The sequence below is a fragment of the Aegilops tauschii genome, chromosome 6 (assembly GCF_002575655.3).
Source record: "Aegilops tauschii subsp. strangulata cultivar AL8/78 chromosome 6, Aet v6.0, whole genome shotgun sequence".
Lineage (NCBI taxonomy): Eukaryota > Viridiplantae > Streptophyta > Magnoliopsida > Poales > Poaceae > Aegilops > Aegilops tauschii.
In genome coordinates this window covers 38,439,357-38,501,577 of record NC_053040.3, presented here as the reverse complement: position 1 = coordinate 38,501,577, position 62,221 = coordinate 38,439,357, and the positions used below count along the sequence as shown (strand labels likewise).

General features: G+C 44.8%; 2 protein-coding genes across 9 annotated transcripts in view; one reads left to right on the top strand and one right to left on the bottom strand.

Moving 5' to 3' along the window:
• Positions 1-4,275: 4,275 nt before the first annotated feature.
• On the bottom strand, positions 4,276-19,794 carry LOC109735017 (uncharacterized). Of its 7 annotated transcripts, XR_006664979.2 has the most exons (10): positions 18,537-19,794; positions 9,507-10,955; positions 9,180-9,410; positions 8,719-8,983; positions 8,089-8,631; positions 7,912-8,005; positions 7,377-7,834; positions 6,969-7,276; positions 6,326-6,876; positions 4,276-4,556 (listed from the first exon to the last, which is right to left on the bottom strand). XR_006664979.2 is itself a non-coding variant. In XM_073500946.1 (7 exons), exons 1-4 carry the CDS (start codon positions 9,584-9,586, stop codon positions 8,581-8,583), a joined length of 627 nt encoding a protein of 208 aa, XP_073357047.1. In that variant the 5' UTR covers positions 9,587-9,799; the 3' UTR covers positions 4,276-4,556; positions 6,326-6,876; positions 6,969-7,276; positions 7,377-8,580. The 7 variants fall into 7 exon arrangements, 3 of the variants coding, with proteins under 3 accessions (XP_073357047.1, XP_073357046.1, XP_073357045.1); XR_012187093.1 differs by having other exon boundaries at positions 7,912-8,631; XR_006664980.2 differs by having other exon boundaries at positions 7,939-8,631.
• Positions 19,795-62,051: 42,257 nt separating this feature from the next.
• The window catches only part of LOC109776826 (putative F-box/kelch-repeat protein At1g15680), a 3,825-nt gene continuing 3,655 nt past the window's right edge, over positions 62,052-62,221 (top strand). For both annotated transcript variants that reach the window (XM_040393339.3, XM_045229640.2), the window contains exon 1: positions 62,052-62,221. This exon is cut by the window's right edge and continues 1,001 nt beyond it. In XM_040393339.3, coding sequence (XP_040249273.1) covers positions 62,088-62,221 — 134 coding nt within the window. In that variant the 5' untranslated portion in view covers positions 62,052-62,087.

Below are 62,221 nucleotides of genomic sequence, written 5' to 3'. Positions count from 1 at the left end.
AAAGTTTGACCCCACATGAAAGACAAATGTGGCTGATAACAAGGGCTCATATCACAAAATATTCAAAATTACTATGTGAATTCATTTTTAGTCCTACAAAAAGTCTATCTCACTCGTTTAACTATGATATTCCCTCCGTCCTGAATTACTTGTCATAGAAATGGATAGCGACAAGTAATTCGGGAACGAAGGAGTATCAACGAAGAAACTAATTTCCATTTTGTAACTTCAAATTGAATTGAATTTAACTGAGTTCAGCTTTGGAATCAAGGCTGTTAGAAAATAAACCGTTCTCAGGAATATTATTATTATTTTTCTTAGAATTTGTAGGGACAAATACCATTTATAAAAATATCTCCTGAATCCGTTTTGGAGGGCGGTTTTGCTCACACGGCGCACATTCAAAGTGGTTTTAGACACATAAATGACACTTAATTGCTCATGTGATAGACCAAACTTTTTAAAAAAAATCACATGAGTGAGAGGCAAATAGCAAGAAAAACAATTAATTGTTTGATATATCTATTAAATAGTTATCACATCCACTCTTTTTTTTTGCGAGTGTTGTCACATCAACTATGTTCCGTAGGTGGGGTAGAATCACCATCAATAGCCATGGTAGCACAAATATAGTTTTGTGGGTCATCTTATATACGGTTTGTAGTTCAAGAGGTTAAATGGCACATAAACTAGGTAGAGCTGTAGATCGAAAGTTTTATGGCAAAAAAAAAGGTTGAGTAGGTCAAATATATTATTCCATTGCACAAAATGTTATGGGGATGTGCAAATAAAACAATTGCCACATTTTTAGTGTTCTCAGGTGGGAGACGGGAAGTGATAATCGGTAGAATTGGTGATGTATATCGTCATCACTCGTAAATACCCGCCTTGATGAGGAACACTGACACCGATATATAAGGCTTCAACTGGCAAGTGCATGACTGGTGTGCGTACGGTGTTGGATATAGTCAACCTCTCATAGACCAGAAAGGTAAAATTTCATTTCCAACCATGTGTTCTCTCTCCAGCCCCGAAATGGTCGGTGGATGTGCGCGTTGGTTTAGATTCGAAGGACAAAGAGTGCACCCCGATGGCAGGCAAATCCTATACGGCGCCCTCAGCGCCCGTTACAGGGTTAGCGGTACAGGGCGCACACCCCCCTGTCCGCGCTGGGCCGGCCCATGTTCCATTTTTTCGGTATTTAAAGACGCAAAAAAGAATGCATGTACGTGCCGTGATTCAAACAGGGAATCGCCTGGTTCACCATTCCCTACCATAACCAAACAGCCACCCACCCTTCACGTGTTTATTAATAGCTTTTACTTCTTTTCCTCTTTCCCTTTTTTTGCTGGAATGGTTTTGTTTTTTTTCTATTTTTATTCATTTCCATTTTACTTTAATTTGCTGAACTTTTTTCAAATCCGATGAACTCTTTTTGCAAATTCTATGAACTTTTTTCAAGTCCAATGAACTTTTTTTTCAAATTCTATGAACTTTTTTCATATGTGATAAACTTTTTTTAAATCCGATGAACTCTTTCAAATTTGGTGAGCTTTTTTTATATCCGATGAATTTTTTTTTCAAATTTGTGAATTTTTTTGAAAGCTTCATGTACATTTTTGAATTCATGAACTTTTAAGCAGTAATTCTCTGAACCTCTTTTTCAAATTTATACTTTCTTTTCAAAATAATGTATACTGGGCATATATAATATATGTTAACTGAAGGAAAGGTAAAATAGAACTAGTTCCTAGTTTTAGCCAAACATATGATTGCAGCCTAGTGATTATGAGTTTCTGTTGTCCACGCCTGTGTCCTGATTTCGAATTCTACTACTCCCAGAGAATTAGTTTCTTTTTTTTATGGCGTGGTTGCTTTTATTGTTGGGCCAGCCCAGCTGTGCGGTGAGTGAGCGCCAGTTGCAACAACGGGCGCTAAAGGCGTTGTATAGGAGGTCCCCCGATGGCAATACGTCGGTGAAGTCAAATGTTGAAATATGGGGTGGGCTTTAGGCCATCTAACAATTTTAGAAAAATCTCTAAAGGCCCATGTACGTATCATGACAAGGGGTGGTGGGAAGTTTAGTCCCACATCGTTAGTGGAGAAGGAGTTGAACCTTTTTATAAGGGATTCTCTTCCACATGCTATTGGAGCTTAAGAAGAGAAGTGGTTCTTGCGCACTCCTCTACGTCCGCGTCGCCATCATCATCATATCCACCGACGCCAAATGTGCCGCCGCCGAGGACGCTGCTGCTGCTGCAACCGCCACCGCCGCGGCTTCCGTATGTGTTTACTTCTGTCGATGCCATGCTAGTAATCTTTTCGTGGACCAATTTAATCAAAAAATTGCCTATTTACTCAACAATCCAAAAACCTAATGTGTGTAGGCATATTTCGGCTAGTGGTTTTGCCGCAGCACTGAAACCGGATAAGTTTACTAATACATATGTTAAGCATTGGCAGACCAAAACCACCTTATGGCTCACGGCTATGAACGTGTTCTGGGTCGCCGGTGTCCCTTCCACACGAACGATTGCTCCTGAGCAGGAGAAGGCGTTCAAGGAAGCCACCGTCATATTTCTGGGAGCAGTTCTTAATGTGATCGGAGATAAGTTGGTGGATGCATATTTACATGTGCATGTTGTCAAGGACTTGTGGGAGGCGCTCGAATCTAAATTCGGGGCCACCAATGCTGGGAGCGAGATGTATGTTATAGAGCAGTTCCACGATTACAAGATGGTTGAAACCGTCCTGTATTGGAACAGGCTCATGAGATAATATGCATCGCTAAGGAGCTTGAGCTTCTCAAGTATGATTTACCGGGCATGTTTGTCGCGGGATGTATAATCGCTAAGCTCCCTAACTTGTGGAGAAACTTTGCTACTACTCTGAAAAACATCAGAGGCATGAATTCTCGATAGAGGATGTCATCGGCCATCTGAGTGTTGAGCATAATTTGAGGGTAAAGGACTCGCACGGGATAGGGGCCGAAGAAACTCCTGTTGCCAACATGGTGCACGAGAGGAACTTCAACTCCCACAAGCCCAAGGGAAAAACCGGTGTCCAACAGAATACTGACTTTAAGAAGAAGGGTAAGAAGACATTCAAGAAGAACAAGAAGAGAGATGGCTGCTTCACTTGTGGTATAGATGAACATTGGGCCAACAAGTGCCCAAACAAGTACAAGAAGTCAGGACAGGACTCCAAATCTGTCAACATGATTGTGGGCAACAATAAGAATGGTGCATCTGGGTACAGTAATTTATTTATTGTTTTTTCAGTGTTTCAGCCCACCGATTGCTGGGTGAACACAGGTGCAGGTGTTTATGTGTGTGCTGACATTCCATTGTTTTCTTCTTACCAGGTCACAGGCCACGGGTCCGTATTGATGGGGAATGGCACGAGTGCTTCTGTTCATGGTGTTGGCACGGTCGATCTGAAGTTTACTTCGGAAAGGATCGTGCAGCTGAAGAACGTGCATCATGTCCCCGCCATCAAGAAGAACCTCGTTAGTGGCTCCCTTCTATGTAGACAAGAGTTTAAATTGGTCTTCGAGTCTAATAAATTAGTTGTTACTAAATATGGACTATTTGTTGAAAAAGGTTATGAGAGTGAAGGGATGTCCCACCTTTTCCTTGCAGATTTTTGTAATAAAGTTGTGAACCATATTCATTCGAGTGTTAATAAATCTAAAGTTTGGCATTCACATCTTTGTCATATTAGTTTCGGTGTTATGACGCGGCTAGCCAAGTTGAATTTAATCCTGAATTTCACTTTAGCCAAAGGTTATAAATGCCTTTCATGTGTGCAAGCTAAGCAACCTCGCAAGCCTGCGAAGGAGAGACACTTGGCTTATTTGCATGATTTATACTATTTTCTATCCAAATTTGAATGAAATCCGTCGTGTTTGCATAAATCTTGTCCGCTTAACTCAAACAATGATTGAAATGCATAAAGACAACGTTGGATGGCCGGCTCTTGCATCAGTGTCGGCGGACCAGTCCACCCCTGTCTGTCCGCGGACGAATGCCAGAGCAAATTTACAGGTCACGTTAGAGATGCCCTAATCAGGCTAATCACAACTTCCAAGACTCTTGAGTACTTGGCTCGGAATCAAATACAAATTCAACAAAATCTGGCCAAAATCTCGACGCCTGATACAACACGCAAGATAAGTCAAACAAGACACATGCGCACACACCAAAATGCAAGCAAGATAAATTTACAGGCGAGCCCGTGACAAGATGCTTGCCTGAAAAGCATAGATAGGGCAAATTAAAGAAACCACAGGTTAAGTACTCGTTAACCAAAGCAAGTAGTCAATGTGCCTTCAGCCATCATGCCAGTTGAAGGATGCATACATAAGGGAACTAGATAACAGACGGAAGTTGTCAAATCAAGCAACTAATTCCTACAGGTGCACTTCACAGCAGACCAGTGCATGCTTGCTACACAGAGAGTCAATCTCAAGGTCCAACATACAAAATACAAGAGCCTGCCTACAGCCAACAACCCATTTCTTCTTCATCTCAGTCACCAGAATGTAGCTCTAGATCCTGTGAAGCAAGCAATATCATCATGAGTCAAGCAATTTTGTACTATTTATTCGGCAAAAGCCGTTGGAGTTATTCTCCTAACTTTTGTATGACCCAAAACAGTAAACATTAGCTTCATCACTATTGTGGGAATGCACCCAAAAGTTTCAAAAGTGAATCATCTCATCATTATTAGACAAATCAACATTAGACAGAGTCAGAGAACAACAATAAGGTAAATTGTAGCGTAGTGGGCAGTACCACACCTTCAATTTCTAACATTACAAGTATTTGGCTATACTGGTCTGAATAGAGCCTAAAGGAACAGTGGGCATATGACGGGCTCATGGAGTAGGAAAGCAAAAAAAAAATAAAAATAGATCTGGCTTCTAGCTCATACGCATACTTTTTAGAAATGCATGAGCTTAACTAGCACTAACAAATAGAATTTCGTCAAACTTATGCACTACAAGCCAGAAGCAAGGGATCATGTATCATCTTATTAATTGCTCCGTCTAAAAATGTAAGACATTTTCGTAGGCTAGTTTAACCTACAAAAACATCTTATATTTTGAGGAACTCTATGCAGACGACACTGCATAAACAATTGTTGCACGATGCCTCACATCCAGCCGTCATATCATAGAATGAAGTGCAGCTCATCCATCGGATTGTGAACCGTGCATGAAGTATCGGCTGTGAAGTAGTTTTGTATTTTGAGACGGAGGGAGTATTTCTTTTGGTCCAACAGTTTCACCACTACTTGTAGTAAAACCATAAAAATGTTATCAATAACTAAAGCAGTTTTTATGATGAATCTAGTCGTGTAATTTTGATCTTGTGTTTGATATTAAGTATTAAACATCCAGGAGGCCAAAAGTGAAGAAATTAGACTGCACACAACACAAAGCATAACTACATATAGTGGCTAATGACCAATACAATATATTCAAATTGGCAGACAACAAGTGTCGTGCTAATAAAATGTTCAACAAAACAACCCAACACCAGAATAATCATCCATGAAACTACAATAACTGCAAGCAAAGTGAAAACAACAGTATTTGATTTAATGAACCACAGCCTTCAAAGTATTGTCACAATAATACAAAATAAGCAGCAACCCAAAACGGCATGCTTGTACATCCATATAAATAAAGGAACTATGAAACCATATGCTCATGTGTTTTTAGTTATCAATTACTTGTATACATGGGACAACATACAAATCACACTAGGACATGATAGACCATAACCACAGGAAAAAGCGTTAAGGCAATGCCATGAGAGTAAAACAAAAAGAGAAATACACCCCGAAAGCATAGTAATGCGCTAGTGGTTCATTTTCTAGTACTTTGTACTTAGCATGACTGTATTCTATTACCTCCGTTCGAAAATAACTGACGTGGTTTTAATTTAAATTTAAACTAAAACCACGTCAGTTATTTCCGAACGGAGGGAGTAGTACTTAGCATGACAGCATTCCCATATCTGAGGGGCACAAGAGTATGTGCGAATAAGGAATGGGAAGGGTCCAAAGTCATCAGTCATTGAAAGGGCTAGAGGAAGAAAAGCCCACAGTACCAGAATAACTTGGGGAGTACTAAGGACAAAGCATAACCAAAAGCAAAGAAGCTGGAAGGAATGGAGGGGCAAACAAAAGAGCACATCCACACGCCAGTCTCAAAATGCATTACTGGCCAGCGGCCTCATGCATGATGTGCGACGATGTCCCACGACACCGCAGTTCTTGCATGTAACAGGTTTGCGAGGTTGCTTTGGCACATCACCTCTTTCTGGGCATGTGGTTCTCTGACGCCCTGGGAGCTTGCATATTCTGCAGAACCTTGTCCGTTTGCTTAACCCTTCATACGGCGCCTCCTCCCTGCTCGAGCATGGCCGCCCAACTCCCCGTTTCTTGCTTGGTGCTGACAGACCAGCGAGTGCATCCCAGTTGCCAGACGCGGTTACGCTATTATCATTGTCAACCATTGCACTGTCATTGACCAACAACGGCATACCTGAGACATTGTTTTTTTTATTAGCTTCGGCAGCTATTTTATCCTCAAACCCTAGTCCATCTCTAATTTCTGCTACTGGAGTTGCCTCTAGTATCAAGTCCTTCATCCTCCCAAGTACAAGCTCGTATGCAGCCACCGATCCTCACCAGTTCCATAGCATGTAGGTACAGAGTTGAGCTCCGGCAGGTAAATGATTGATTAACAGCCTGGTCTTTTTGGAAGTGAGCAATGTGTTGTGGCAAGATGTCCCTAGCATCTTTTGTCCACCTTTTCAGGATGTGTCGCTTTGGGATTTCCTGCACGCCAATGTAGTCCATAACCTGTATACATTAGTAGCCGTTAGTACACAATGTGTAACATGAATGAAAAAGAGGGCAACAATTAGCATACAACTTCATAGCGAGTAATTTACCTTTAAAGCATGGCAGCATAGCATCCCTGTGTGGGCAAATTGCCCACATTCACAATCGAACCAATCAACATCATCTGATATTGTCACCTCATATGCCACCTTGCTCCACCTCTCTCGTTTTTCTGCGTCGTTGTGTCTTGCAATATATTTCTTTTTCTTTTCCACCTCCTCAATTTGGTATGCCCCCTCCCCCCCCCCCCCCCCCCCCCCTCAAACAGGTTCTCACCAAATTGTTCAAACATCTTCCTTGTATATATCTTACTCGCATGCCGCTCAATAGCAATGTTTGTCCTCGTCACAGCACCACTCTGTGAAGCAAAGAAAAATTATTAAAAAAAAAGTAAACTTGGCTTTAGTGTACGAGTAGTATAAAAAAATTCAAAGAGCCTGCACATATTTCTGCCTTACAATTCTAGTCCTCTTTTCTTGGTAGCTCTCATCTGATTCCCTATCAAATTGAAGCCTCATGTATTGGCGCATAAATACATGCATTGGACTTGCTGGTGGCATGTACATTTTCAGCATATTGTTTGCACTCTCGCTACGTTGCGTGCTGATCATTTTGGCACAAAAGACACCTTTGAAGTACGGCTTTGCCCACTTGTGACGTATCTCGTATAGGTTTGTCATGTAATTGTGGCTCTTCAGATTGTATTTCTCAACTAGGATACCCCATGCAGTCTCAAATTCTTCCGCACTTACCATGTGATTTACCACTTTGTGGAATTCAGCCCTGAACTCACTCTTGCTTGTGTATAGTGCACCAAGGTTCTCTTTTGCTTTCTTAAGGACATGCCACTTGCACCATCTGTGCACAGTCCCAGGCAGCTCACTTTTAATTGCTATCTCCATGGATCTTGCTTGGTCTGCAAATTGCTCACCAGAGCAGAAACCATATAGTCAAAATGTTTTCATTTCTCGCACTCATCGTACATACATATACCTGTCAATATTGTCTGTGGATGTTTACCGCCCATCATGTTGACAAACTCAGAAAATACCCACTGGAAGCTCTCGACTTCTTCGGATCGTCAGCACTGCAGCGAGAATTATGCTTTGAAAGTGATTATTAACACCAACAAACAACCCAAAAGGCATGTCATACAAGTTGGTCCTATACGTTGTATCGAATGTGATTACATCACCGAAGAACTTGTACTGCAGCTTGCTGTTACCATTTGTCCACATAAGGTTTTTGATCCTGCTTTCCTCATCTCCTTGTACTTGTTATGTGAATTCCAGGTCGTTCTGCTGTATCTCCTTAAATACAGCTAGAGTCTTGTTTACATCATCATCAGCTCGATCTCGGCTCAGCCATCCACACAGATTCCGCAATGATCTTTTTGTGAAAGGCACACTCTGTGATGATCCGAAGAAGCTTCCTACTATGCTATATACCTTGTTCAGGTTCACATTGTTCGTCCGGAGTTGTTTCACCAAATCCTTTGTGTACACGTCTATGTACTTGCGAGATGGCCAATGAACCTTTTCACCACAAGTAAGAGACAGTGAATGGTTGTGGCTGGATCGATGCTCAGCAATATACCAACCATTGTCGGCAGCTCTCAGCAATCTGATCATTGCAGGGCACTCGCAGCGGCAGGACCGGCTATTATGCTGCTCTGGTTTCCCCCGCAATTGTCCACCTTGATTTGGTCAGGGCCTCAACAAAGTATGAATTCAGTTGCTACAACTAATTGAACCGGAAAAACAAAACAAAATTAATGTTCGCGATGTTATGAGTGCTCACCGAGCATCCGCAGACGATCTCTTGCGTACATTTTGTCCTCTCGACATTCAAACGACTCTTGCCATACCTTATACCAAATCCAAGTTCCCATGAGTATAGGTTATAGAAATCATAAGCTTCACCAAGAGAATCAAAACTCATCCCAATCTCTGGCTTCACTACATTCTCAGTAGGTTTGTCAGCATATTTCCTTATGGTTTCTTCTAATGGGGTGACTCTACCAGCACATGGTGCTCGATCTGGAGGGGCACGTCCAATTCGAAGTCTGCATTTTCAAAACCAGTAATATGTTCAGGTATATTGACCTTTACATCAATGCCCAAAGGTCCTACACGGGTTTATTGTTGCTTTTTACAATCATAAGTATGAGCAGCATTCTACTTTACAGCAGTTTAACCAGCATAATTCCTACAGTCGCTCTAAATTGTAATAATTTAAAAAAAAAATGGTTAGATGTATACCTTCTGGTCCATCCTGGCGCTTCTGGGTTCACCTCCCCGGTGGACTCGGCGGTCCCTGTCGGTGAATGCGGCCTCTTTCCGTGGATTTTGCTTTGTTCTGAAGATTCACCGAATTGGCCGATCAAAACGGCGCAAGAAGAGTCGTTGGCTGCCGGTGCTGACTGCAGGACGTCCACCAACACCATTGGATCTGGCCGCTCAACATCGGCGGTGACCTCTGTTAGCGGGAATCTACGGTACAGCCAAAGTAAATCGTAGACCAGTCAATTCCTTTTCCTATTGCGTCTCCGGATCGAATGAAACAGAAGGCTGAGATGCAGAAATCACCTGTCGACTGGATCTAGCAGAAATTCCAGTCCGTTTTGGAGAACTTCCACGGGCATGGTCGCACTTCCCGCCGTCGCCATTGGGTTGCCTTCCGCCTAGCAGCTGCTGGATTGGGTGTGAGAGGGCCGGGGGTGGAGGTGGGGAGGAGAAGGGGAAAGTGCTCACCTCTAAACAGAGGAGGTCAAGATTTCTCTGGATGTCATCTACCAACCGCATTTACTGATCGTCTGACGGCGGTGGAATCGCATCAGACGTCGAGCTTACGGTTCTGATCCAGGATCAGCTGGCGGGCGACGGACCCGGTCCACGGCTCGGCTCGTTAGCGTGACATTCATTTCAAAAAAACAAGCCCGCCAGCTGGGGTAGACTACTGTTTAGTACCCGTATTCGCTAGGCGATTCCATTTTCCCTACGTCCGTATATGCTGTCGTGGACCCACTGACCCAAATCCCTGTACATGTACCTACGAACGAGATAACATGTTCAGCTACCACCATTCTCAGTAACGCCGCTCTCAGCTTTATCCATCTCTTGTGACAAGATATGATGGCAGTTCTCCCGCTGTCATTGAGATTTCTCCCGGATCTGTTTGTGTGCTGTGTCACAGCTTATCTATATATTTCTTTCTTTCAACAAAATATATAATATCTATACAGTGACCGTGTCTTGCTTCATCGCACCACTTATGTAATAGTTGTTGTTTTTTTGTTTTTGCGGGGCACTTATGTAAAAGTTTGTGTATCTTAAAGCAAAGGCTGTCATCCTTGTGTAGAAGCATATCAATTCTAATAATTATTCTGCTTTGATTTAGGAATACCTGTCCTATTCACAACAGCCTGGTTATTTACCGTCTTTTTCAGGAAGTAAGTTGAGACATTACTTCTTCAAAACTCATAAAAGAATCAAAGTCTTTCCAACATATCAAAGAACGCAAGTAGCATTGCCCGACCCTAGTCAAACGGACACTTATTTATGCAGCACTGCCGAATAGCACCAGATAACTAAACTTTTAAAATACAAGCTCTGAACCAGATAGAAATTCAACAAAACACATCCAAAATTGGACAGAAACTTCCCTGTCTGATACAACACGCACACATCCGTGCACAGTTAAATGCAAGGAAGAGGTGAGCTCTCCAGAACATGCTTGCTTGAGAAATGAAGCAAAAACCAAATTAAATGAAACACAATAAAAGTACTCGTTGAACGAACCAAGCCGGTGGCGTGCCTTCATCCATCATTCATGCCAGTCGTGGAATGTTCACACGAATTAGAGAATAGATGGGAGTTAGCAAATTAAGCAACTACGTAATTCCTACAGGTTCATGTCACAGGTGGCCAGTGAATATGCTGCATATAGAAGGTCAATGCCAGTCTCCGCGTCAAACATACAAAACGGAAGAACCCACGCCATTTCTGCATTTCAGTCACCGGAATGTAACTCCAGACCTGCGGAGAAAGCAATATCATCAGTCAAACAAGTATATACTATTCATTCAGGAAATTCGGTTAAAGTCATTCCCATGACCTTTGTATAACTCAAAAAAAAAACATTATCTTCACCATGTGGAAGTTGTGTAGGAGGATCCAAACTTGAATCATCTCAGCATTATTAGAAAAATAAACAGCATACAAACAGAAAACAACAGGTAATTTGTAGCGTAATACCACAACTTCAGCATCTAACTTTTTGAAGTTTTTTTTTGCTACATTTCCCTGATAGAAGCTAAAAAAACAGCGGGCATATGAGGGACTCATGGTGGTCTCATAGAGTAGGAAAGAAAAGACATCTGGTTTCTACCTAATATACCTACTTTTTAAAAACGTACAAGCTTCCTTAGATCGAAAATGACTACCACTCACTCTTCACAGCATCAAACAATAATTTCACCACTGCTGTAAAGATAATATGCTAATAGAAGTTAAAAAAAATGATTACCGATGAAAGGAGTTTATATGGTTACATTTGACCTGAGTAGAAGCTAAAAGAACAGTGGCATATGCATATGAAGGGCTCATGGTCACATGGAGTAAGAAAGATCTTTTTTCCATCTCACAGGCATAATTTTTACAAATATAGAGCAGTAACTAATGAATCGAATTTCCACACCTCAATGGGGATACAATCAGGGCCCATCGCCTTGCCTTCTTTCATCCTTTTTAAAGCCTCCTTGACCTCAGACTCCTGGATTCACTGTACAAAACGCATGCGAGTCTCATCAAAGGAGTCGTCTAGTTCAATGGTAGAACTCTCATTCTCCCCATTGAACAGCTTGTCGAAGTACTCCCGCCGTCTATGCTTAATCTCCTCATCCTTCACCAAGAGTTGGTCTGCTCCGTCCTTAATGCATTTGACTTGGCCAATATCCCTCGTCTTCCTCTCTCGGATCTTGGCCATCTTATAGATGTCCCTTTCGCCTTCCTTCGTACCTAACCGTTGGTAGAGGTCCTCATATGCCCGACCCCTTGCTTCACGACAGCTTGCTTTGCAGCCTTCTTCGCCATCTTGTACTTCTTTATGTTGTCTGCACTCCTATCCATGTATAGGCGTCTGAAGCAATCTTCTCTTTAATCGCCTTCTGGACATCATCATTCCACCACCAGGTATCCTTATCTTCGCTTCTCCTCCCCCTGGACACTCCAAACTCCTCCAAGGCCACCTTACGAATGCAAGTCGCCATCTTCATCCACACATTGTCCGCATCCCCTCCTTCCTCCCAAGGTCCCTCCTTAATGACCCTCTCCTTGAACACCTGAGCTACCTCCCCCTTGAGCTTCCACCACTTCATTCTAGCGACTTGGGAACGCTTATCCCGCTGAACACGAATCCGAAAGCGGAAGTCAGTAACCACCAGCTTATGCTGAGGTACAACACTCTCTCCAGGTATCACCTTACAGTCTAGGCACGCACGCCTATCTTCCCTTCTCGAAAGGATGAAATCAATCTGGCTAGAGTGTTGGCCACTACTAAAAGTCACCAGATGTGATTCTCTCTTTCTAAAGAGGATGTTAACTACAATCATGTCGTAGGCTAGAGCAAAGCTTAAGACATCTTCTCCTTGATTCCTGGTTAGATGTACCCACGTGGCCATTGAGGTCTCCTCCAATGAAGAGCTTCTCACCAATCGGTACACTCCTAACCATGTCTTCCAGGCCTTCCCCAGAACCCCCTCTTGGTGTTCTCATTGTGGCCTACTTGCGGGGCATACGCGCTGATAACATTGAGAACTAAGTCCCCAACTACCAGCTTGACCAGGATAATCCGGTCCCCACGTCTCTTGACGCCTACCACTCCATACTTGAGGCTCTTGTTGATCAAGATGCCTACGCCATTTCTGTTTGCAGCCGTCCCCGTGTACCACAGCTTGAAGCCGGTATCCTCCACCTCCTTCGCCTTCTGTCCCCTCCATTTGGTTTCTTGGACGCAAAGGATATCAACACCTTTCCTCACCGCTGCATCAACTAGCTCCCGAAGCTTCCCTGTCAAAGACCCTACGTTCCAGCTACCTAAGCCAATCCTCTTAGGCTCAGCTAGCTTCCTTACCCTCATTAGTGTTAGGAAAATATGCAGCTTGATATTATCAGGAGGCAAAAGCCATCATATATACATGTACACGGAGAGGCCAAATGCCAGAATGAAAAAGGCCAAAGTTCACCATAAATATAACAACAGCCCCCTCAAACTCATGGTGGATTCACAAAAGTGAGTTTGGAGAGGTAAGATCCATGTTGCGCTCTAGTTTGAGCCTTCGTGAAGAAGTCCGCCAACTGTAACTCGGAAGACACATACTGAAGAGCAATAACATGATCCTGGACACCGGCGCGCACAAAAAAAGCATCAACCCCAAAATGCTTGGTAAGCTCATGCTTCACGGGGTCCTGCGTAATACTGGTAGCACCTCTACTGTCTGACAAGAGGGTAGTAGGTGTAGTAACAGAAACACCAAAATCCTCTAGCAACCATAGTAACCAAGTCACCTCTGTTGTCAATAGAGTTATAGCTCGCAACTCAGCCTCTTCAATCGGACAGGAGACTGCGGTCTGTTTCTTCATCTTCCAGGCAATGAGAGAACCACCAAGAAAAACAGAGTAAACAGATAGGGAACGGCGATCCGAAGGATTACTAGCCCATGTAGCCTCCGAAGAGGGAGCTGCAGCAAGCTGGAACGAGGAAAGAAGAGACGGTGAGAGATCATGCTATGAAGATATCATAGAACACGAAGAAGGTGACTGCAGTGAACCGAAGTGGGAGCAGAAACAAACTGACTCAGAATATGGACATGATAGAAGATATCCGAACAAGTGACAGCTAGATAGAAGAGACTCCAACAAGATGACGATAACGCGTCAGATCAGACAAGGGCTCACCATCAGAAGCACAAAGATGAACATTGAGCTCCGTAGGAGTCTCAACAGTGGGCTCATCACTAAGAGCCGCATGAGAAAGAAGATCCTGGATATACTTTTCTTGGAAAATACAGAAGCCATAAGAGGTAGAAGAAATCTCAATCCCAAGAAAGTGGCGAAGAGGACCAAGATCAGACATAAGAAACTGCTCACTAACTCGTGCCTTGACAAAGGCAATGTACTCAGAGTCATCGTCGCTGATGATCATGTCATCAACATATAGAAGAAGAGTCCTACCACAAGCAGAAAGGAGGACAAACAACGCTGGATCACGAGCACTGAGCGAAAAACCAAAGAGTCACCACAGAGGCGAAGCGCTCAAACCAGGCATGGGGTGCTTGTTTAAGACCATAGATAGAGAGCGACGAAGACGACAAACCATGCTATCAGGAAAAGAATACCCAGGTGGTGGTTGCATATAAACCTCCTCACGCAACTCATGATTTAGAAAGGCATTCTTCACATCAAGTTGAGACACGGACCAATGGTGAACGGAGGCCACGGCAAGAAGTGTGCGGATAGTGGTCATATGGGCCACAGGAGCAAAAGTCTCAACAGTCACGACCATGCTCCTGCGGAAAGCCACGAGCCACAAGACATGCTTATGCTCAAGAGAACTATTAGAGCAAGTCTTAATCTTATAGATCCACTTACAAGTGATGGGACGAACACGGGGAGGATGAGAAACCAGACCCCACGTGCCGGTGCGCTCAAGGGTGCAATCTCCTCTACCATCGCAAACTGCCATTCAGAATGAACAGCAGCATCTCGATAAGAAGTCGGCTCAAGAACGGTTAAAAGACCATAGCGAAAAGGAGAATATCGATCAGGGGGTGGACAAGGCCGAGAACAAAGACCATAAGTCCGCTAAGAGGAGGAAGAGGACACACCAGAATTAGAGGGCACATCAATAGACTCATCCACAACACATGGACGACGAGTATAATGGTAAGTTAAGGAAGGAAGAGGTGGAATCACTGGAGGTGGAGATGGAGATGGGGAAGGTACCGGTGATGAAGGTGGAGATTCATGCGATGAGGTAGATGAAGAAACCGTAGGAGAGGACGGTGTCAGATCTGCAACAGCGGGGTGAGGAGTAGGAATACTTGGCACAGAGGGAGGTGTATCTGGAAACGTAAGAAAAGAGATGTTCTCCGTGGAAAAGGCTGAGGATGGACGCAGGTAGAAGGGACGAGACTCATCAAAAGTCACATCCCGGGAAATATGCATCCAACGACCGGTAGGATCCCAACACCGATAGCCCTTATACTCATCGCTATATTCGAGAAGGACACACTCAACAGACTGAGCAATCAGTTTGGTGCGTTCATGAGGGGCAAGAGAAACATAGCAAATGCAACCAAACAAACGAAGCGATGAATAATCAAGAGAATGACCAGAAAGACGCTTGAGAAGAATACCACCCTATAGAGCAGCAGATGGTTGAATGTTGCTGAGATAGGTGGAAATGGTAATAGCCTCAGCCCATAAATGAGGCTGAAGAGAGGCGGCGATCATCATCGCACGCGGCACCTCAAGAAGGTGACGATGCTTGTGCTCTGCCACACCATTCTAAGCATGAGCACCAGGGCAAAAGAACTGAATATACCCTGCTCAACAAGGAATCCTCGTAGCGCCTGGGAGATATACTCACCGGCGGAATCTACGCGAAAAACACGAACATGAGTGGAAAGCTGGGTATACCATGGCAGCAAATTTTTTGTATATATATATGACCTCACTATGAGAAGACATGAAATAGATCCAAGTGTACCGAGAAAAATCGTCTATAAAGATAATATAGTAGTGATGACCCCCTTTAGAAGCGAAGGGAGCCGGATCCCAAAAATCAGAGTGAACGAGATCAAAAGGGCGCTCGGACATTGACTGACTGTGAGGATAGGGTAGCTGAATCTGCTTACCAAGCCTACAACCCATATAATCCAACGAAGCGTTACCGAAGACAGACCCCAGAACACCACGATGAACCAAAGATGGGAGACAAGAACCACATAAATGGCCAAGACGATGATGCCACTGCTAAAAAGAGTTGGTAGATGCAGCAACAGGGGCTGCGAGACTGGCGATGGCGGCAGCGGAGGGAAGACGAAGCCACTCAAGCTCCTAGAGACCATAAGGGCATCAAGGGCCAGCACCAAGCAGAGCACCCATACGACGATCCTGAATAGAACACGAATCGAAGTCGAGAATGACCCTATAACTAGAGTCAACAATTTGACCACCAGATATGAGCTGCATGGTAAGTTGAGGAACATGAGCGACAGAGGGAACATGAAATGAAGAAGTGCTAAGAGTGCCTCTACTAGCTACAGGGAGGGGAATGCCATCAGTCGTAAGAACACGAACATGAGACTCGACAGGTTGAACGGAGGTCAAAGTGGAAGAAGCATAAGTCATATGAAAAGACGCTCCAGTATCAAGAATCCATGGGGATGTACTTGAATGAGTAGAAGGTGGTTTCTCCGTGCCAGAAGAGTCAGTCACGGAACCTGCAGAAGTTGTCGGTGAAGAATCCCAAGCAGCAAGCAGGTGTCACAGTTGCACAACCTCACGTGCAAACATGAACACGGAGAAAGAGGTCGAGGTAGAAACACATGTCGACGATGAGCGGCCGACACCACCCGTGAAAGCCTCACATAGAGTCGACGTAGAGCCGAATGTGGGAGCCACTGGGGGAGTCAACGTAGAGCGGTCACTGCCGCGCACGGAAGACGTGAGAGCTCCTCTCACGGCTTTCGTTCGCGGCAGTCACCACTCTACGTCGACTGGCTCTACGTCGACTCTATATGCGGCTTTCACGAGTGGTGTCGACCGCTCATCGTCGACAAGTGTTTCTACCTCGACCTCTTTCACCATGTTCATGTTTGCGCGTGAGGTTGTGCAACTGCGACGCCTGCTTGTTGCTTGGGATTCAACACCGACAGATTCTGCAGGTTCCGTGACTGCTTGAGAGGAGTCGACATAGAGCGGTCACCACCGCGCACGGAAGCAGCGAGAGGAGTCGATGTAGAGCGGTCACCGTCACCGCGGGCAGAAGTCGTGAGAAGAGTCGACGTAGAGCGGTCACCACCAATGCAGGCAAAGGCTGCAAGAAGAGTCGACGAAAGCGACCAACCAATGCAGCCTGCTGAAGACGTCTTAGGGGAAAAGATCATAGACAAATGAGCACCAAGCACCGAGCGACGACGCATGTGTTAGACGAGATCAATATAGGAACGCCGTCGAAAGTTGATGGGCAGCAACGAAGATGCAAGCTCGACGGACACATTGCTTTTTTTAACTCTCCCTTCTTTTTTTTTCTCTTTCTCTTTTAGAGTCACAAACCTTATCAACATGCACACACACTGGAAACACCTGGCCAAGGGAGTCAGCGCGAGCGAATCGAAGGGGCGGGCACGGCCTGGAGGGCCTTGAAGGCCGGAGTACAGGCAGCGGGCGGCGGCCTGGGAGCTCCGGTCGGCGGGGAGCGGCAGGGCGAGCGACCTAGAAGTCGATGGCATCCTCCTGGAGATGGTGGTGATGGTGGACGACCTGGAGTCCCGGTCTGGATCACGGGACTGGCGACCTGACCTGGAGCCATCTGTGTGGGCACGGGCGCGCAGAATTCGCCGTGGACCGCGGACTGGGGCACGGATGCAGGAGTCGCGGGCCGCGGACTGGCGCGCAGGCGCAGGAGTTGCGGACGAGCGCGCGGACGTCGCCGTTGATCGCGGATTGGCACGCGGATGCGGGATGGCACATGCTACAGCGGCAAGAGAGGGAGGAAGGGCAGCACAGCCGGCGTGAAAAGCAAGGCTACGGCGCGCGGGCAGATCGCAAGAGCACGCCGGTAGTCGTCGGGGAAGCAGCGGTTTGAGAAACAGATAGTGAGCGTGCGGGTGGGAGAAACAGCGACGGCGGCCCACGGAGGTCAACGGGGGCGCAAGATTGGATCGGGAGAGCACGAGTTGCATGTGCAAAAAAAAACTAAGGCTCTAATACCATGTTAAGAAAATATGCAACTTGATATTATCAGGAGGCAAAAGCCACACGGGGAGGCCAAATGTCAGAATGCAAAAGGCCAAAGGCCACCATAAATACAATTAGTTCATTGGGTATCACAATGATCCAAAACAAGCAGCAACATGAAATGGGATACCAATACACCTGTATAAATAAAGAAACTTTGAAAACAGATGCTCGGGTATTGTTAGCTAGCAATTACTTATTCACTTGTGTAGACGGGACAACATGCAAATCACACTAGGACTTGATTGGCCCATAACCACAGTGGGTAAGGCAATGTTGCAAAGAGTAAAACAGAAACACAAATATATCACTAAAGCAAAGTAAAGGTTAGTGCTTCATTTCCTACTACTTAGCATGACAACATTCTCAACTCTAAGCAGGCACGAACATATGCACAAATAGGGAAAGAGGAAGAGTCATAAGTCATCAGCCAGTCACTGGAGGGGCTAGAGGGAGAAGAGCCACTGCCAGAAGGAACTTGGAGAGTGCTAAGGAGGAGAACAACTGAAAGCAAGGAAGCTGGATGGAAGGGAGGGCAAACAAGGAGCATATCCAGTAGAAATGAGATAGAACATCAGTAGGAGATAAGCTTACCTGCTCAACCAGTAGATCAAATAGCATATCCAACCGGACAATCATCTTATGCATCGACCAAAAGCTCAGCCACATGTTCCTAAAAGCATAAGAAGTCACAATGTATCATATGGGCAGAGTACACGGCTGCCGCAATAAGGATAAGGTGAAGGAACTGAAGGCTTGATCCTCAAGTCAGCCCCTGATTTCCACATAAAATATATTATCCATATCAAATACTCCCTCTGTAACTAAATATACGATGTTTTTGCAGTTCACATTTAGTTACAGAGGTAATACATTAGTTATTTTACAAAGTTAGTTAGTGCATGCCCTATCCAGATGAAACATCTGAAGCTTTCTTATTTACTAACTTGCTATACAAAGAGAGTCCTATATTGTAACCAGTATTAGCTATCAATAAACCCGAAGCGGGAGGTTTGGCTCGCTCACGACATTCGGATGAAAGACATAGAAACGAGATGCATCAACTAGGTATTTAGGTAAATCCATTGCTGTAATTCAAGAAAAGCAACTCGGATTTGATACAATAACGAAACAGATAAATATAATACACCTATTGCCAAATTTAGTGAATATTCCCAAAACAGCGCATACTCATTGATATCATGCAAATGAATAACATGCACAATCATACAATTAGCTGGTAAAAAATGGAGGCTTTATATAGAGCTAATCTGAAGCTCCTTCCACACCATATTGCAAAACTCCATACTAACAAATCCTGGCAACATAAGTAATCCTGGTTTAAATTATCTTTAAATAAATTTAGCATTAAAAGATGAAAATGAACACTGGTTATAAATGTTTCCTGGTGCAATGAACTTGCCACACGTAGGACAGTTCTAGAAGTGATAAATGGGCAGTTACTCGCAAATTTCAAATGAAGTGGTTATTATGCATTTAAGACTATTAGAAATATCAGCGGAGATAACGATACAGAATGAAGGAAATATTACAGGCTTAATCTTCCAAAGCATTCAGGTCAGTTTTTCATATAGTCAACTTCCAACTGTTGTGGATCTCATCTTGAGAAAAAATGGCGAAGTTTACTAACTTCCAACCCTTTACTAAGTTTACTAAGTTGAAGTACTAAGGAGGAAGCAAACCAATTGCAGCCCACTGCTTGGCTACATAACAGAAACTGATTAAAAACCACAGGATTATTTTTTCAAGAACATAATCATTACACAGAGCATCATCGCTATACATTGAAGAAACCATAAAGCAGCAAAGGAAACAAATGATATGACACTACCTAAATATTTTTAGCATAACAATAAATAATGTGAGTTGTACGTCGGTCTTTGATGAGTAAACACAGGCGAGCGCTCGTGTATGTTGTACGTCGTCGCCGTCTGCCACTGCCAGAACCACCTTGAAGTGCTGGGCGTCACCGTCAGCGCGAAGCACCGCCCCGTTGATTAGGTTCTTCTCGAACTCCCGGGGAACGGCAATGTGGTGCTGGTCGCCGGTGACGGGGTCCCACACCAGGACCTGGAAACGCCTCATACGATAGACGAGCACGAGACCATGGCGACATCCAAGGGTCATGGAGTCTTCGTGATCCTTGTCGCACAGCAAGGAGAAGCGCTCGGGAGGGACACGATTGGGGGCATCCAGAGTAAGTAGGAAGGGCCGACCTTCATATCTGTCGAAGAAACCGAGGAGGGGAGGGTTGTGGCGATGGCGGAGGCGGAATCGGCGGAAGAAGCCGGGGTCGGAGACGAGGCAGCGCCAGCGCTTGCAGACGAGGGATGCGCGCGGGAGGGAGGAGGGCTGCGGCGGGAGGCGGAGCAGGATCTCGGAGAGCAGGTCGTCGTCGTCCAGGGGCGCGGTCGCCGGCGAGCGGGCGTGGCGGCGGCGGCGGCGGCGGCTGCTCATCTCGCCCTAGAGCTCGCTCGGGGTGGGGACTGGGGTGGGGAGTGTGGCGTTGGACAGGAACCAGCAGCCAAAGCTCTGATTCCACTGGGAATGTGGCGTCCGACGGCTCTACAGCCCAAAGCCCATGGATCGAATGTGAAAGACCAATGTAGCTGCTCAGAACGTTGCCCCTACAAAACATCACACACAGTATGTCTCAAAAAAAACATCACACAGTGTGGACATTAAAATTTTCCTTTTTTTCTCTCTGGAAATTAAATTAATTCTAAAAATATTACTAATTAATAATGTTCCAAAATTTATTTACTGTATATTTTTTTAATTCAGATTAATTTATCTGGATTCTATTTTGAAATAAAAACTATTAGAAAATCCATCGTTATCTGGAATAATATTTCTTGCAAATTTCATGAACAAATATAATATAACCCTACCACCACGTGATCGGCTTGTAGACAAAGCACACACCCTCGCTGGCATCGCAAAGGAGGGGGCCCGTTGCAACGGACCATGACGAAGGTGGCACACCACCTGGTCAGCGGGTTGGTGAGACAGGTGTCGGTGCCGTGTAACCCACCATGTGAAGACATAAGTGGCGTGAGATCCGTTGATCATGGTGATAAAGGCGCCGCGCAATGCACCAATTTCAAGAGGTGCGAAAGGATTAGCTCACAGATGTCAATGGTGACGCGTCAGTGAAGGAAATATGCCCTAGAGGCAATAATAAAGTTGTTATTTACATTTTCTTATATCATGATAAATGTTTATTATTCATGCTAGATTGTATTAACCGGAAACTTAGTACATGTGTGAATACATAGACAAACAGAGTGTCACTAGTATGCCTCTACTTGACTAGCCCGTTAATCAAAGATGATTAAGTTTCTTAGCCATAGACATGAGTTGTCATTTGATGAACGGGAACACATCATTAGAGAATGATGTGATAAAGGCGCCACGCAATGCGTCAATTTCAAGAGGTGCGAAAAGGATTAGCTCACAGATGTCAATGGTGATGCGTCAGTTCTTGTAGACGCGCCTGAATGTGGCGAGGTGGCGAGTTAGGACGTGATGGAGGGTGTTGGCGAGCATTTCTTATGGAGATCCACCTCTCACCCCCCCCCCCCCCCCCAATCTGTGCAAATGTGGCACTCTGGTGCGACATAAAAGCTACCATCGGGTCATAGGGGCAGAAGCAATGTATGTAGAAAAGAAAAATTTGCGGTGTTGCTATGCCCTTTGGGGGTGTAGGGGTGGATAGCTGGTCTAGTTACTGGTAGCTAGGTGTGTTTCTAGGGTTCCATTAGATTTCGTAGTTGCTTGAACTGCTTTGGTTTTCTTAATGAAAATCGGAAAGGAGAGCCCTCCTTTTACTAAAAAAATGTAGAAAAGAAAAATCCTATATTTCGCTTATTACGGAGGATAGTCAGTGACATGTGCCAGACCATTTCAAGTGTTTTCTTTTCCGCACATAGATGACGACATAGGCCAACCCAACTAGTTCGAATTGGACACACGAGTCGCAACAGTCTTTTTGTGTTTCCTATTTCTTGGTTTTTCCTATAAGATTTTTTTTTTAAAATCCCCTTTTACTTTTTCTATTCAGTTCGGATTGTTTTATTTTTATTTTTTATATTTATGATCATTTTATAAAATTCAGAAACAACTTTTTAAATTCATGAATATTTATTAAAATCATAATTTTTATTCACGAATATTTTTTGGAATTTATGAAATTTTTACGAAAAAATGAACATATTTAATTCATTATTTTTAATCAGGAACATTTTTTTCAGATCTCATGGAAATTTTTTAAAAATTGATAATTCTTTTAAAATTCACAAACTTTTTAATTATTCACGAACATTTTTTTAATGAACACCAGTGTTGGCTCATCTGCAAAAGCACATGAGAAGCTTCTGAACCTGAAGCACCCTTGGTGTGATCACCCCCTTGCCTTCAACAGCGCTGCAGCCCAAGTCTTGTAGCACCAACTGATCAAGCTCACCGGATACGATGCTTTGTGAGAGGACGAGCGAGAGAGAATAGGATGTTTGCGAGGCACTCTTGTCTTGTCTCGTTCGATGAGAACGAGGGGAAGAAGAAAGAGTAGGTGCGATATTTTTGAAGGATGGTATAAGATGAGATGGAGCTACCATGTAGCATTAACTACTCCCTCTGTAAAGAAATTTAGTGAACTAAACGCTCTTATGTTTCTTTACGGAAGGGGTACCATGCATATATGTATATGAATTCAGTACGATAGTGTCAAATGATTATTTATCCTGAGTTCGATCGGGCGGCGTGGTCAATTTCGGACATTGCTCCGGGGCTGAGGAGGACGCCGTTGGAGGCGCACCACTCCAAGTAGGCCTCCTGGATGGACAATGCCGCCGCCGGCGGTGACGTTGGGGGCAGCGGCTGATCATCGTCTCGAAAAGGAGTAGGAAGAGAAGTCCTGCTCGGAGGGCCAATGCCAGAGCCGGAGCCGCCTCCCCGTTGAGCTGCTCGGAGGGCCAACGCCACAGCCGGAGCCGGTCCTGAGCAGGATCCCGCCGTGTCCTACTCCTCGGCGGCGGCGCTGTCGTCACCGGCGATCCCTGCCGCTGCTGATCGGTTTCCATTGATTTAAAGGAGACGTGTGGTTGGTTGATTAACTTTGTTGTGCATGCAGGGTCGGGTGCTCGATGAGTTTGGTAGCGTAGCATCTCAACGGGGGTATTTGTACGTGCCGGGTCGTGGTGTGGGACAGACAGCGACGTCCACGAAGGAGATGATGTCACACGTGCCGGCTTATCCCTTTTTTTAAAGCTAAACGCCCTCCGGCTCTTTATTCATTAGGCGCTAGCATGTCTGACTCCAAACAATCAACCAGCCACCCAGGGATTGTATCATACAAGTGCATAAAAACAGTAAGTTTTAACAAATGCCTAGCTAGACGGTGTGCCGCCATGTTAGTCTGGCGACACGCAAACCGTAGCCTAAATCCCTGAAACAAAGTAGACATCTCCTTCATCTCCATAATGAGGTGAAAACACGTTGACCTCTGAGGTACCTCCCAGAGCCGCTGGATCTTTTGACAGTCCGTCTCCAACACCACTTGCTGAAAGCCCATGTCTTGTGCCATTAGGATCGCGTCTCTGCATGCAAGTAGCTCAATGGACAACGAGTCAGTAACCCCGTCATATCGTGAACCTCCAGCTCTAACGAGAGCTCCATGATGATCTCGAGCAATGAAGCCCGCTCCTCCACGTATTAGACCCATATCCGTAGCACCATCGGTGTTGATCTTTATCCATCCCTCCTCCGGTGGGATCCACCTCGGGGGGTAGTTAACCCACCGGGAGTAGGATCCCCCCCCCTCCATGTAGTAGGAGTAGGAGACAAGGAAGGGGAAGAAAGAAGAGAAGGAAGGAGGGGGCGCAGCCCCTCCCCCTAGTCCAATTCGGACCAGGCCTTGGGGGGGCGCGCAGCCTGCCCCTCTCTCTCTCCCCTAAAGCCCAATAAGGCCCATATACTTCTTCCCCGTATTCCCGTAACTCCCCGGTACTCCGAAAAATACCCGAACCACTTGGAACCTTTCCGATGTCCGAATATAGTCGTCCAATATATTGATCTTTACGTCTCGACCATTTCGAGACTCCTCGTCATGTCCCCGATCTCATCCGGGACTCCGAACTACCTTCGGTACATCAAAACACATAAACTCATAATACCGATCGTCACCGAACTTTAAGCATGCGGACCCTACGGGTTCGAGAACTATGTAGACATGACCGAGACACGTCTCCGGTCAATAACCAATAGCGGAACCTGGATGCTCATATTGGCTCCCACATATTCTACGAAGATCTTTATCGGTCAAACCGCATAACAACATACGTTGTTCCCTTTGTCATCGGTATGTTACTTGCCCGAGATTCGATCGTCGGTATCTCAATACCTAGTTCAATCTCGTTACCGGCAAGTCTCTTTACTCGTTATGTAATGCATCATCCCGCAACTAACTCATTAGTCACATTGCTTGCAAGGCTTATAGTGATGTGCATTACCGAGAGGGCCCAGAGATACCTCTCCGACAATCGGAGTGACAAATCCTAATCTCGAAATACGCCAACTCAACAAGTACCTTTGGAGACACCTGTAGAGCACCTTTATAATCACCCAGTTACGTTGTGACGTTTGGTAGCACACAAAGTATTCCTCCGGTAAACGGGAGTTGCATAATCTCATAGTTATAGGAACATGTATAAGTCATGAAGAAAGCAATAGCAACATACTAAACGATCAACTGCTAAGCTAACGGAATGGGTCAAGTCAATCACATTATTCTCCTAATAATGTGATCCCGTTAATCAAATGACAACTCATGTCCATGGCTAGGAAACTTAACCATCTTCGATTAACGAGCTAGTCAAGTAGAGGCATACTAGTGACACTATGTTTGTCTACGTATTCACACATGTATTATGTTTCCGGTTAATACAATTCTAGCATGAATAATAAACATTTATCATGATATGAGGAAATAAATAATAACTTTATTATTGCCTGTAGGGCATATTTCCTTCAGCCGAATGAGTCCCTTCTTCAACATCTCTCTCCCTTTGACAATTGCTTTCTATGTCTTAGAGGCGCTAGCGAGGTAGCCCGCCGTTAGGAAATCTTCATTAGGGAAATACCGTGCTTTAAGCACACTTGCACACAAGCTATTTGGATTCTCAAGCAACCTCCATGCTTGCTTTGCCAACATCGCATCATTGAAAGTTTCCAAGTCTCAGAATCCCATTCCTCCTTGTGACTTTGCAATGCACATCTTATCCCAAGATTTCCAATGCATTCCTTTTCTGTCAAGTGATCCAGCCCACCAATATTTTGACATATTTGTCGTCAATTTCTTGCACAAACCTTTTGTGAGTTTGAAACAACTCATAGAGTAGGTCGGTAGAGCCTGGACCACTGACTTCAAAATAACTTCTCTTGCTGCACATGACATTTTCCTTTCGCACCATCCTTGTACTCTTGCCCTCGATCTTTCATTAATATGTTAAAAAATTTGCTATGTAATTCTTCCCGCAGCTGTTGGGAGCCCAAGGTATTTTTCCGACATCGCTTCTCTTTGGATTTGTAAGGCTGCCTTGACCCCCATCTTTATTGAAGAGCCACTATTAGGGCTAAAAATCACGGAGCTTTTCAGCTTGTTTGCACTTTGTCCGGAGCCAATGCTGTATTGATGCAAAATTTCATTCAACCTAATGGCACTCCTGGAGTCAGCTTTCATGAAAATTAAACAGTCATCTGCAAATAAAAGATGGGAAATCCACGGGGCATTATTGCTAACTCTGATCCCCCTATCAATCCAACCTCCATCATAGTTTTGCAGCATACACGAGAGGCCCTCTCCGCACAGCGGAAACAAATACGGTGAGATCGGGTCCCCCTGACGAAAACCTCTCGACGGTGGAACACCGGCAACCGTTTCCCATTGACTTTCACCTGGAAGCTCACTGTTGTCACACATGACATGACAAGGGTTATCCATCGCTCATGAAACCCAAGTTGACGCATTATCCCTTCCGGATGCTCCCATTCTACTCGGTCATACGCCTTGATCATATCGATCTTGACCGCACACCAACCTTGTTTTCCTCTCTTCCTTCTCATCGAGTGTATGCACTCATACGCCACTAGGACGTTGTCAGTGATCAATCGTCCCGGGACAAAAGCACTCTGTTCCTCTGCAATAATCTCATCAAGAATCTCCCTCAAGCAATTAGCAAGCACTTTAGAGCAGATTTTGTATATAACATTGCACAATGAGATCGGCCTATATTGTGTAATATTTTGCGGATTTTTTACCTTTGGTATAAGCACAATCACCGTGCTGTTCACCGTAGCAGGCATGTGTCCTCCATTCAAGAAACCGAGGACCGCCGCTGTAACATCCGGCCCTATCAACTCCCAGTGGCGCTGATAGAAACCAGCATGGAAACCATCACATCCGGGCGCCTTCGTCGGCCCCATAGCAAAGAGCGCAGCCTTCACCTCTTCTTCTCTGAACGGCCTCATGAGTCATTCATTCATTGGTTCTGTTATTTTATGTGGTACATGGTGAAGCACTGCCCCCACATACGTATACTCTTGCGCCGTGTACAGGCCAGTATAAAACTGCTGCACCTTGGCATGAATCTCTTCTTTTGTCTCGCAAATCTCTCCATCCGCACTTTGGAGGCAGCGAATCCGGTTTATGCTCTTGCATGATGCCGCACGAGCTTGAAAAAAGCCCGTGTTACGATCACCCGCCTTCAGCCAGTCTGGCCTCGACCTCTGCCGCACCAAGATCTCCTCCTTATGAAGGAGCTCCGAGAGCTGGCGGGCTAGGTCCTTTTCTTTCTTGGTTGGCCCCCGAGACAGAGAGTTGGACCTTTCCTTTTCGTACTCCTTGCGTACTTTCTTAATTTTCCTCTTCACATCTCCGAACTTTTTTGTCTTCCAGTCCGTAAGGTGTACTTGCATGTCCGAAAGGGCATGTTCTATGCCCTGTAAACCTTGCGTACCTGCCCCCTTGCGCCATCCATGTAAGACAGTGGCATCATATGATTCTTCCTGCTGCCACGCCTCCTCATACATGAAGCTGTGCTGGTACCTTTCTTCTACCAATGTTACTCCCTTCATCTTCACCACTAGCATGCAGTGGTCTGACTTTGGAGTTGGACAATGTCTCGGAAGATGGATACATTGACATCATTGCCGGATTCACCAAGAACCTATCAAGACGAACTTTCACGTTTGAATCACCATGTTGCATATTATCCCACGTGAAAGGCACACCCTGGAAACCCAAATCGTGTAGCTCACAATCGTCCACACATTGCCGGAAACCCTCTATCTGCCACTCCGGGCGATCATGGGCTCCAAAGTATTCTGAGCGAGAATTTCATTAAAATCACCTCCACATAGCCACGGGCATCACTCTGAGCCTTCAACCATCTCAACAAGTTCCAACTTTCTGCACGTTCACTTCGTCTAGCTTTCGCATAGAAACCCGTAAACCGCCACTTTTTATTATCACCTCCTATATTCTTAACCGACACATCAATGTGCTGGTTTGAGAAATTATTAAGAGTTACATCAACCTCTTTTGACCAAAACAAAGCTAGTCCACCACTGAGGCCGTCGCTATTAACTGGATAGCAACCCTCAAAACCAAGTCAGGCAGTGAGATCACTAACCCTTCTTCCCTCAATCTTTGTCTCCGCAACAAAGACTAGGGCGGGAACTTCTCTCTTCACTAGATCATGAAGTTCACGAACTGTCTTCGGGTTCCCAAGCCCGCGACAGTTCCAAGATATACAATTCATTGCTCCCCGCGGGGCTGGTACCCAGCCTCCGCGAGGTTCCTTGCCTCTTCTTCCTCTGCCTTCTTCTTCTTCGAGTCTCTGCTGTCCTCACGTGACTCGGACGACTCATCCTCCTCATTCCGCCTCTTCCTCATGACGGTCTCACTATCTTGCAATAACATAGGACCGCTGCCTCCGCCCCTCATAGTTGAGTTGTTCATGTCGACCCTTCGATAGACAGAATTTGCCCCTCGACCTGTCCTACCTCCTCTGCCGTTCGCACCTCTCCCCCTTGCATTAAATTGATAGACAGTGTTTTTAACTCTGCCAGCGGGTGGTTTCTCAGGCGAGTTCACTTCCAAACCAGGCTCAACATCTTCATCTCCTTCTCCTGTCTCCTGCTGTCTTCCCATGTCACGGGCGACCTCCTGCTTGTAAGTTGGTGCTCTGCCCCAACTCCTGTTTTTGCTAACTAAGAATCTGAGAGCCTCCCGGTACGGCGGCCTACCATGCTCATCTCTCCCAGCAGGTGTAGGGCACATTAGTTCAGTGATACGTCTCCAACGTATCTATAATTTTTGATTGTTCCATGCTATTATGTTATCTCTTTTGGATGTTTAATGGGCTTTACTAAGCACTTTTATATGATTTTTGGGACTAACCTATTAACCCAGAGCCAAGTGCCAGTTTCTGTTTTTTTCCCTTGTTTCAGTGTTTCGCAGAAAAGGAATATCAAACGGAGCCCAAACGAAATGAAACCTTCGGGAGCGTGATTTTTGGAACGAACGTGATCCAGGAGACTTGGAGTTGAAGTCAGGGAAGCTTCGAGGTGGCCACGAGGCAGGGAGGCGCGCCTGCCCCCCTGGGCGCGCCCCCACCCTCGTGGGCCACTCGTGGCTCTCCTGATCGACTTCTTTCGCCTATATATATCCATATACCCTAAAAACATCGGGGAGCAGAATAGATCGGGAGTTCCGCCGCCGCAAGCCTCTGTAGCCACCAAAAACCAATCAGGACCCTGTTCCGGCACCCTGCCGGAGGGGGGATCCCTCACCGGTGGCCATCTTCATCATCACCGCGGTCTCCATGACGAGGAGGGAGTAGTTCGCCCTCGGGGCTGAGGGTATGTACCAGTAGCTATGTGTTTGATATCTCTCTCTCTCGTGTTCTTGATTTGGCACGATCTTGATGTTTCGCGAGCTTTGCTATTATAGTTGGATCTTATGCTGTTTCTCGCCCTCTACTCTCTTGTAATGGATTGAGTTTTCCCTTTGAAGTTATCTTATCGGATTGAGTCTTTAAGGATTTGAGAACACTTGATGTATGTCTTGCCGTGCTTATCTGTGGTGACAATGGGATATTCACGTGATCTACTTGATGTATGTTTTGGTGATCAACTTGCGGGTTCAGTGACCTTGTGAACTTATGCATAGGGGCTGGCACACGTTTTCGTCTTGACTCTCCGGTAAAAACTTTGGGGCATTCTTTGAAGTACTTTGTGTTGGTTGAATAGATGAATCTGAGATTGTGTGATGCATATCGTATAATCATACCCACGGATACTTGAGGTGACATTGAAGTATCTAGGTGACATTAGGGTTTTGGTTGATTTGTGTCTTAAGGTGTTATTCTAGTATGAACTCTATGATAGATAGAACGAAAAGAATAGCTTAGTGTTATTTTACTACGGACTCTTGAATAGATCGATCAGAAAGAATAACTTTGAGGTGGTTTCGTACCCTACCATAATCTCTTCGTTTGTTCCGCTATTAGTGACTTTGGAGTGACTCTTTGTTGCATGTTGAGGGATAGTTATATGATCCGATTATGTTATTATTGTTGAGAGAACTTGCACTAGTGAAAGTATGAACCCTAGGCCTTGTTTCAACGCATTGTAATACCGTTTGTGCTCAGTTTTATCATTAGTTACCTTGCTGTTTTTATATTTTCAGATTACAAAAACCTATATCTACCATCCATATTGCACTTGTATCACCATCTCTTCACCGAACTAGTGCACCTATACAATTTACCATTGTATTGGGTGTGTTGGGGACACAAGAGACTCTTTGCTATTTGGTTCCAGGGTTGTTTGAGAGAGACCATCTTCATCCTACGCCTCCCACGGATTGATAAACCTTAGGTCATCCACTTGAGGGAAATTTGCTACTGTCCTACAAACCTCTGCACTTGGAGGCCCAACAACGTCTACAAGAAGAAGGTTGCGTAGTAGACATCAAGCTCTTTTCTGGCGCCGTTGCCGGGGAGGTGAGTGCTTGAAGGTATATCTTTAGATCTTGCAATCAAATCTTTTTGTTTCTTGTTTTATCACTAGTTTAGTCTATAAAAGAAAACTACAAAAAAAAAGGAATTAAGGGTGCCTCATATGCTTCATCTTTTTTAATGTCTTTCGTGAAAATGATGGGAAGGAAAATTGTGCTCAAGTACTAGAAGAAGAATTACATAGAATGCTTGGCATAAAATATTTGAATGATGAGCATGATTGCAATGTTGTTAGTATGAATTCTTTGAATACCCATGATGCTAATGATATGCAAGGCCACAAACTTGGGTATGCTATGTTTGATGAAGATGATATGTTTAGTCCCCCAAGTTTTGATGATCAAATTTATTATGATGAAAGCATGCCTCCTATTTATGATGATTATTGTGATGACACACATGCTATAAAGAATAAAGATAACCATGAAACTTGTCATCATGATTTTAATTTCCAATTGGATTATGCTTCACATGATAGTTATTTTGTTGAGTTTGCTCCCACTATTCCGAAAGAGAAGAATTTTGCTTATGTGGGGAGTAATAAAATTTCTATGCTTGTAGATCATGAAAAGAATGCTTTATGTGGTAGTTATATTGTTGAATTCATTCATGATGCTACTGAAAATTATTATGAGGGAGGAATATATGCTTGTAGGAATTGCAATAATTTCAAGTTCCCTCTCTATGTGCTTAAAGTTTTGAAGTTATGCTTGTTTTGCATTCCTATGCAAGTTGATTCTTGTTCCCATAAGTTGTTTGCTCACAAAATCCCTATGCATAGGAAGTGGGTTAGACTTAAATGTGCTAGTCATATTCTTCATGATGCTCTCTTTATTTTTCAATTCTTATCTTTTATGCGAGCATAATTGAAATCATCATGCCTAGCTAGGGGCGTTAAACGATAGCGCTTGTTGGGAGGCAACCCAATTTTATTTTTGTTTCTTGCTTTTTGGTTCTGTTTAGTAATAAATAATTCATCTAGCCTCTGGTTAGAGGTGGTTTTATGTTTTAATTAGTGTTTGTGCCAAGTAAGACCTATAGGATCTTCTTGGATAATAGTTATTTGATCTTGCTGAAAATTCCAGAAACTTTCTGTTCACGAAAACAATTGTTTAAAATCACCAGAACGTGATAAAATACTGATTCCAATTGCAGAAGATCAATAATCAAATTATCTAGGTCGTCCTATTTTGGTAGAAATGTTTGAGTTCCAGAAGTTTGGGTTAGTTACAGATTACTACAGACTGTTCTGTTTTTGACAGATTCTGTTTTTCGTGTGTTGTTTTCTTATTTTGATGAATCTATGGCTAGTAAAATAGTTTATAAACCATATAGAAGTTGGAATACAGTAGATTTAACACCAATACAAATAAAGAATGAGTTCATTATAGTACCTTGAAGTGGTGTTTTGTTTTTTTCGCTAACGGAGCTCACGAGATCTTCTGTTAAGTTTTGTGTTGTGAAGTTTTCAAGTTTTGGGTAAAGATTCGATGGACTATGGAATAAGGAGTGGCAAGAGCCTAAGCTTGGGGATGCCCAAGACACCCCAAGGCAATATTCAAGGACAACCAAGAGCCTAAGCTTGGGGATGCCCCGGAAGGCATCCCCTCTTTCGTCTTCGTTCATCGGTAACTATACTTGGAGCTATATTTTTATTCACCACATGATATGTGTTTTGCTTGGAGCGTCATTTTATTTTATTTTGTTTTGCTTGCTGTTTGAATAAAATACCAAGATCTGAAATGTTAGAGAGTCTTCACATAGTTGCATAATTATTCGGCTACTCATTGATCTTCACTTATATCTTTTGGAGTAGTTTGTCGGTTGCTCTAATGCTTCACTTATATCTTTTAGAGCACGACGGTGGTTTTATTTTGAAGAAATAGATGAACTCTCATGCTTCACTTATATTATTTTGAGAGTCCTAAACAGCATGGTAATTTGCTTTGGCTATAAAATTAGTCCTAATGTGATGAGCATCCAAGATAGGTATAATAAAAACTTTCATATAAAGTGCATTGAATACTAAGAGAAGTTTGATACTTGATAATTGTTTTGAGATATGAAGATGGTGATATTAGAGTCATGCTAGTTGAGTAGTTTTTAATTTGAGAAATACTTGTTCTAAAAGTTTGTGATTCCCGTAGCATGCACGTATGGTGAACCGTTATGTGATGAAGTCGGAGCATGATTTATTTATTGATTGTCTTCCTTATTAGTGGCGGTCAGGGATGAGCGATGGTCTTTCCTACCAATCTATCCCCCTAGGAGCATGCGCGTAGTACTTCGTTTTGATAACTAATAGATTTTTGCAATAAGTATGTGAGTTCTTTATGACTAATGTTGAGTCCATGGCTTATACGCACTCTCACCCTTCCACCATTACTAGCCTCTCTTGTGCCGCGCAACTTTCGCCGGTATCATACACCCACCATGCATATACCTTCCTCAAAACAGCCACCATACCTACCTATTATGGCATTTCCATAGCCATTCCGAGATATATTGCCATGCAACTTTCCACCGTTCTGTTTATTATGACACGCTCCATCATTGTCATATTGCTTTGCATGATCATGTAGTTGACATCGTATTTGTGGCAAAGCCACTGTTCATAATTCTTTCATACATGTCACTCATGAGTCATTGCACATCCCGGTACACCACCGGAGGCATTCATATAGAGTCATATCTTGTTCTAAGTATTGATTGTAATTCTTGAGTTGTAAGTAAATATAAGTCTGATGATCATCATTATTAGAGCATTGTCCCAGTGAGGAAAGGATGATGGAGACTATGATTCCCCCACAAGTCGGGATGAGACTCCGGATGAAAAAAAAATGAGAGAAAAAGAGAGAAGGGGCAATGCTACTATCCTTTTACCACACTTGTGCTTCAAAGTAGCACCATGATCTTCATGATAGAGAATCTCCTATGTTGTCACTTTCATATACTAGTGGGAATATTTCATTATAGAACTTGGCTTGTATATTCCAATAATGGGCTTCCTCAAAATGCCCTAGGTCTTCGTGAGCAAGCGAGTTGGATGCATACCCACTTAGTTTCTTTTCGAGCTTTCATACACTTATAGCTCTAGTGCATCCGTTGCATGGCAATCCCTACTCACTCACATTGATATCTATTTATGGGCATCTCCATAGCCCGTTGATACGCCTAGTTGATGTGAGACTATCTTCTCCTTTTTGTCTTCTCCACAACCAGCATTCTATTCCACCTATAGTGCTATGTCCATGGCTCACGCTCATGTATTGCGTGAAGATTGAAAAAGTTTGAGAACATCAAAAGTATGAAACAATTGCTTGGCTTGTCATCGGGGTTGTGCATGATTTAAATATTTTGTGTGATGAAGATAGAGCATAGCCAGACTATATGATTTTGTAGGGATAGCTTTCTTTGGCCATGTTATTTTGAGAAGACATGATTACTTTGTTAGTATGCTTGAAGTATTATTATTTTTATGTCAATATTAAACTTTTGTCTTGAATCTTATGGATCTGAATATTCCTGCCACAATAAAGAGAATTACATGGATAAATATGTTAGGTAGCATTCCACATCAAAAATTCTGTTTTTATCATTTACCTACTCGAGGACGAGCAGGAATTAAGCTTGGGGATGCTGATACGTCTCCAACGTATCTATAATTGTTGATTGTTCCATGCTATTATATTATCTCTTTTGGATGTTTAATGCGCTTTACTAAGCACTTTTATATGATTTTTGGGACTAACCTTGAAGGAAATATGCCCTAGAGGCAATAATAAAGCTATTATTTATTTCCTCATATCATGATAAATGTTTATTATTCATGCTAGAATTGTATTAACCGGAAACATAATACATGTGTGAATACATAGGCAAACATAGTGTCACTAGTATGCCTCTACTTGACTAGCTCGTTAATCGAAGATGGTTAAGTTTCCTAGCCATGGACATGAGTTGTCATTTGATTAACGGGATCACATCATTAGGAGAATGATGTGATTGACTTGACCCATTCCGTTAGCTTAGCACTTGATCGTTTAGTATGTTGCTATTGCTTTCTTCATGACTTATACATGTTCCTATGACTATGAGATTATGCAACTCCCGTTTACCGGAGGAACACTTTGTGTGCTACCAAACGTCACAACGTAACTGGGTGATTATAAAGGTGCTCTACAGGTGTCTCCAAAGGACTTGTTGAGTTGGCGTATTTCGAGATTAGGATTTGTCACTCCGATTGTCGGAGAGGTATCTCTGGGCCCTCTCGGTAATGCACATCACTATAAGCCTTGCAAGCAATGTGACTAATGAGTTAGTTGCGGGATGATGCATTACATAACGAGTAAAGAGACTTGCCGGTAACGAGATTGAACTAGGTATTGAGATACCGACGATCGAATCTCGGGCAAGTAACATACTGATGACAAAGGGAACAACGTATGTTGTTATGCGGTTTGACCGATAAAGATCTTCGTAGAATATGTAGGAGCCAATATGAGCATCCAGGTTCCGCTATTGGTTATTGACGAGAGACGTGTCTCGGTCATGTCTACATAGTTCTCGAACCCGTAGGGTCCGCACGCTTAAAGTTAGATGACGATCGGTATTATGAGTTTTGTGTTTTGATGTACCGAAGGTAGTTCGGAGTCTCGAAATGGTCGAGACATAAAGATTGATATATTGGAAGCCTATATTTGGATATCGGAAGTGTTCCGGGTGAAATCGGGATTGGGGTTACCGGAACCCCCCGGGGAAGTAATGGGCCTATTGGGCCTTAGTGGAGAAGAGAGAGGGCAGCTAGGAGGTGGCGCATGGCCCCCCTTGCCCCAGTCCGAATTGGACAAGGGAAGGGGGGCGGCCCCCCTCTCCTTCCTTCTCTCCACCTCCTCCTTCCCCCCTTCTCCTACTCCTACTAGGAAAGGAGGAGTCCTACTCCCGGTGGGAGTAGGACTCCCCCCTTGGCGCGCCCTCGCTGGCCGGCCGCCTCTCCCCCCTTGCTCCTTTATATACGGGGGCAGGGGGCACCTCTATACACAACAATTGATCTCTTGATCTCTTAGCCGTGTGCGGTGCCCCCCTCCACCATATTCCACCTCGATAATATCATAGCGGTGCTTAGGCGAAGCCCTGCGTCGGTAGCATCATCATCACCGTCACCACGCCGTCGTGCTGACGGAACTCTCCCTCAAAGCTCGGCTGGATCGGAGTTCGAGGGACGTCATCAAGCTGAACATGTGCTGAACTCGGAGGTGCCGTACGTTCGGTACTCGGATCGGTCGGATCGTGAATACGTACGACTACATCAACCACGTTGTGCTAACGCTTCCGCTTTCGGTCTACGAGGGTACGTGGACATACTCTCCCCTCTCGTTGCTATGCATCACCATGATCCTGTGTGCGCGTAGGAATTTTTTTGAAATTACTACGTTCCCCTACAGTGGCATCTGAGCCTGGTTTTATGCGTAGATGTTTATGCACGAGTAGAACACAAGTGAGTTGTGGGCGATACAAGTCATACTGCTTACCAGCATGTCATACTTTGGTTCGGCGGTATTGTTGGATGAAGCGGCCTGGACCTACATTACGCGTACGCTTACGCGAGACTGGTTCTACCGACGTGCTTTGCACACAGGTGGCTGGCGGGTGTCAGTTTCTCCAACTTTAGTTGAACCGAGTGTGGCTACGCCCAGTCCTTGAGAAGGTTAAAACAACACTAGCTTGACGAACTATCGTTGTGGTTTTGATGCGTAGGTAAGAACGGTTCTTGCTCAGCCCGTAGCAGCCACGTAAAACTTGCAACAACAAAGTAGATGACGTCTAACTTGTTTTTGCAGGGCATGTTGTGATGTGATATGGTCAAGGCATGATGCTATGTTTTATTGTATGAGATGATCATGTTTTGTAACCGAGTTATCGGCAACTGGCAGGAGCCATATGGTTGTCGCTTTATTGTATGCAATGCAATCGCCCTGTAATGCTTTACTTTATCACTAAGTGGTAGCGATAGTCGTAGAAGCAATAGTTGGCGAGACGATAACGATGCTACGATGGAGATCAAGGTGTCGCGCCGGTGACGATGGTGATCATGACGGTGCTTCGGAGATGGAGATCACAAGCACAAGATGATGATGGCCATATCATATCACTTATATTGATTGCATGTGATGTTTATCCTTTATGCATCTTATTTTGCTTTGATTGACGGTAGCATTATAAGATGATATCTCACTAAATTTCAAGATAAAATTGTTCTCCCTGAGTATGCACCGTTGCCAAAGTTCGTTGTGCCGAGACACCACGTGATGATCGGGTGTGATAAGCTCTACGTCCATCTACAACGGGTGCAAGCCAGTTTTGCACACGCAGAATACTCAGGTTAAACTTGACGAGCCTAGCATATGCAGATATGGCCTCGGAACACTGAGACCAAAAGGTCGAGCGTGAATCATATAGTAGATATGATCAACATAGTGTTCACCATTGAAAACTACTCCATCTCACGTGATGATCGGACATGGTTTAGTTGATTTGGATCACGTGATCACTTAGATGATTAGATGGATGTCTATCTAAGTGGGAGTTCTTAAGTAATATGATTAATTGAACTTAAATTTATCACGAACTTAGTACCTGATAGTATTTTGCTTGTCTATGTTGATTGTAGATAGATGGCCCGTGCTGTTGTTCTGTTGAATTTTAATGTGTTCCTTGAGAAAGCAAAGTTGAAAGATGATGGTAGCAATTACATGGACTGGGTCCGTAACTTGAGGATTATCCTCATTGCTGCACAGAAGAATTATGTCCTGGAAGCACCGCTGGGTGCCAGGCCTGCTGCAGATGCAACTGACGACATTAAGAACGTCTGGCAGAGCAAATCTGATGACTACTCGATAGTTCAGTGTGCCATGCTTTATGGCTTAGAACCGGGTCTTCAACGACGTTTTGAACGTCATGGAGCATATGAGATGTTCCAGGAGTTGAAGTTAAAATTTCAAGCAAATGCCCGGATTGAGATATATGAAGTCTCCAATAAGCTCTACAGCTGCAAGATGGAGGAGAATAGTTCTGTCAGTGAACATATACTCAAAATGTCTGGGTATAACAATCACTTGATTCAACTAGGAGTTAGTCTTCCAGATGATAGTGTCATTGATAGAATTCTTCAATCACTGCCACCAAGCTACAAGAGCTTCGTGATGAACTATAATATGCAAGGGATGGATAAGACAATTCCCGAGCTCTTCTCAATGCTAAAGGCTGCGGAGGTAGAAATCAAAAAGGAGCATCAAGTGTTGATGGTCAACAAGACCACCAGTTTCAAGAAAAAGGGCAAAGGGAAGAAGAAGGGGAACTTCAAGAAGAACAGCAAACAAGTTGCTGCTCAAGAGAAGAAACGCAAGTCTGGACCTAAGCCTGAGACTGAGTGCTTCTACTGCAAGCAGACTGGACACTGGAAGCGGAACTGCCCCAAGTATTTGGCGGATAAGAAGGATGGCAAGGTGAACAAAGGTATATGTGATATACATGTTATTGATGTGTACCTTACTAGAGCTCGCAGTAGCACCTGGGTATTTGATACTGGTTCTGTTGCTAATATTTACAACTCGAAACAGGGACTACGGATTAAGCAAAGACTGGCTAAGGACGAGGTGACGATGCGCGTGGGAAATGGTTGCAAAGTCGATGTGATCGCCGTCGGCACGCTACCTCTACATCTACCTTCGGGATTAGTTTTAGACCTGAATAATTGTTATTTGGTGCCAGCGTTGAGCATGAACATTATATCTGGATCTTGTTTGATGCGAGACGGTTATTCATTCAAATATGAGAATAATGGTTGTTCTATTTATATGAGTAATATCTTTTATGGTCATGCACCCTTGAAGAGTGGTCTATTTTTGTTGAATCTCGGAAGTAGTGATACACATATTCATAATGTTGAATCCAAAAGATGCAGAGTTGATAATGATAGTGCAACTTATCTGTGGCACTGCCGTTTGGGTCATATTGGTGTAAAGCGCATGAAGAAACTCCATACTGATGGACTTTTGGAATCACTTGATTATGAATCACTTAGTACTTGCGAACCATGCCTCATGGGCAAGATGACTAAAACGCCGTTCTCCGGAACTATGGAGCGAGCAACTGGTTTGTTGGAGATCATACATACTGATGTATGTGGTCCAATGAATGTTGAGGCTCGCGGCGGGTATCGTTATTTTCTCACCTTCACAGATGATTTGAGCAGATATGGGTATATCTACTTAATGAAACATAAGTCTGAAACATTTGAAAAGTTCAAAAATTTCAGAGTGAAGTGGAAAATCCTCGTAACAAGAAAATAAAGTTTCTACGATCTGATCGTGGAGGAGAATATTTGAGTTACGAGTTTGGTCTACATTTGAAACAATGTGGAATAGTTTCGCAACTCACGCCACCCGAAACACCACAGCGTAATGGTGTGTCCGAACGTCGTAATCGTACTTTACTAGATATGGTGTGATCTATGATGGCTCTTACTGATTTACTGCTATCATTTTGGGGTTATGCTTTAGAGACGACTGCATTCACGTTAAATAGGGCACCATCGAAATCCGTTGAGACAACGCCTTATGAACTATGGTTTGGCAAGAAACCAAAGTTGTCGTTTCTTAAAGTTTGGGGCTGCGATGCTTATAATGAAAAAGCTTCAACCTGATAAGCTCGAACCCAAATCGGAGAAATGTGTCTTCATAGGATACCCAAAGGAAACTGTTGGGTACACCTTCTATCACAGATCCGAAGGCAAGACATTCGTTGCCAAGAATGGATCCTTTCTAGAGAAGGAGTTTCTCTCGAAAGAAGTGAGTGGGAGGAAAGTAGAACTTGATGAGGTAACAGTACCTGCTCCCTTATTGGAAAGTAGTTCATCACAGAAACCGGTTCTTGTGACACCTACACCAATTAGCGAGGAAGCTAATAATATCGATCATGAAACTTCAGATCAAGTTACTACTGAACCTCGTAGGTCAACCAGAGTAAGATCCGCACCAGAGTGGTACGGTAATCCTATTCTGGAGGTCATGTTACTTGACCAAGGAGAACCTACGAACTATGAAGAAGCGATGGTGAGCCCAGATTCCGCAAAATGGCTTGAGGCCATGAAATCTGAGATGGGATCCATGCATGAGAACAAAGTGTGGACTTTGGTTGACTTGCCCGATGATCGGCAAGCCATTGAGAATAAATGGATCTTCAAGAAGAAGACTGACGCTGACGGTAATGTTACTGTCTATAAAGCTTGACTTGTTGCAAAAGGTTTTCGACAAGTTCAAGGATTGACTACGATGAGACTTTCTCACCCGTAGCGATGCTTAAGTCTGTCCGAATCATGTTAGCAATTGCTGCATTTTATGATTATGAAATTTGGCAAATGGATGTCAAAACTGCATTCCTGAATGGATTTCTGGAAGAAGAGTTGTATATGATCCAACCAGAAGGTTTTGTCGATCCAAAGGCAGCTAACAAAGTGTGCAAGCTCCAGCGATCCATTTATGGACCTGTGCAAGCCTCTCGGAGTTGGAATAAATGTTTTGATAGTGTGATCAAAGCATATGGTTTTATACAGACTTTTGGAGAAGCCTGTATTTACAAGAAAGTGAGTGGGAGCTCTGTAGCATTTCTGATATTATATGTGGATGACATATTGCTGACTGGAAATGATATAGAATTTCTGGATAGCATAAAAGGATACTTGAATAAAAGTTTTTCAATGAAAGACCTCGGTGAAGCTGCTTACATATTAGGCATCAAGATCTATAGAGATAGATCAAGACGCTTGATAGGACTTTCACAAAGCACATACCTTGACAAAGTTTTGAAAAAGTTCAAAATGGATCAAGCAAAGAAAGGGTTCTTGCCTGTGTTACAAGGTGTGAAGTTGAGTCAGACTCAATGCCCGACCACTGCAGAAGATAGAGAGAAAATGAAAGATGTTCCCTATGCTTCAGCCATAGGCTCTATCATGTATGCAATGCTGTGTACCAGACCTGATGTGTGTCTTGCTATTAGCCTAGCAGGGAGGTACCAAAGTAATCCAGGAGTGGATCACTGGACAGCGGTCAAGAACATCCTGAAATACCTGAAAAGGACTAAGGATATGTTTCTCGTTTATGGAGGTGACAAAGAGCTAGTCGTAAATGGTTATGTCGATGCAAGCTTTGACACTGATCTGGACGATTCTAAATCGCAAACCGGATACGTGTTTACATAGAACGGTGGAGCTGTCAGTTGGTGCAGTTCTAAACAAAGCGTCATGGCGGGATCTACATGTGAAGCGGAGTACATAGCTGCTTCGGAAGCAGCAAATGAAGGAGTCTGGATGAAGGAGTTCATATCCGATCTAGGTGTCATACCTAGTGCATTGGGTCCAATGAAAATATTTTGTGACAATACTGGTGCAATTGCCTTGGCAAAGGAATCCAGATTTCACAAGAGAACCAAGCACATCAAGAGACACTTCAATTCCATCCGGGACAAAGTCCAGGTGGGAGACATAGAGATTTGCAAGATACATACGGATCTGAATGTTGTAGACCTGTTGACTAAGCCTCTTCCACGAGCAAAACATGATCATCACCAAAACTCCATGGGTGTTAGAATCATTACTGTGTAATCTAGATTATTGACTCTAGTGCAAGTGGGAGACTGAAGGAAATATGCCCTAGAGGCAATAATAAAGTTATTATTTATTTCCTCATATCATGATAAATATTTATTATTCATGCTAGAATTGTATTAACTAGAAACATAATACATGTGTGAATACATAGACAAACATAGTGTCACTAGTATGCCTCTACTTGACTAGATTGTTAATCGAAGATGGTTAAGTTTCCTAGCCATGGACATGAGTTGTCATTTGATTAACGGGATCACATCATTAGGAGAATGATGTGATTGACTTGACCCATTCCGTTAGCTTAGCACTTGATTGTTTAGTATGTTGCTATTGCTTTCGTCATGACTTATACATGTTCCCATGACTATGAGATTATGCAACTCCCGTTTACTGGAAGAACACTTTGTGTGCTACCAAACGTCACAACGTAACTGGGTGATTATAAAGGTGCTCTACAGGTGTCTCCGAAGGTACTTGTTGGGTTGGCGTATTTCGAGATTAGGATTTGTCACTCCGATTGTCGGAGAGGTATCTCTGGGCACTCTCGGTAATGCACATCACTATAAGCCTTGCAAGCATTGTGACTAATGAGTTAGTTGCGAGATGATGTATTACGGAACGAGTAAAGAGACTTGCCGGTAACGAGATTGAACTAGGTATTGAGATACCGACGATCGAATCTCGGGCAAGTAACATACCGATGACAAAGGGAACAACGTATGTTGTTATGCGGTTTGACCGATAAAGATCTTCGTAGAATATGTAGGAGCCAATATGAGCATCCAGGTTCTGCTATTGGTTATTGACGGGAGACGTGTCTCGGTCATGTCTACATAGTTCTCGAACCCGTAGGGTCCGCACGCTTAAAGTTAGATGACGATCGGTATTATGAGTTTTGTGTTTTGATGTACCGAAGGTAGTTCGGAGTCCCGGATATGATCACGGACATGACGAGGAGTCTCAAAATGGTCGAGACATAAAGATTGATATATTGGAGGCCTATATTTGGATATCGGAAGTGTTCCGGGTGAAATCGGGATTTTACCGGAGTACCGGGGGTTACCGGACCCCCCCGGGGAAGTAATGGGCCTATTGGGCCTTAGTGGAGAAGAGAGAGGGCAGCCAGGAGGTGGCGCGCGCCCCCCTTGCCCCAGTCCGAATTGGACAAGGGAAGGGGGCGGCGGCCCCCCTCTCCTTCCTTCTCTCCACCTCCCCCTTCCCCCCTTCTCCTACTCCTACTAGGAAAGGAGGAGTCCTACTCCCGATGGGAGTAGGACTCCACCCTTGGCGCGCCCTCCCTGGCCGGCCGCCTCTCCCCCCTTGCCCCTTTATATACGGGGCAGGGGGCACCTCTATACGCAACAATTGATCTCTTGATCTCTTAGCCGTGTGCGGTGCCCCCTCCACCATATTCCACCTCGATAATATCATAGTGGTGCTTAGGCGAAGCCCTGCGTCGGTAGCATCATCATCACCGTCACCACGCCATCGTGCTGACGGAACTCTCCCTCATAGCTCGGCTGGATCGGAGTTCGAGGGACTTCATCGAGCTGAACGTGTGCTGAACTCGGAGGTGCCGTACGTTCGGTACTCGGATCGGTCGGATCGTTAAGACGTACGACTACATCAACCGCGTTGTGCTAACGCTTCCGCTTTCGGTCTGCGAGGGTACGTGGACATACTCTCCCCTCCCGTTGCTATGCATCACCATGATCCTGTATGCGTGTAGGAATTTTTTTGAAATTACTACGTTTCCCTACAAACCAATTAACCCAGAGCCGAGTGCCAGTTTCTGTTTTTTCCGTTGTTTCAGTGTTGCACATAAAAGGAATATCAAACGGAGTCCAAATGGAATGAAACCTTCGGGAGCGTGATTTTTGGAACGAACGTGATCCAGGAGACTTGAAGTTGAAGTCAAGGAAGCTTCAAGCTGGCCACGAGGCAGGGAGGCGCGCCTGCCCCCCTGGGCTCCCCCCACCCTCGTGGGGCCCTCGTTGCTCCCCTGACCGACTTCTTTTGCCGATATATATCCATATACCCTAAAAACATCGGGGAGCAGAATAGATCGGGAGTTCCGCCGCCGCAAGCCTCTGTAGCCACCAAAAACCAATCGGGACCCTGTTCCGGCACCCTGCCGGAGGGGGGATCCCTCACCGGTGGCCATCTTCATCATCACGGCGCTCTCCATGACGAGGAGGGAGTAGTTCACCCTCGGGGCTGAGGGTATGTACCAGTAGCTATGTGTTTGATCTCTCTCTCTCTCGTGTTCTTGATTTGGCACGATCTTGATGTATCGCGAGCTTTGCTATTATAGTTGGATCTTATGATGTTTCTCCCCCTCTACTCTCTTGTAATGGATTGAGTTTTGCCTTTCAAGTTATCTTATCAGATTGAGTCTTTAAGGATTTGAGAACACTTGATGTATGTCTTGCCGTGCTTATCTGTGGTGACAACGAGATATTCACGTGATCTACTTGATGTATGTTTTGGTGATCAACTTGCGGGTTCAGTGACCTTGTGAACTTATGCATAGGGGTTGGCACACGTTTTTGTCTTGACTCTCCGGTAGAAACTTTGGGGCATTCTTTGAAGTACTTTGTGTTGGTTGAATAGATGAATCTGAGATTGTGTGATGCATATCGTACAATCATACCCACGGATACTTGAGGTGACATTGGAGTATCTAGGTGACATTATGGTTTTGGTTGATTTGTGTCTTAAGGTGTTATTCTAGTACGAACTCTATGATAGATAGAACGGAAACAATAGCTTCGTGTTATTTTACTACGGACTCTTGAATAGATCGATCAGAAAGAATAACTTTGAGGTGGTTTCGTACCCTACCATAATCTCTTCGTTTGTTCTCCGCTATTAGTGACTTTGGAGTGACTCTTTGTTGCATGTTGAGGGATAGTTATATGATCCGATTATGTTATTATTGTTGAGAGAACTTGCACTAGTGAAAGTATGAACCCTAGGCCTTGTTTCAACGCATTGCAATACCGTTTGTGCTCACTTTTATCATTATTTGCCTTGCTGTTTTTATATTTTCAGATTACAAAAACCTATATCTACCATCCATATTGCACTTGTATCACCATCTCTTTGCTGAACTAGTGCACCTATACAATTTACCATTGTATTGGGTGTGTTGGGGACACAAGAGACTCTTTGCTATTTGGTTGCAGGGTTGTTTGAGAGAGACCATGTTCATCCTACGCCTCCCACGGATTGATAAACCTTAAGTCATCCACTTAAGGGAAGTTTGCTACTGTCCTACAAACCTCTGCACTTGGAGGCCCAACAACATCTACAAGAAGAAGGTTGCGTAGTAGATATCATTCAGCATGTCCCAACATCCCGCATGAGAAGCAAAAGTAGGGTAAAATTTCATATTGGATATCAAAGAATTCAGACTCCTTTGTTTTTGCCTTCTCCAATTGCACCCAACACATCAAAGGTCCATCTACCTTGATCCAAGCCGTGAATCTGAGGCAATCCCCAAAAGCAAACCCCTTGTCATCCGCGTCGAGCGCTACCACATCTCCCACCATGCTTGCAATGCGTTTTGGCCACGACGGACATAGTAGGTTAAAAGGGAGGTTGATCACCCGTGCCCAGATTTTGATCTTGTCGAACTTGAGCTTTGAGGGGCGCGATCTGATGTTAAACCTCTCCAGAACCACACAGTGCTTCCCCACCATCCATGGATCTCCCTCAAAGATCCGATCGCAGTCCCGCTTGATGGCGAAACTAGCAAGAAAAACGTTCTCTCCCTTTGGCCAGAAGTTCAATCCCCTCGGATTGCCCCAAGCAGGGCGCAGGGCCTCCTCAATGGTGTTCACGTGAAAAGCCTTCCGATACAAAACCTTCCCGATGAGTGCATAAGGTTCTTCAACGCTCTCTTCCTCCTCATCATCAATGACCAACTTTGTCTTCTCCTTCTCCGTTAGATCCAGTCGATCCATCATCTGCTCCACCGTATCAGCCTTCTTCGTCTTCCCCCTCTTTCATCCTGTGGAGCTTGACTCCGCCATCAGTTCGCCCGGCCTCCCCCGATCCCTTTACCCGCAGCGCCGCCAAGGGTGGGAAAGGACACTAGGTCCTCCCTTGATCACCCCGAGCAGGCTGACTGCCGGGATCCGGCGACCGGAGAGTAGATGAGCCAGCGATCTCAAAACCCTAGTCTTGCGCCCCCGAGATTGCCTCGTGCACCGCCCTGCCACTCGAAACCCTAGAAAAATGGTTCGGGGCTACTCGGCCACTGCCGGCTTATCCATGTGGAGTGGAGGTTTTGCCTTGCGTTGCTACCGTTCCGTTTCGTCAGCATGCATACGGGTGACGCTTACCTCCATTCCTTACCTTGCCTCAGGTGAGCGTCTTGTAATTTTTATTTTTTTGAAAACTTTTGATCTATTCATCTTTAATCATGGCAGTACAACAAACACCAAAAATAATAAAAATTATATCCAGATTCGTAGACCATCTAGCGACGACTATAAGCATTGAAGCGAGCTAAAGGCGTGCGGACATCATCGCCCTCGCTCGCCAGAGTCAGGCACAACTTTTTATAGTAGATAGTCGGAAGGTCATCGTGCTAAGGCTCCATAGGACCAACGCACCAGAATAGCAACCACCACTGATAAAGAGAAGATTAGATCGAAAGGATCCAACCTAAAAACACATGAACAAAGACGAACAAAGACCGAATCCGATCAAATCCACAAAGACAACCACTGATTGAATTCCACGCGATCCATCGGAGATACACCTCCACACGCCCCCCGACAATGCTAGACGCACCACCGGGATAGGGGCTAGGCGGGGAGAACTTTATTCCATCTTCAGAGAGCCACCACCATTTTGTCTTCCTGAGCAGGACACAAACCCTAAAAAAACTTGAAGAAGACCTAAAAACGAAGCTCTCCCGCCAGCAAGGGCTGGGATCCACCGTGCACCCATGGCCATAAAGCCACAAGAGACATGGCAGACCGACGACATCGCTGCCGGGAGGCAGAAACCATAGCAGCCTTTCCTTAGGAGGAGAGATGTAGGGAGGAGAGGTCTTGTAAAGTATTAAGTACTCAAAAGGCACGAACTTGTCTCTGTCCTTACCTTGCCTTAGTTAAAGAGCATTAGGGCATCTCCAACACTAACTCCCAAATAAACACTGTATTTGTTCATGGACCGATGAAGACCCATCCGTGGACAGTGATACAGGAACCGGGCATCTAACCATGACCCATGAACATTCGTCCTTATTTCTTTTTTCTGAAGTCCACAACACTCAAAATAATTATAAAAGTAACATAATTCATTCATGAATAACATTCAAATATCCCCAGTACAATAATAGTTCAAATGTAAATATTACATCCGAGATAACCGGATGTTCAACAAGTTTTTCGAATTTATCGATTTGAAATTGAACGGTTCTCGAGTCAGAATCTGCACATGTTGTCCCAGCGTATTGTGCCTCTTGCGCTTCATCCAACAATGTATTAACATAATTGCCTACCCTCAGTCCTGTAGTACAACACGACGACATGCCCAGGCTGCACAACATGATGATTATTAAGTTGCAACATTGAGTATATCAATGAATTGGCCGATATGTAGAACAACAAGAAGCAAAACTTAGGTTCTCAATGGTTTGAGAGCCTGGTGGCCACCTTCTCTCCATTTGTGCAACCCACCGCAAAAACTTCATGACGAAGTTGGAGATGGTGTAACCGATGGGCTAGCAACTTCACGTTGTGATCATGGATCGCGTGCGATTTGTAGGGTGTGTTGTGCTTTTGCTCATGAAAATGTTTGCTTTTTATGTTGCTAAACCTAAATGTGCATACCGCACATGCCACCGCCACGGCACCAGCCTGATCTGGCTCGTGCCTTGTCGGGTGTGCTTCCATTTGGGCACTTTTCTCATGAAAACTAACCATGCATGTTTACCAAAAGGTCGAGCCCTTTGCCTCATGCATATAAAGTTCTCATATATGACCTTCCACACACCGCACAAAAAATTATCCTCCATCACCGAGTACTACCACCGTGTTTACTCCAGAAAACAACAAGAGGGTTCAAGAAAAAAACTCAATTTCATTTGACCAAACACCTATCGGGCATGGTGTTCGCCATGGACGGTGTCGACAAGGAGGCAAGGGGGACTTGGCTGCGGATGGATCCTGCGTGGACGATGGCGTAGGTGGGCAAACACGTGGGTGGGTGATAACCCACAAGTATAGGGTGTCGTGGGTTTGTCACGGCAGATGTCCTCGTGAAAGGACTTAGTCGTGGAGCCATCGCTACGGGTTAGCTTAAAGGGGTTAAACCGGACAAGGGACACGAGAGTTTTATACTAGTTCGGCCCCTTACGATGAAGGTAAAAGCCTACGTCTAGTTGTGATGGAATTGCTGGGGTTTCGATGACAAGGGAGCGAATACGCTTTGCCTGAGTCTCGAGTTGTTGTCTGTTCTCCCTGAACCGCCGCCGGATCGTCCCCTTATATACATGGGTTGATGCCCGTCGGTTTACAGAATCCCAAGGCTGGCTCATAAACATGTCCGGCTCGGTCTCTGCTCTTTCTATCTTACAACACAAGTTTACATATTAATGCCGGTTTATGTCTACATGCCTTAAACCGACTTTGGGCCCTGGGCCTTCATAAAGCGTCACCGTCTGTCTTCATGGGCTTCAGATATAATGAACTACCATGGGGTTAACCCGGCCTCTCCTGGTCGGTTTACGCCTAGTAGTAATATCCCCAACATTAGGCCCCAGATTGATTTGAACCGGTTCATGTCAATCCTTGATACTTAAGAAAATTTCTTCTTCAACATCTTCACATAATCTTGTAAACCGCCGTGACGTCACCTTCCAGGACCATGGTAAACCGCCATGACGTCATCTGCTATTTAAAACTGTGTATAACCCATTCTCATTAATGAGCCTCCGACAATCGAGGCGACAGCTCCACCTCATATCCAAATTTTGGGCTCCTCGATTTTCGCGCCTGATGCTTATCGTTTTGCCTTTATAAATAGGGCCAAGGGGTCTTTCCATTCCCCCCGTATCTCTTCACCTCATCTTCTTCCTCGCATAGCCCGACCTTTGGAGCTCCGCCGCCACCGTCGACCTTCGTCTCTGCCTCCGTGACGGCCGCTGCATCAACCTGACTGGACCAGAAAAGTGCGGCGCTCCTCCACTGTTCCCTCATCATCAGTGAGTTCTTCTTTCCTTTGCTACAAGTCCACCATTAGGGTTTCAATGTTCATCGGAGTCTGTCCAATGCCCGCCATTGTTCTTTCCTGTTCTTTTTATTAGCATAAATAGCTAGCTGGATCCGATATTTCTTACGCGGCCGTAGCCATAATCCCCTTTTTGTTAGATCTGTTCCTTTACACAAAACTCATCTGAATCTTGCTGAACTGTTCAAACTCTTGAAATTAGGTCTGAATTTATTTTGATTTTCCAACGCACGGCAGATCTGAAATTACCATGCCAAGCTGTGAAACTTGTTTTTCCTTCACTTAAGCATCTTTAAACTTGTATCTTCAACACCAGATTAGGCGGTTTAACTTCATAGAAAAATGATGACCCAGTAGATACCATTAGTCCCCTGTTGAACCGCCACTGCATTCACCATTGTACTGTTTCCATTGTCAGACTCCGGTTTATGAACAACCAACTCCGATTTAACAATATGCTTATATCCTTATATCGCTGTATAGCTGTCCACTGTAAATCTTAAACCAGCAATAATCATGTTTCAGATTTCCATTGCTATGGCCAAGCAAGTCTATGAATGCAATTGGGCTCCTTCTCGAGTAACCGAAGAGCAGTTAAACAATCTTGTTAAAACGGGCGCTTTAGTCAAGAAAGATGTCATCCACTGGAGGGTCCCTGGCCCGGAAAATCCTCCTATACCCAAGGATGGGGAGGTAGTTGTGTTTGCTGATCACTTGAGTCGAGGTTTTAGCCCTCCCGGTTCAAAAATTTTCCGAGATGTACTGGCCAATTTTCAACTGCGCCCTCAAGACATCGGTCCAAATTCTGTGACCAACATCTGCCACTTCCAAGTCTTCTGTGAGGCCTATCTATAGGAGGAACCTACAGTCGAATTGTTTAGGGACTTCTTTCACTTAAACCGTCGCACAGAATTCACAGATGGGCCCAATACGGAATTGGGTGGAATGGCGGTTCAGAAAAGGAAGGAAGTCACTTTTCCTCATCCCAAGCTCCACAGTCACCCCAAAGAGTGGAACCAGACCTGGTTTTATTGCAAGGATACATCTCCAGCTGATGAAAACCCCCTACCGGGTTACCGCCCTGAACGACTTACCAACACACATCCTTTTCCTTAGAGGCTGACTGCAAAAGAGAGGGCCAACTATGCTCCTCAACTATCAAAGCTTAGAGCCTTCATGGCGAATGGTTTGACATGAGTTGATCTTGCTCATTGCTGGATAAGCTGGAGTATTCTACCCTTAAGCCGGTGCTCTGGTTTGATGTGTGAGTACACGGGGAGTTTGAAGGATGCTCAACGACACATTGACATTCAGCTTACAGATGCGGAAGTTACTGAGGCTGTAAAGAAGATGTTGAACGAACCGGTGGCTGTCTGTGCTCAAACCGGACTACTCCCTTTCTGCACTTTCAACAAACCGCCAGCTGTAAGAATCATATCATCTGTTTATCTTAAGTTGCTTCTGTCCAAATGTTTTCTGAAAGCGTGATTACTTTTTGACAGGGTAATGATCCGTTCTGGAACAAGAAACCTCAAGAAAAACTGGCAAAGCCACAAGACAAAACGGCCAAGCCACTTCGCCCAAAGACCAAGGTTGTTAAGAAACCTGCCAAGAAAAGGACCACTGCATCCTCCGAGCTACCAGCTGATGACGATGTGGGTAACCCGGAATCAGAGGTAGAACTTGACTCTCTTGGTTCATTTTTTGTACACCTCATTGAAAATGATTATTATCAGGACGACGCTGAAGGCAGTCATGCTGATGATGTAGATGTAATCACTCTTTCCTCCGATTCAGATCCTCTGCCAACATCAAAAATTCGTCGAGCAAATCGGAAAATAAAATTTTCTCACCCCCTTGCTTACTTGGACCCAAACTTTCTTTTGAAGACACAACATCACGAAGTTCACCGCACAACCCGGCACAGCGGCCAGGTAGTTACCTCCGCCGGTTTACCGAACACCCCAGTTCGGAAACGCCGATCAGAGGTCTCTTATCCCCTTGACACTTCATGGCCCAAAGCGGGTTGTTTCCGTCAGCCTCTTAACCCGTCTGATTCAAATTATCAGGGTACTTCTCAGTCATCTTCTGGCGAGTCGTCGGCCACAAAGCTTCCACCCCTCAAAACAGTTCTTGGGTGAGCCATACACTTATCTTTATCCATGATATGTTATTTTGATATACTGTACTGATCCTCATGTTTACTTTTCTCAGTGCCAAGCCCAAATCCAGCAAGAAGGCTCGGTTGAATAAACCGGCTGATGATGACATGGCTGTTGAACCGGAAAAAACTCCAGATCCTGAAGAAACCAACGTTGATGCCATACTGAATGACCCACCGCCTCAAGATCATGACTTTGTTGCTGAGCAGATAGAAGTTGACACCGCAAGCCATGCTGACCAGCCAACCAGCCCTATCCGAACTGATGATAAACCGGCCAGTCCAGTTAAAAATACGGACAAACCGCCAACCCTAGTAAAAGCTGCTGATGACCAAGATGATGACATTATGATTACTGGCACTGGCCACACCACTCCTGGCAATCCAGTCGCTTTGTCAAAGCATACCGCCAAAGACGAGCTCTCTGCAATTGGCAAAGGCAAATGGAACGCTGATTTGTCAAATTATGCCCATCTGAATGCTCAAGACCTTCACTCCGGCTTGTTGAACCGTCTGTACACCAGCCGTGACTATGAAGCCGGTTTGGTAAATTTGATGAAGGAGCGATATGAGGTAACTATATAAGTGTTTCTCTCTTACATTCAATTACAGCTTATCAACTTCCAGTAGCCCCCAAGTGACGGTTTAGGATACCAATCTAAACCGGGACTTTAGTAATAATTTCATGTTCGCAACAATGCATCTTAACTTCACTGATGTAGCCCCCGAGGGCCGGTTTAACTTTATAAAGATGAACCGGGACTTTGTAAAAGATTTCCCATATCAGCAATTATGAGCAAACACACATTAGCCCCCAAGTGCCAAGTTTAATACTTGTATTGTGCTTGGGACTTGTAGAAATTTCTGATAAAGAGCAAATATGCATTAGCCCCCAAGTACCAAGGGCATAACTTGTTATGTGCTTGGTACTTCAAATATGTACTGTCAACTCATTATATATTTGTCTCTTTATAGGCTGAACTAAGCAAGAAAGAAAGCCAAACCGCTGATCTGCAGGAGAACCTCAAATCCCAGCAAGCCGAAACCTCCAAAGCCAAGGAAGAGTTAACCAGCGCTCTAGGCGCTATGGAGAAACTTAAAGAGGGCTTCAACAAGGAGCGGGCGGACTGGGAGATTGAAAAATCCGCTTTGATAAAAAGGGCTGAGAACGCAGAAGCAGCTCTTAAACCGGTGGTTGACGAACTGACCGGTGTAAAGCGGCAGATTCATGCCATGACTGCTGCTGTGTTCGGTAAACATCTTTTCCTTAATACTTTCAACATATCTTCCCATGTGTTGTCGGTTTACTGATGTGTACAATGGCACATGAACTCGTATTAGCCATTTGGGCTCCGACGTACAGAAGAAATTGAAAGCGGCCTATGCTCTGATAGAGCAGCTGTATACCGGTGCGCAGCGGATCATCTATACTGCTTCACACAATAATCCTCCTCCCACTTTGATCAAGGATACCTTAGAAAGGTTATCTATGCTTCCTGCCCGGGTAGACGAGCTAAAAAATTCTGCCGCTAGAACGGGCGCTTTGGCCGCACTAACCCGGGCAAAAGCGTGGGTACCTGACTTTGATCCAGTGGAAGCGGCCCAAGGCTATCCTAGTTTGAAGGAAGACGGAACATAATTTGGCAATGATGATCTCCGAATCATAAACCGGGAAGTACGCCCATTGGCTTGTCAACTGGTTGAAGAAGCGGATCTCTCGTACTATCAGGCGAGTTATGATGATAAGAACAGACGGGTTGCTGCACCAATTCCAGAAGCGCAAAATCTTATCCCACCAATCCGTAAGCACACTTATGCCCCTGACATTGAACCGTCCATGCTTAGAAGCGATGAAGCTGTATTCCAAGCCCTAACTAGGATCGACTGGGCAACTGTTGACTTCCAGCCACTGGGTAGAGAGGAGGGAGTTGAACCGGCGCGAGATGATCCGCAACCATCAGGCCAAGCTGGTGACCAATCATGAACCGGAGGCCGGTTTAGTCTTCTACATGCTGCAACATGTATTTGAGAAAACAATTATCCTTTTGGGCACGGAAGCGCCTTGTAATAGGCTAGTAAAAATACTTGGTCTGGTATGCCTTCGTGCATTTTTATCTACGACTGATGCTTGCTTAATCCGACATGCTTAAGATATGATATTCATAAGCCATAGCCATTTATTCAAGCTGTTCCTGCAGATAAGAAACTTAAAGCGACTTGGCGGTTTACCCCCGGGCGGGTCATGATACCCAAATATATATATATATATATATGACCAAGGTTTATAACCAAGGTTGTAAAAGATAACCAAATATGGAAATATATAATACCTGTGACCTTTAGGCATAATGTTGGTTGACCAACGTTGTAGTGAGGGTCATAACCCTATTCTGGAGGATAAGTAACTCCTGTTATATGATGCCGGTTTACAATAAAACCGTTCCGGGTTGTGATAAACACCGGTTTATTCCATACTGGTGACTTTGAGTCAAAACCAGACCGGGCTGATAGTCTCCGGATTTGATCGTGTACTGAGAACTTGTAGTTGACAGCCTAACCGGGTTGATAAACACCAGTTTAAAAAACATCACAAATCTTATGGAAACAAAGAAAACTTAGCAAAAGGCAAATAAAAACCGTTGTAGTCGAGGCTTTTCACGGGCTGCCAGGCCCCAAATTCGAGGCTTTTCAAGGGCTGCCAGGCCACTGAGTTAAACCATTTTTGCAAAGCCTTTTAAGATGGTCCTCAATCCTTAACCAATCATCGTTTTAACTTGACAAGTTCAGGGTCTTCATTTTAGAGTAACTTGTCAAAGTTCGAAGGGTCATACCAGGTTTACCTGGGCGGAGTGACTTACTTAAATAGGCAGGTTAACCCGGGGTTTTAGGTGTATACACCAGGCTTCCAAGCCATGGCTTGATAGCCTGTTACAAGTGTAGATTCTTAGTTCATTTCGACAGCAAAGAATCCCCAAGTAACACTGTGAGCTGTGCTCAGTGGGTGCCTATGTTTGAGCTGTTGTTTTACAACACTCTCTTTGGCCCCGGATTGATTTGGCTTTGAGCCGATCAAGAGGTGTGACTGTGGTTCGGATACGACCAAGCCCCCAAGTGATGCTGTGGCATTGCACCGATCAAGAGGTGTAGCTATGGTTCGGATATGACCAAGCCCCCAAGTGATGTAATATAAAGCTTTGAGAAGCTAAATCAAGGGGTAAACCGGACGCCGCTTTATAAACAGAAGCTCCATGTAACCACACATGATGTAAGAAAACAACAGATACCCCGCTTTAGCTGAGGTTCCAGTTTATTTTATTGATCATAATATATACATTGTCATAATATGTACATAAGCAGAGCCTATGGCTCAAGTATAGTAAGGCCGAAGATGAGCAATATTCCACGGCCGGTTGGTCTCCTCCTCCGATTTACGTGAGTCTTTGCACTCTCGAACATCGATTAGGTAGTACGACCCGTTGTGTAGATTCTTGCTGACCACAAAGGGTCCTTCCCAAGGGGGGGATAGCTTGTGCATATCCGTCTGATCCTGGATGAGTCGAAGCACCAAATCACCTTCTTGAAAGGTTCTGGTTCTAACCCGGTGGCTATGATAACGACGCAGATCTTGCTGATAAATCGCCGAACGGGTTGCCGCCATGTCACGCTCCTCATCTAACAGGTCAAGAGCTTCCTCCCGTGCCTTCTCATTGTCAGCTTCAACATATGCCGCTACACGAGGTGAGTCATGACGGATGTCACTAGGAAGAACCGCTTCTGCTCCATAAACCATGAAGAACGGAGTGTATCCTGTCGATCTGTTGGGTGTGGTATTGATGCTCCATAACACAGAGGGTAACTCCTCAACCCAACAACCCGGCGCCCGTTGCAAAGGGACCATAAGCCGGGGTTTGATGCCTCTTAAGATCTCTTGATTGGCCCTCTCTGCTTGACCATTGGACTGGGGGTGAGCTACCGATGACACGTCAAGCCGGATGTGCTCACGTTGACAGAACTCCTTCATGGCACCCTTTGACAGATTGGTACCATTGTATGTTATAATGCTGTGTGGAAAGCCAAACCGGAAGATCACCCTTTTGATGAATTAAACCGCCGTGGCTGCATCACACTTACTAACTGGCTCTGCCTCCACCCACTTCGTGAACTTATCAACCGCCACCAAAAGGTGGGTCTTCTTGTCTTTGGACCTCTTGAAAGGCCCAACCATATCCAGCCCCTAAGTTGCAAATGGCCAGGTGATTGGAATCATCCTCAACTCTTGAGCCGGTACATGAGCGCGCCTTGAGAATTTCTGACAGCCATCACATCTTTTGACCAAGTCCTCGGCATCAGCATGAGCAGTCAACCAATAGAAACCGTGACGAAATGCCTTGGCCACCAAAGATTTTGAACCGCCGTGGTGACCACAATCTCCTTCATGGATCTCACGCAAAATTTCACGGCCTTCCTCAGGAGACACACAGCGTTGAAACGCCCCAGTCACACTGCAATGATGTAACTCTCCATTGATAATAGTCATGGACTTGGACCGCCGGATTATCTGCCTGGCCAAAGTTTCATCCTCTGGTAACTCGCCCCGGTTCATATACGCCAGATATGGAACCGTCCAATCCGGGATAACATGAAGAGCCGCCACCAACTGAGCTTCTGGATCAGGAACAGCCAAATCCTCTTCACCAGGGAGCTTGACGGACGGATTATGCAGAACATCCAGGAAGACATTAGGTGGAACCGGTTTACATTGGGAACCCAGGCGGCTTAAAGCGTCCGCCGCTTCATTCTTCCGCCGGTCCACATGATCCACCTGATAGCCTTTAAAGTGACTTGCAACAATATCCACCTCACGACAATATGCTGCCATGAGTGGGTCCTTGGAATCCCAATTGTTGGACACTTGTTGAGCCATCCGAGTCACCGAAGCACTTAACTCGGCTTAGGTTCATCTTCTTAGCCATCCGAAGACAATGGAGTAAAGCCTCATATTCAGCTGCATTGTTAGTGCAAGGGAACATTAAACAGAGAACATAACAAAACTTATCACCTCGTGGGGAAGTTAATACGACTCCAGCCCCCGAGCCCTCCAATTGCCTGGACCCATCAAAATGAATAGTCCAATAAGTATGATCCGGCTTCTCTTCTGGCGCTTGTAGTTCTGTCCAATCATTGATGAAATCCACAAGTGCCTGAGATTTGATCGCCGTTCGGGGTATGTATTTCAACCCGTGAGGCCCGAGCTCGATAGCCCACTTAGCAATCCGGCCAGTTGCTTCCCTGTTCTGGATTATATCCCCCAAAGGAGCAGAGCTGACCACCGTGATGGGATGACCTTGGAAATACTGCTTAAGCTTCCGGCTTGCCATAAAAACCCCATACACCAATTTTTGCCAATGTAGGTACCTCTGCTTGGACTCGATAAGTACTTCACTGATATAGTAAACCGGTCGCTGAACCGGATATTCCTTTCCTGCCTCTTTGCGCTCCACCACAATAGCCACATTAACAGCCCGAGCGTTAGCTGCTACATATGGCAACAATGGCTCTTTGTCAACCGGAGCAGCAAGAACCGACGGATTAGCCAGCTGCCGCTTTAAGTCCTCAAACGCTTCATTAGCGGCGTCACTCCAGACGAATTTATCCATTTTCTTCAGCATCTGATATAAAGGGATGGCCTTCTCGCCAAGGCGACCGATAAACTGGCTCAACGCGGCAATCCGGCCCGCCAGGCGTTGAACATCATTGATACACTTCGGTTTGGCCAAGGAGGTGATGGCTTTGATCTTTTCCGGATTAGCTTCAATGCCCCTATTAGACACCAAAAAGCCCAAGAGCTTGCCTGCAGGTACACCAAAGACGCACTTGGCCGGATTAAGCATCATTTTGTAAACCCGCAGGTTATCGAAGGTTTCCTTCAAGTCATCAATCAATGTCTCCTTCTTCCTTGATTTCACCACAATATCATCCACATAGGCGTGAACATTGCGACCGATCTGTTTATGAAGACAATTCTGCACACATCGTTGATAAGTCGCCTGGGCACTCTTGAGCCCAAAGGGCATGGACACATAGAAGAAGGCTCCAAAGGGAGTTATGAAGGTTGTCTTCTCCTGGTCCTTAACTGCCATTTTGATCTGATAATAACCAGAATATGCATCCAAAAAGCTTAAACGCTCGCAACCCGCCGTAGCATCAATAATTAGATCAATACGGGGGAGGGCAAAAGGATCTGCTGGACAAGCTTTGTTGATCAATACGCCAAGTGTCATTAGAGAATGATGTGATTGACAAGACCCATCCGTTAGCTTAGCACAATGATCGTTTAGTTTGTTGCTATTGCTTTCTTCATGACTTATACATGTTCCTATGACTATGAGATTATGCAACTCCCGAATACCGGAGGAACACTTAGTGTGCTATCAAACGTCACAACGTAACTGGGTGATTATAAAGATGCTCTACAGGTGTCTCCGATGGTGTTTGTTGAGTTGGCATAGATCGAGATTAGGATTTGTTACTCCGATTGTCGGGGAGGTATCTGGGCCCTCTCGGTAATGCACATCACTATAAGCCTTGCAAGCAATGTGACTAATGAGTTAGTTACGGGATGATGCATTACGGAAGGAGTAAAGAGACTTGCCGGTAATGAGATTGAACTAGGTATTGAGATACCGACGATCGAATCTCGGGCAAGTAACATACCGATGACAAAGGGAACAACGTATGTTGTTATGCGGTTTGACCGATAAAGATCTTCGTAGAATATGTAGGAGCCAATATGAGCATCCAGGTTCCGCTATTGGTTATGGACCAGAGATGTGTCTCGGTCATGTCTACATAGTTCTCGAACCCGTAGGGTCCGCACGCTTAACGTTCGATGACGATTTGTATTATGAGTTATGCGATTTGATGTACCGAAGGTTGTTCGGAGTCCCGGATGAGATCACAGACATGACGAGGAGTATCGATATGGTCGAGACATAAAGATTGATATATTGGAAGGTTATATTCGGACACCGGAAAGGTTCCGAATTGTATCGGGTATTTTTCGGAGTACCGGGAGGTTACCGGAACCCCCCGGGGAGTCTATGGGCCTTATTGGGCCCTAGTGGAGAAAGAGGGCAGCAAGCAAGGTGTGGGGCGCGCCCCTAGGCCCAAACCGAATTGGTTTTTGGTTTGGGGGGCCGGCCCCCTCTTTCCTTCTCCCCTCCTCCTCTTTCCTCCTCCTCCTAGTAGGAATAGGAAAGGGGAGGCCAAACCTACTTGGAGTAGGATTGCCCCCCCCTTGGCGCGCGCCTCCTCCTAGGCCAGCCTCCTCCTCCCTCCATCCTTTATATACGTGGGGAGGGGCCACCCCCAAGACACACCAAAGTTTCTCTTAGCCGTGTGCAGTGCCCCCTCCACATAAACACACCTCGTTCATATCGTCGTAGTGCTTAGGAGAAGCCCTGCGCCGGTAACTTCATCATCATCGTCGCCACGCCGTCGTGCTGACGGAACTCTCCCTTGGCCTCAACTGGATCAAGAGTACGAGGGACGTCATCGAGCTGAACGTGTGCTGAACACGGAGGTGCCGTACGTTCGGTGCTAGGATTGGTCGGATCGTGAAGACGTACGACTACATCAACCGCGTTGATATAACGCTTCCGCTTTCGGTCTACGAGGGTACGTGGAAGTAACGATAATGGTGGCAAAAGTGATAGTAGCGGTATTGTAGCAATCATAACAGTGGCAACGGAGAAGTAACGGAGCAAAGATCAATATGAAAACGAGCTCGTAGGTAATGAATTAATGATGGAAAATTATGTCGAATGGCATTCATCATGCAACGGTTATAACATAGGGTGACACAGAACTAGCTCCAATTCATCAATATAATGTAGGCATGTATTCCGAATATAGTCATATGTGCTTACGGAAAAGAACTTGCATGACATCTTTTGTCCTACCCTCCCGTGGCAGCGGGGTCCTATTGGAAACTAAGGGATATTAAGGCCTCCTTTTAATAGAGTACCGGACCAAAGCATTAGCACTTAGTGAATACATGAACTCCTCAAACTACGGTCATCACCGGGAGTGGTCCCAACTATTGTCACTCCGGGGTTGCCGGATCATAACACGTAGTAGGTGACTATTGACTTGCAAGATAAAATCAAGAACACAAATATATTCATGAAAACATAATAAGTTCAGATCTGAAATCATGGCACTCGGGCCCTAGTGACAAGCATTAGGCATAGCAAAGTCATAGCAACATCAATCTTAGAACATAGTGGATACTAGGGATCAAACCCTAACAATATTAACTCGATTACATGGTAAATCTCATCCAACCCATCACGGTCTAGCAAGCCTACGATGGAATTTCTCACGCACGGCGGTGAGCATCATGAAATTGGTGATGGAGGATGGTTGATGATGACAATGGCGATGGATTCCCCTCTCCGGAGCCCCGAACGGACTCCAGATCTGCCCTCCCGAGGAAGAACAAGGCTTGACGGCGGCTCCGTATCGTAAAACGCGATGAATCATTCTCTCTGATTTTTTTCTCCCTGAACGTGAATATCTGGAGTTGGAGTTGAGATCGGTGGTCCAGGGGGCCCACAAGGTCGGGAGGCGCGCCCCAGTGGGGTGGGCGCGCCCCCACCCTTTTGGCCAGGGTGTGGGCCCCCTTTGGTAATTCTTTCGCCAATATTTTTATATTTTTCAGAAATAATCTCCGTTGATTTTCAGGTCATTCCGAAAACTTTTATTTCTGCAAAAAAAAATTAACACCATGACAATTCTACTGAAAAAACATCAGTCCGGGTTAGTTTCATTCAAATCATGCAAGTTAGAGTCCAAAATAAGGGCAAAAAAGTTTGGAAAAGTAGATACGGCGGAGACGTATCAGTGGGGGTTGCGGACGTTCGGCAATGCTTGGGCGCCGGCCAGAAAGGTACAGTGACGATGTCAGACAAGGAGGGTGCGGGTGCAGAGCATGGGGGAGCTGGGAGTAGAGTGGAAGAAAAGTGTCCTGGGAGGGGGGTTTGAGTGAGTCCTACGTGGCCAAGGTCCGAATGTCCGCAACCCCCTCTAGTTTGTGTTTGGTTTATAGAAATTCGGGCAAGCAGATGCGGGTCCATATTGGATGGCAAACTTCTTCCAGATAACTTGGTTAGTCCAGACGTATGAAAATGTTTTGAGAGCCTGCATTGGAGATGTCCTTAGAAGACAAGCTGTTACCCCAACAAAGAGCTTCGATCTACTCCATAGCCACCATTTGGGTGTCGCGAAACGCAACAGGGGGTGCAATGGCATGGCCGTGGGGTAGACATCATCAGAGTTGTTACAACGAAACAGAGGAAATCGAGTGCAGTAGTCCTCGATACAAAATCCAAAGGGGTCAAAATTCCATAGAAACAAGATTCTCACGAGTGAAGGCACCAATAAAATTTAAAATTGTGATCAAGGCAAGACATGAGAGACATGCACATTATGAAAGTTTGACCTGAGAAGAGGAAGTGAGGATGTGCAGGAACCAAAGTGTGTGAAAGAAAGGCGAGAGCCGTTGCCAATAACAATGTGATGAGGGGTAGTGGAGAAATGAGAGAGACTACCCAGATCCTAAGAAATACGCGCCGTTGCACAAATATTGAGGAACCAATCACCGTCGACATCATGCATCGTTGGGTAAGAGACGCCGTGAAGCATGTCGAGGAGCATGGGTTCATAAGGGATAGAGCTATGTCGTGGCACTGGTGAAATGCCACCATATACAGTGTGCTCTAGGCGATGAAACTGGATTCCTCAAATTGAGTATTGTCATGACCGAGTGAGGGTGGGTGGGTGGGTCGAGGATGGCGGCGGTCGACGAGTCTATATAATAGGAAAGAGCAGGCACATCAACCAAGGAAATGTGGCCAGGCTAGCCAGTGAAGGAGTGAGACTCAGCCATCGAAGAGAAGGACCGAAAGCGAGGATAGATAACTCATATCCGATACCATGTAAGTACCGGAAGCAACAAAAAAATTCATTGATTATACTGAGTGTACATATACACGGGTTACAAGGCAGGCAACTCCGTAATGGCATAGCTAAAGAGTAGCTACAGATGCACAACAGTTGCAGTGAACGAAGTCAGTTTTTTTGGGGGGGGGGGGGGGGGGGGGGGGGGGAGTCAGCTTTTTCTATGGAAAATCCCAGTAAGCAGAAGTGAGCACATATCTTTTTGTTGCAAACACCGATGTTTGTTTGTTGACGCTAAAACAGAGATACTCTTGATAGATTTTGGAAATCTAAGCAAGTCAAAACTTATCAAGGACAATATAGAGAGGCAGGATATTGCATAGCTAAAATGATTATTGGAAATAATGCTCAATTGGCGTTTAAACTAATTTTGTTCCGATGAAAATTGTATGCACCAGTATTTTATATTTTACAAATATTACACTACAATTTTAAAAATATACTCCTTCCGTTCCTAAATATTTGTCTTTTTAGATATTTCAAATGGATTACCACATACGGATGTATATAGACATATTTTAGAGTGTAGATTTATTCATTTTGCTCTGTATGTAGTCATTTGTTGAAATCTCTAAAAAGACAAATATTTAGAAACGAAGGGAGTACATATTATGGACGCGAATTTTTGGGACATGGTGCCACGCGAGGTCTTAATCTAGGCCGGCCATTCGTGCTTTAAGATCCTCAGATTATATAGCGACTTTTGGATACTGATGCACGGTATTCCATATACGCATAAATACTGGGCTAGAATACGACGCTTCACTGGGCCAGGGGAGTTAAATGTGGGCGTATTTATACCTTGGCCAGGTCAATTATTAATGTTCCAGAACAGGTCAGGGATATCATTACTGGGGTACACCCAGGTACTAGCTGTCTGTGAGGCAGTGAGGGAATAACTTCATAGATTAATGTTGCATCTGCCGAAGGTTGTCCTGTTCATGCACTTTCAAGAAAAGGCTGTCCTGTCCATTTCCTAACGTTAGAGTCCTGCATGCAAAACCCCACAAAAAATAGTCCTGCATGCAAAGGTCTGTTCCTATCACGAGAACAAACGACAATAAGTATGTGCATGGAGAGTAGTAGTTTTGTAGATAAGTGTAAATATAGGATAGGTAATGTCATCAGGAAACAACTTTGATTATCACGGGGATACTCCAAAAAGTATATCAAATCATCATTTTGAAAAAAATGCAGTCGATTATTTGTTTTAGGTGGACTAGTTTAATCTTATGTAGTGGACATATTTAAAAAAATTAAAATCTTGGATTTCTAAAATTTAAATTTTTTTACTGCAATTTAGGAACCTTACTCATGTGTATGCACATGCATAACTTAATATGGAGATAGACCTAAGCTGATTTAGCATAGTTAAAAGTTCACACTAATTAGCTTACTTAATACACATTTCTGTTGCAGCCATAGAGGGTGGTGCACTCGTAAATATGTAATGGGGCAGCACGTAGTAAGACAAGAGGATAGTATGGTGCATTAATCCTAGTAAATGAGTTGGTCAGGTATGTTGCAGGACTGCTTCAATGAAACACTAACTTCAACCTCGTTTAGCTGTGGGGCATGCACACTTATTGACTGATAGATACAATGCATATACAAGATCAATTCGTCCCACTAAATTCTATATGCGTGAGATACGGCACAAATTCCAAAGAAATAGAGGGTGTGGATTCCAGCCTCGCGTAGCACCATGTCTACTCAAGAATTATCGTACATATCATGCACAACAATCCGTAACTCTATTTTTTTAGGAACACTACAAGCCGTAACTTTTTTTTTGAGAATTATTATGCACTGAAAAAAAAAAACTAACAAGAGAATTTCTTCGCTGTAACTGGGCTGATCCACTTCAGCGATTCACTTTGGGCTGCTGCTGCTGCTGCTGCTTCGACTCCACCCACCACATCCCGCACGAGCAGTGTGAGGAGGGCGAGATGCCTAGGTCTAGCCGCCGCCGCCGCCACCCCTGCTCGACGGCGGTCGGGCCACTGAACGACGACGACCTGCTCCGCGAGATCCTCCTCCGCCTGCCCCCGCAGCCCTCCTCCCTCCCCCGCGCCTCCGCCGT

Bases quoted from the DNA above. Each gene is read 5' to 3' on its own strand.
- LOC109735017 (XM_073500944.1), bottom strand. From the start codon at position 9,586: ATGGCGACGGCGGGAAGTGCGACCATGCCCGTGGAAGTTCTCCAAAAC. The intron at 9,411-9,506 runs GTGATTTCTGCA...GCTGTACCGTAG, and splicing joins CTGCTAGATCCAGTCGACAG to ATTCCCGCTAACAGAGGTCA. The intron at 7,277-8,718 runs GTGAGCACTCAT...TTTGCTTCACAG, and splicing joins AGATCGTCTGCGGATGCTCG to AGTGGTGCTGTGACGAGGAC.